This window comes from Pinus tabuliformis, chromosome 9, assembly GCF_031772625.1.
Source record: "Pinus tabuliformis cultivar Carrire ecotype Pingquan chromosome 9, CPIR1, whole genome shotgun sequence".
Lineage (NCBI taxonomy): Eukaryota > Viridiplantae > Streptophyta > Pinopsida > Pinales > Pinaceae > Pinus > Pinus tabuliformis.
Window position 1 is genome coordinate 1591556145 of NC_142307.1, and position 72089 is coordinate 1591628233.

A 72089-nucleotide genomic window follows, 5' to 3' on the forward strand; every position below is an offset into this window, starting at 1 on the left:
GCTAGCTTCTCCTTGGCCTCATTCAATTCTGTCATTTGTGCTTCCAAGGCCTGGATCTCATTCCTCAGCTTTTGCATGTCCAGGCTTGGGGCCTGCTCTGTTGTTAGTGGTGCTGCTGAGGTGGATGTTGCTGCTTGTTCTGTCTGTTGAGGAGGAGGAACAGTAGGTGGAGCAGTTTCCTCAAGATTTATCACTTCAGGAGGAGGCTGGGAGGTCTGACCTTCTTCTCTTTGTTTCAAAGCTGCCTATAATGCTGCCTGTGCAGCCTCTGATTCTCCCAGCTTTTCTTGTGCCTGGATTAGCTGTTTATAGAGAGACACCAGCAAAGTTGTAGCATCTTTATCATGCCTTTGTTGAGCCACTTCATCTGTTTGAGGGTGAATTGTGGCTGGGAGTTTGATCTTTCTCCTCAAAGCTGCCATATCTGCATCCCTCAACTTTAATATCTCTTGTATGCCCTTGATATCTTTGGGATCATGCCCAATCTCAATTATTATGTCTTCTAAGGACCTTATTCTGTTGTCCTTTGCTTGAGATGATGCCCTTTACAACTCAAGTTGGGCAGCTGTATTATTAAGGCTATTTTCTAGCCTGTAGTTATCTAATGTTTTGTCGGCCAAGGAAGCATAGACCATCTCACCTGTTTGTTTATGCAATTCAATTTTATCCATTGGGTGGATGTCCTTGGCCAGGACCTCAAGATTGGTCCTTAGGTAATCTGAAGGGGACTTTGGCTGCAAAGTAGTTGGCATGAAGTGACTCATGATCATCTTGCCCTCCTGGACATCATATGCAGACATTAGACGTTGCTGGTTGGTGGGAGCCATATTTAACAGATGGTTATACAGCTGTATTTTTATGGGTTCATTCCTTTTCTTGATTTCAATGAACTGCTGCTTAATGCTTAGTTCACCCCCTCTCTGCTGGCTTGAGGAGCTGACTTCTCCTCCCACAGTTCTGTTCTGTTCCTCTTGGAAAGAACTTGCAGATGCTTCCCTGCTAGGTGGGTCCATGCCCAGAGATTGCCCTGTTGGCATTTCCTCTTCAGAAAAAGGGTTCAATCTCTGTCTTTTCTCACCATGACTTTCTGATGTGGTCAAGGGAGTCTCTCTGTCCCTTTTTCTGCTAGTATCCTCCTTTTGTGGAGTTTGGAGGACTGATGCATCAACTGATGTTTCTTGCCTAGGAGGCACCGTATTTTGTGCCTGCTGTTCTGTGAAACTTGGGGCCTCAACTGCCCCTTCTTGATGTGTGGGCTGCTCTATGTCATGCTGCCCTTCTTTTTGCTGTGATCCCTGTTGTTGCTGTTGCTCTTCCTGCTGCTGCACTGTTCCTTGCTGCTCCATCTCTTTATCTGTTTGGTCTTGAGTCATGTGAGGTGGTTGCTCTTGTTCCACCTGCTTTCCTTTGCCTTTGCTGCCTGTCTGTTGGGTGTCCATGGCAGCTTGCTGCTGTGTTGTTGAAGAAGAGGCAGCTGCTCCAAGTTGCCTTTGATATGATAGGGAAACCTGTCCACAAGTTTCCAAGTCAGTCTCTTTTTGCAAATTCCTAGCCTCTCTCTCTAGCATCTGCTCTCTAGAGATTGGCTCTTCTAGAGTGCCCTCTTTCCAGCCTAAAGAATTTGCATACTTTTCAATATGAGGCAGCCTAACATGTGCATAGTTACCCAATTTGTGTTTTATCCTCCTGAGGGAAATAAAGTGATTACGGTCATAGGGTGACCATTTGAAACTGGTTTGCAATTTGAAACCCTCTAAGATCATATCTGCCTCCTTCCATCCCTCCTCTCTTTTGTTGTACAAAAAAGGGCCTAGCTGGCTCCTTACCTTCAGTTGTACCTTCTTGTTTTTGCTTTGGAAATGTAAGAAGTCAGTATATCCAAACTGCCTGAAGTATTCTAGGGCAAATAGTCTCATTGGGACATATCTTGGCAGCCTGTAAGGGTCCAATTCACAGCCATATACTCTGATCACTGTGTGGTGTTGGTAAAAGTACCAATCACCAATGTTGTAGGATTTGGAGAGATGGAGAATTCTCTGCATTTCATCGGTTAACCTTGGAGGAGGAACACCATACAGCAATGTCATAGCTGGGTGAATGAACAGGTCTATAAATTCACAGTATGTGTATGGTGATTGAGAAACATCATGGAAAACTGAAGTCCAAAACACAACTGATCTTGGATTTCCCTGGGCATTAAGTTTCTTGAGAGAAATGGAGAAACTGTCTGGCTGATAAAACAAGAACAGGTGGTAGATGTATGAGGTGTATCTGAACACCCTTTCCCTTGGTAGATTCATCAACTGTTCATGGATCGTTTCTGCAATATAGGTGGCATAGTCATAGTGCACAGCTGGAGGCTTTCCAGGAGAAAACATGGACAGCATTGCCATTATGGTGCCATCCACATCCTCAATTCCCTTGTATCCCAGGACATAGCTGATCAAATCTACTAGCATTTTGCCCAGGTCATTTAGGTAGTGATATCCAATAGGAGGAGTCCTTATAGTTTCAGAGATTGGCTGCACAAATAACTGGTTAATTTTGGTAATCTGGGCACTTGAAAGATTATTTCCCTTCTTTATTAAATCCAACATGGAAAGAGGGGTTAATGGCCTTGCAGTATGGAAATGCAGCATCTCATTTATGGTTTCTGGGGTGATAAAGAACAAAACAGAGCCTGTAGGACTGAGAACAGCTCTCTGGCAAGGATCATAGCATTCCTGGCATTTGTGGATCAACTCTGGGAGGGCATTGACTTGAGGGAGGTTGTAAATGGGCAAATTTGAGTCCCAAATCCCCAAAATATCAGCTCCATTAAGGTATTGAGCTTTCAATTCATTTAGCATATGGATATTGAACTTAGAACCCATGGGAAACCAATCTAACATCTGATAGTCTACATCTCCCAGGGCTTTCCATGTTATCTCCCTTTGAGGGGCATTAAGAGGCTGGATATTCAAGGCTATTGGTGTCTCCATGGCTACTGAAGCTTTTGAACTGTAGGTGAACCGGTTTCAATCAAGCAGAACAACAGAGAGGAATGTTTTCTTGCAATGGAAGTGAATTGTAAGAAACAGAAGGTAAATTGAATAAACAGCAGTTGAAATACTGTCTAAAGGATTGATAAAACAGTAGCAGGACTGACCAGGAGTATTTTCTGTGGTGAATCTGGTCAATTGAAGTCTCTAGTTCACGACTGCGCGAACTAGCTGTGAATTCAGCTTAATTTTGTCAAATGAGGCTCTGCCGGAGGTTTATGACTTCACTGGTTAAAAATGGGTGCAAGTCACTGTGTATTTAATGGTGAAAACAGTGTTTTACAGTCTTTTAACAGCTTGCTTGAGGAAATACGGATAAAACCGGGCTCATGGAATGATTTTGAGGAATACCTGGTAATTTCGCCGGTAAGAGTTGCAAATGCAGGTGCAATGGAGGCGCCGGCGGTCTCGGAATTAGCTTTAGCAGGTTGGCGCTGGTTTGAACGTGAGCAGCATGCAGAAATAGCTAAAGTTTCTTTTGCCAAAAGTGGAAAAAACATGACATTTTGGCCTAAATAAGGAATTTTGGCAATATTGGCGCGTTTTTGGGATGACGTCAGCATGACGTCATTGGGTGGGGTCGGAGTCGGATGACGTCAGCATGACGTCACCGGGTGATGTGGCAGGCTGCGGTTGGTCCACGGGGATAGTGAGGTGGCGGCCATATCAGCGCGGAGGTGGACGGAGGAGTTGATGCGACGGCGAGGTGGTAGTGACGTGGTTCTGACGTGGGGGTGACGCAAGCCCGACAAAACAAGTGGTAAGCGGAGCGGCGGTAATGGTTTTCTCGGACCGCTTACAATATGGAGACGGTTTTGTCAGAGGCCGACCCGAGAAGCTGTGAGGGCGACGCGTGGCAGAGGCCTGACGTCACCCTCTGACAGTTTCTCGGGTGCTAAACGTCGGACCTCGGGCCCAACCCGATATTCATAATAGCCGTCCGATCAAAAGCGCCCGATCGGACGGTCGACGGGTTGATGACTTGATCGGATGATACGGACGGGGATGAAGATTAAAATAATATATATTTTTGGGGCGCGCGCTCAGCGGAAACCTTCGGAATATAGTGTTTGTAATGTTTTCCAACGAAAAATAATGCGGCCCCGACACTTTGGTTAATTGGCAAAAGTGGGTTTTTGATATAATTTTGCAATTTAGAGCGGGTATGGGTAAAATGGGTCTTTTTATAAGGTTTTCTTGGTAAATGAAGGTTTTAAAGGGCAAAATGAATTCAGAAGAGGGGGGGGGTTAGGCTTAGGTTTATCAAAGTGACCAGATGTCATTTTGATCCCTGACAGAAGGCATATGGCTATAATGCCAAGGGGAGGGATATTTATACAATGTTTTGGGTTTATACACCATGGTTTTATCATACTAGGGAAAGGGTAACATATGGGAGTTATATAATAGAGTTAGGGTTAATATGGATGAAAGGAGTGGATGAGGGGAGATAACACTAAGCCTTTTTGAAAATAACTTAGCTTAAGGAGTAGATCAAAATGAAAAGAGTTTTAGACAAGAAATGTGGCTTCTAATAGGACTAAGAACCACCATAGAACCATGAATTGTTTCATGAATCACAACTGATGAGGGGATATTAGTAATGAATGGGAAAGGGAATAAGTGGGAAGTTAGACATGCTTCTTTGCTTGCTGCAACCTGATAGAGAAGAAGACTTCTCCATCCATTGACTTTGCTTTATGAACAAGGCTACCACACATGCAATTTTGTAAGAAATGATATTTCTGCAACCCCAACTGCCTACCCATCTATTTGTCTAGCATTTTTTGTTTCTTCTTGGAGGGTGCACTTAGGCTTGCAGACCCTTATTTGCCTTTTCTTTTCTTTGGCTTTTTCTTTTGTTTTCCTATCTACTTCTACCCTTATTTCTTCCAAGGTCCCAGATTAAGCAGTTGGGAGCCTTTCTTCTCTACCTAGACTACTTGTCTGCCAAGATTAAACAGTTTGGACAGACTTCTTTCTCTATTCTACAACTGAAAATTTAAAACATGGCATGATCCAGATTAGGCTGTTGGACCATCCATCAAAAATTGAGTCTACATCAAGCAATAAGCACAGATTGTATTCTCTTGGAAATATGTGATCTTTGCATCATCAAAGCAGAGCATATTTGGACCTTTTCATTGCCAATCATGAAATATGAAACCTATTGGTATAGGTAGCTAACAGTGGCTCCACATGGGGATGGTTTTTCTTTTGAAAGACCAAGAACAGCAGGTCAGATTGCCTTGGCCCTTGACTGCTTTTGTCAAAATTTTGAAGTTTGCTGCTTTGAAATGCCAAAATTGTGTGCTTCTCTTCTTGGTAGACCTCTGATTCTATTTACCTTTTGCTGGCAGTTTAAGAAAACTTTGAGAAATTGCATTTTTTACATGTTGACCGAAAATAATATATACATCTGGATATGTACAAGGGAAAACTCAGGCTGCACTTATGGGTGATATTCAAAATAGTGCTTCAGCATCCTGCCATTCACAGGGCCTTCATCCAAATCAGTTTCATTGAGACTTTTAAGGAAATAAGTGTTGTTTCCTTGGACTACTTGGACAGCAAATGGTCCTCTCCAAAGGGAATCAAATTTTCCATGTTTTCCCTTATCTTCTCTTCTTGAATCCCACTTGAGGACTTTGTCACCAATGTTGAAATCTTCTGCCTTAGTTCTCCTATCAAAGGCCTTCTTTAATTTTTCTTGTAGAACTTGAACTCTGCTGAAAACTTGGTCTCTAGTCTGCTGTAAACATATGATTTGATTGATTCTTCTTTGCATATCATTTGGTTCAGCTTGGCTTTCTTGAAGAAGTTTCATAACAGGTACCCCTAGTGATGAAGGAAACTTGGCTTCTAATCCATAAACCAACTCATATGGGCTGGTCCCAATTGATCTCTTGGTTGTTAGTCTATCTGCCCATAGAGCATTCACAAGCTTCTTATGCCAATTCTTTTTGTTCTCTTCTAACACTTTCTTTATGATGTTTACCAGACTTTTATTTGATGACTCAGCAAGGCCATTTCCTTGGGGATAGTATGCAGTAGAATGGCCCAAGGTGATGTGAAATTTATGGCAGAAATTCACCATTTTCTTGGATCTGAAAGCAACAGCATTGTCTGTTATTATTTTATCAGGACAGCCAAATCTAGCCAATATGTTGTTCTCCAAGAACTGAATGATAGTGGAATCATTTGCTTGTCTGCATGGAACAGCTTCAATCCACTTGGTGAAGTAGTCTGTGGCTGTTAAGATCCATCTATGTTGGCCTGAAGATGAGGGATGAATTTCCCCAATGAAGTCCAAGCCCCATTGTTGAAAAGGTCTCTCTGTTACAATAGGTCTTAAGGGAAGTGGCAGCAACTGTCTCTTTCCCTCAAATACTTGACATTTATGACATGAGGTTGTGAATTTCTTGACATCAGAGAACATGGTGGGCCAGTAGTAACCAGCCCTTAGTATTTTATCCACAGTGGACTTCCAGTACAAGTGTCCACCACAGTCACCTGCATGAAATTCCTTTATGATATTGTTAGTTTCATTCTCAATTAGGCAGTTTAGCAATATTCCTTCATGGTTTTTCCACAATAAATTTCCATCCATAACACAGAATTTAGAAGCTTTCATTTTTAAGAACCTACATTTAGTTCTGGACAATCCTGGGGGAGCACACAGGCTTTGCAATACATAACATATATCAGAGTACCAAGGGGATTGTTCAAAGGCTACATTGATCTTTGGAGTCGCCAGCTCCGGTTCACTGTCCAGCTGATTGATGTCTAAGGCTTGGAAATTTGCTTCAGTCATTAGTTTGGCCAAACCTTGCCCTTTTATTAGTTTTGTAGGTTTTATCTCAATATCAAATTCCAAAATGTTGGCAATCCACTTTCCTCTTCTGCCCTCTAAATTTTCTTGGGTGAGAATGTCTTTGACAATAGGACTTGGTACATAAGCTATAACATGTGAATAAAGGATGTAAATCCTAAAGTCCTTAATGGCCTTAACCAAAGCATAAGCTTGCTTTTCCATGATTTGATATTTTAAAGGTGCATCTCTAAGAGCTCTGCTAAAGAAAGCAATTGGCTTCTCATTTCCTTGGTCATCTTTTTGTAACAAAACAGCAGCAATAGTATGCTGGGAGGCAAAAGAGAAAATGATAAATTCTCTGTCAAATTGAGGATTGGTCAAGACTGGGGTTTGGGTAAGAGCCAGCTTTATACCTTCAAAGGCTTGATTGGCTTCAACAGTCCATTTGACTTTTGAATCTTTCTTTAGCATGTTATTTAATAATCTGATTAGTTCTGCTAAGTTTGGGATAAACCTTCTCAAGAAATTGATTTTTCCCAAGAATCCTTGCAACTCTTTGATATTTCTTGGGTGGGGCATTTGTAAGATAGCCTGTATCCTATCTGGGTCAATTCTAATGCCATCTTTAGAAATGATGTGGCCCAATAGCTTACCTTCCTCTAAACCAAACAGGGATTTCTTGGGATTCAAGGAAATTCCATATTTTCTGCATTTTAGGAAGATCTGTCTCAAATGTTTTATATGTTCTTGGTCTGATTTTGAGAAAGGTGTAAGGTCATCTAAGTAAATGACTAAAAAGTCATGAATCTCCTTGGCAAAAGCAATATCCATTGCTCTTTGAAATGTTGCCCCTGCATTTTTCAATCCAAAAGGCATTTTCACATATTTGAAGGTTCCCCATGGGGTTGTAAATGCAGTTTTGTCTTGATCATCAGGGTGTACTAAGATTTGATTGAAACCCGAGAATCCATCAAGTAATGAGATCCTTGAGGCCCCTACCACTCTTTGGAGAATGTGATCCATCTTGGGTAAGGGATAATTGTCTTTGAGGGATACTTGATTCAAGTTCCTAAGATCCACACACAGCCTTATTTCACCAGTTTTCTTTCTTGTAGGGACCAAGTTTGAAATCCACTCAGAGAATCTGATTGGCGCTATGATGCCTGCCTTGAACATTTTCTGTACCTCTTGTTCCATTGCTGGGAGAAGCATAGGATTGATTCTCCTCAATTTTTGTTTAAAGGGCTTTTGATCAGGCTTGAGAGGGATAGTATGCTGGATAACAGAGGTATCGTAGGACTTTAGATCCTCATAACTCCATGCAAAGACATCCTGGAACTCTTTAAAGAGGTCAATGTATTTAGGCCTTTGATCAGGAGGTAAAGATGCAGACAATTTTATTATTTTGGGTTTGTCAATGGTACCAATGTTGCATTCTTTGATGGCTGCATTTAAGGGCTGCATTTTTGGTTTTCTGGGAATATCATTTGAATCAAAGATGTCCTCTAGTGGAGTTAGGCCTGTTGGTATAAAATTGTCTTTCAGCTCTATGATGTCAGTTTCAGCATTGGCCACTTCTTCACAACTGATTGGTTGAATTTTCTGAATGTTTTCCTTGTTGAAAATAGTTGGATTTAGCATTTGTTTTGCTGTTCTAGGTGATATTGGGTGAGTAATCTTTTGAAACTGTATTTGTGATGGACTTTCTCCTTCAAGTTTTTGTGATTGACTTGTTGTATCAAGTATTTGTGATTGACTTGCTGTATCAATGTCAATATTTAATCCTGCAAACTCTTGTTGCAGCGTTAAAAAATTGTTTATTTGCACATCATCCTCAAATACTTGCCAGTCTTTAACATTATTTGGAATGGAGGGTCTGTGTTTTATCTCAGTTGTGAAGCAATTGTTAGGTTCTAATGGTAATTTGCAAGTACTAGCAAATGTGGCCAAACTATGAGCATGCAGATTGTGGGTTCTAGGAATTTTAGTGATTTGGAATTCAGAGAAAAAGTTTAGTACTTCAGCCACAACAGACCTATAAGACCTTAGTCTTTTGTCATTGGTGACAAAATTTCCCTTCACTTGTTGGATAACTAAATCTGAATCACCCATGATTGAGACCCTGGCCACTTGTAAGAACTTTACTAACTTGAGGCCTAGCAAAAGAGCTTCATATTCTGCCATGTTATTAGTACATCTGAAGTTTAATCTATAGGCTCTGCCTTCTGCATGAGTGTTTTCTTTATTGTGTACCCAAACTCCAGCTCCTGCCCCTAATTTGTTGACTGAGCCATCAAATTCAAGGAACCATAGAATATGTTGTTGTGAAGGAGATTTAATGATCTGTTCATGGGCTGGGAATGTAAGTTGAAGTTGTGGTTTTTCATCTGGCTTGTCTTCTGGGACAGTCTCACCATTTGATTGGATATGCTTGACAACTAGGGCAGCAGCAGTGTCCAGTGTTTGATTGACTGTTGTTTCATGGGTGGCAATTCTTTCATTAGAGTCTTCCTCCTGTATGAGTATTTTGGCTTCAACCTCATCTTTTGAGGGAGTTGTGCTGTCATTGAAGAGAATGTATGAGTCTATGTCTGAATGGACAGCATATATGGGAAAGTTTTGAGGCTTTTCTTCACTGCTGACCATGTATTTCATGAGTGTTTCTCTGTATAGTCTTTTTGGTTGCCCAAAAACAGAGATGGTGGCATATGACATGTCTAATTGTAGGGAACCTTGGAGTTTAGCTCCCCATGATCTTGATAACAGCATCCCATACTTAGGTGGGATATCAGCAACTACAACATCCATTAGAATGGTTTTGTTTGGGTATTGAACCAGAGACACACATAAATCTTTTATGAGGCCTAAACACTTGACTTGACTGGAGTCAAAGGAAAACAGGTCCTTGTATGGTCTTGTTATATCTAGATTCAATCTCTCCATGACTGCCTTCGGCATGAGATTGTGAGAGGCACCTGAGTCGAACATTGCATTATGTAATATTTTATCATGAATATGCAAGCTGACATAAAAAGGTAATACCCCTGTGACTACTGTTTTTCCATCCACTTCTGGGCCAAACAGTAATTCTGGGGTGTCATCCAACACATTGACATCATCCTTGTTGCTAGTGAGTTGAAGGGACTTCTTGATCTGTAGTTTATAGGTGTCATGCTTGGCTAGTTCTGAGAGAGGAATTGCTATCTTTAGTTTGCCAATTTCAGTTTCTAGGTCAAAGGGTTTTTCCGATTGGGTCTTAGGGTTGTGGATAACAGTCCTTTCCTTGTTTACTAGATCTTCTTCTTGATTTTTATCTTGATATTGGGACTTATCCTTTTTACTCATCTCTTGAGGAGTAATATTTAAATTAGGGTGAGAGGATGAAGTAGCCATAGGCTGCTGTTTTAAAGACAGTGGTTCAGTGATCTCTTCAATAATTACTTCTTCTGCAGGTGAATTTGTTTTGTCATTAGGCTGTTGATTATCCTTTATCTTTTCGGGCTGATTTACATTCACAGTTCTGCTCCTTAGCTTGTATTGTTTATGGACTTCATACACAGCAGTGTCATAGCCTTGTTTAAAGTCAAAGGATTCACCTGATTTAGTTTGGAATAGTTTGATTTCCTCATCCTCATGATCTTCTTGTGTTAAGAAAACTTGACTTTCACCATCTAGACCCATTAAATTAATCTCAGGATCTTCATTGGGCTCAGTTGATGTGGAAGTTTCTGCATAATTTTCTTGGAAAGGGGGTCTTATGTCTTGATCAGCACTGGCCTTGCCAATGCCTGGGTTTTGAGTTCTCCTAAAATTTGGATTCCTAGGAGGGTTGTTTTGTGGTGCTTCCCATGATGATTTTCTCTCAACCGATTCCACCCTATCACCCAATCTTTTCATTCCAGTGAGTATTGCATCTAGCTTTTGATCAAAAGCAGAGGGTTCTTCTTTGAAGGTTGTTCTCTTTTCCAACCTTGCTCTATTTCTTTTGGCAATTAGGTTAGCTTCCACTGTGACAGCAACCCTTTCGGCCTCTGCAAGGGATTGAGGATCTCTTTCTTTTAACTGATAGGCCATGTCAGGGTCAAAACCATCAGGGAATTTGTACAAAGCTAAATCAGGAGGGGGTCTTAAATTTTGTGGGATTGCGTTATATACATTGTTGAATCTTGCACAATACTCCAAAACAGTCTCTTGGGGACCTCTTTTGATAGTGTCATATTCCCCAAGTATGTGCAGAGGATCCTTTTTCTTCTCCCATCTGCTAGTAAAGGCTTGATAAAGCTCATCAGGAGTTGTGATGGAATTTGCATTCAGGGATCTAAACCAAGTTCTTACATCCCTAGTTAGGCTTTGCACAAACATCCTCATTCTCACACTATCATCGTCTATTTCATAGGTCTCAAAATGGTCTTGCATCCTTTTGGCATGCTGGACAGCTGTCAGAGGGCCATTGGAGTCAAAATATGAGATTTTGGTTTGGTAATCTTGGGGTAGAGCTGCAGCATTAGCTGGTATCTGCAAGGGTGCATATCTGTTAGCCATATTTGCAAGGTTTAGAGGATTAACAGGGGCAGCTGGGATAATAGGAACAGTGGGTACCACAGGGGTAATAGGTAAGGGTGAACCTAGAGTGTTGGCCAAGCGGATATGTGCAGTGGATGAAGACGTGAGAGGAGGACTTTGAGAGGTGGAGGGTGAACTAGGGGAACTAGGGGTAGACCGGAAAAGGACCTTGCATGGAGTAGAGATAAGGCTGGGATGATCCGAATCTGAGGTTAAATCAGCAGGCTGCTCCTGCCTTTGCTGCCTCCTGATGTTTCTAGGGATGGTATTTGGATTGTCAACAATGATGGGTGGATTAGGGTCAGGATTAGCCCTAGTATGCCGTGGATTTTTCTTGGGAGCCAGCTTCTAACTGTTTTTTAGGATTTTATAGGAAGTTTTTATATCTGCAAGGACTGGATAAAGATTTTGGAATGGCTATATATATTCCAAAGCTGAGATGAAGACTCACTGAAAAAGCTCTTCCCTAAAGTTGTCCATGTGATACAGGAACAGTTTTGAAGGCCTCCTGACTGATTTCAGGCTTGATTTGCAGCTTTGAGAGATGTATAGAAATAGGAAAATCCTAAGAACTCCCCAATGGAGTCGCCAATTATGTTAACACCCAGGTTGTTCCCTATGACTCCCAAGGGAATACGGCCGGGGTAACCACTAACCAATCTTTGGATCACAGTTCCTAGCCAAACTGTAATCAGAGAGGGCTCTCTCTTTATGATTTGTCTCTGTTTTGATGGTGTTTTAGGCTAGCTATTATGCTCAGGTTTTGGTTTATGTTTTGGTTGAAGGAATTCTTTCAGGGCTTAAGATGTAGTGCTCAAAGAGTAGTATAACATTGGGCAATGGAGTCTAGAGCTGTGAATTGCTTTAAAATGCTGGAGTGATGATGTTCAGACTGCAGGGCCTATTGTGTATTTCAAACAAACAAATTTAAACTTAAGTGGTGAGGCATGGTCAGCCAACAGAAAGCAATTAAGAATTCTCTACTAAGCTGGTGATGTGAAAGTGAAACATGTTGCACAGGAGCAAACTTGAATTCCTGAAACAAAGATCACTGTGAAAGATATATTCTGAAAGTGCAGCAATTAAGAATTACACTTATCAAGATTATAACTGAAGAAAACATTCATTAACAACACGGATTGAACTCAGGGTATTGCATGAATAAGTCCTTATGGTTATTCTTTTTCTTTGTTGCTAAAACACTTAGAAATTAGAAACATATATGGATTGTAAAAGATTAAAGCACATAACAAAGAGAGTTACAGAAACTTATTGTATTGTGAAGTACACAGGAATCCTGCAGTTTTCAACAGACACCAAAACGCATTCAACACTTCAGAACTTTGAGAAATTCCATCACTTTCTTTATTAAACTCTGAAAGGATTACAACATAAGAATTTCTTCAAGAGAGATCAACAACAACCCCTGCAAGCTTGTGCGAGGGGCAAATATATACAAACAGTATTACAAAATATCTCAGGCGTTGAGTCATCTGAGAAATGAAATATCTTCACCAACTTTTCAAGATATTTAGATAAGAAAGTTATTACATCATTGAATACAAAGTAAATGCATATTTATGCTTGTCAGAAGATATTTTGGCCTTTGGAGGCCACTGAGTTGGTCGGAGTGATCTGCATTAATGCTGAGAAATGCGTTTTGGAACTGTCCTGCTGTAGCTTTTTGGCTTGGACACCTGTAGCTTCCTATCTTGCTTTGTTGGCCGAAATTTCTGCTGAGTTGGCTCAGCCTTTATCTTTAATGTATGCTGATTCTTTTTAAACTGTCCTGTGTATGACAATTTGCACTTTCTATGAACAAAATTTGTTGAATGGCATCCTGTTTATAAAATCGTCTGTATGGCCTTGGTCCACCATTCAAGTGTAGGTATTTGATGCCTGAGAATTGCATCCATGGTCTCCTCTGCCTCTGTATATTTGTAAAAATTGGGAGGCACCTCAAACAGGTGTTTGATTTCATTCATTATAAAAAATAAACTTTCTACTCTATTGTAGAGAGTCTGTCCTGTGGCTGGCCCTGTTTCCTCTGAGGTGCTGGGCTTCTCATTGATCTGACTAGTGGCAAATGTATTAACCCTTTTGGCATACTGGTCATGTGTAAACAGTCTCCCTGCATTGTTCAGTAAGCTAGGGAGCCCTCTGTTTTCTAACACCTGAAATTTCTCCATAAACCTGTTTACCTCAGTTTGCATGTCCTGGGTTCTTCTCTCCAATGTCTGCACTAAGTTTCTCAGTGTGAGAACCCTCTTGATTAACTGAATGTGCTCAGTTCTGTTTGAAATTCCCATGGCAGCCAACTGAGTACTTTTTCTATTGTTGAGCACATTAATCATCCTGGTGGCAATTTCAGGCATATTACTTAGAGCAGCTCTTGATCTCTGAATTTCAGTCTGTGCTTTTGGAATGAGGTCCAACTACTCATGGATTGTTTCAATATATTTCCATTGCTCATTAATAGATTGGCCAATGTTAGCCCACAGCACTATTTTAAGCTCAGCCACAACCTTATCTAATTTGAGCTCATTTTCTAGCTCTTTGATCCTGTCTTTAAGGGCTTTTATCTCCCTGCCCTTTTCTGCCACAGATTGCTTGGATTTATCATATCTTTCATTGACCTTGGCTAGCTTCTCCTTGGCCTCATTCAATTCTGTCATTTGTGCTTCCAAGGCCTGGATCTCATTCCTCAGCTTTTGCATGTCCAGGCTTGGGGCCTGCTCTGTTGTTAGTGGTGCTGTTGAGGTGAATGTTGCTGCTTGTTCTGTCTGTTGAGGAGGAGGAACAGTAGGTGGAGCATTTTCCTCAAGATTTATCACTTTAGGAGGAGGCTGGGAGGTCTGACCTTCTTCTCTTTGTTTCAAAGCTATCTGTAATGCTGCCTGTGCAGCCTCTGATTCTCCCAGCTTTTCTTGTGCCTGGATTAGCTATTTATAGAGAGACACCAGCAAAGCTGTAGCATCTTTATCATGCCTTTGTTGAGCCACTTCATCTGTTTGAGGGTGAATTGTGGCTGGGAGTTTGATCTTTCTCCTCAAAGCTGCCATATCTGCATCCCTCAACTTTAATATCTCTTGTATGCCCTTGATATCTTTGGGATCATGCCCAATCTCAATTATTATGTCTTCTAAGGACCTTATTCTGTTGTCCTTTGCTTGAGATGATGCCCTTTCCAACTCAAGTTGGGCAGCTGTATTATTAAGGCTATTTTCTAGCCTGTAGTTATCTAATGTTTTGTCGGCCAAGGAGGCATAGACCATCTCACCTGTTTGTTTATGCAATTCAATTTTATCCATTGGGTGGATGTCCTTGGCCAGGACCTCAAGATTGGTCCTTAGGTAATCTGAAGGGGACTTTGGCTGCAAAGTAGTTGGCATGAAGTGACTCATGATCATCTTGCCCTCCTGGACATCATATGCAGACATTAGACGTTGCTGGTTGGTGGGAGCCATATTTAACAGATGGTTATACAGCTGTATTTTTATGGGTTCATTCCTTTTCTTGATTTCAATGAACTGCTGCTTAATGCTTAATTCACCCCCTCTCTGCTGGCTTGAGGAGCTGACTTCTCCTCCCACAGTTCTGTTCTGTTCCTCTTGGAAAGAACTTGCAGATGCTTCCCTGCTAGGTGGGTCCATGCCCAGAGATTTCCCTGTTGGCATTTCCTCTTCAGAAAAAGGGTTCAATCTCTGTCTTTTCTCACCATGACTTTCTGATGTGGTCAAGGGAGTCTCTCTGTCCCTTTTTCTGCTAGTATCCTCCTTTTGTGGAGTTTGGAGGACTGATGCATCAACTGATGTTTCTTGCCTAGGAGGCACCGTATTTTGTGCCTGTTGTTCTGTGAAACTTGGGGCCTCAACTGCCCCTTCTTGATGTGTGGGCTGCTCTATGTCATGCTGCCCTTCTTTTTGCTGTGATCCCTATTGTTGGTGTTGCTCTTCCTGCTGCTGCACTGTTCCTTGCTGCTCCATCTCTTTATCTGTTTGGTCTTGAGTCATGTGAGGTGGTTGCTCTTGTTCCACCTGCTTTCCTTTGCCTTTGCTGCCTGTCTGTTGGGTGTCCATGGCAGCTTGCTGCTGTGTTGTTGAAGAAGAGGCAACTGCTCCAAGTTGCCTTTGATATGATAGGGAAACCTGTCCACAAGTTTCCAAGTCAGCCTCTTTTTGCAAATTCCTAGCCTCTCTCTCTAGCATCTGCTCTCTAGAGATTGGCTCTTCTAGAGTGCCCTCTTTCCAGCCTAAAGAATTTGCATACTTTTCAATATGAGGCAGCCTAACATGTGCATAGTTACCCAATTTGTGTTTTATCCTCCTGAGGGAAATAAAGTGATTACGGTCATAGGGTGACCATTTGAAACTGGTTTGCAATATGAAACCCTCTAAGATCATATCTGCCTCCTTCCGTCCCTCCTCTCTTTTGTTGTACAAAAAAGGGCCTAGCTGGCTCCTTACCTTCAGTTGTACCTTCTTGTTTTTGCTTTGGAAATGTAAGAAGTCAGTATATCCAAACTGCCTGAAGTATTCTAGGGCAAATAGTCTCATTGGGACATATCTTGGCAGCCTGTAAGGGTCCAATTCACAGCCATATACTCTGATCACTGTGTGGTGTTGGTAAAAGTACCAATCACCAATGTTGTAGGATTTGGAGAGATGGAGAATTCTCTGCATTTCATCGGTTAACCTTGGAGGAGGAACACCATACAGCAATGTCATAGCTAGGTGAATGAACAGGTCTATAAATTCACAGTATGTGTATGGTGATTGAGAAACATCATGGAAAACTGAAGTCCAAAACACAACTGATCTTGGATTTCCCTGGGCATTAAGTTTCTTGAGAGAAATGGAGAAACTGTCTGGCTGATAAAACAAGAACAGGTGGTAGATGTATGAGGTGTATCTGAACACCCTTTCCCTTGGTAGATTCATCAGCTGTTCATGGATCTTTTCTGCAATATAGGTGGCATAGTCATAGTGCACAGCTGGAGGCTTTCCAGGAGAAAACATGGACAGCATTGCCATTATGGTGCCATCCACATCCTCAATTCCCTTGTATCCCAGGACATAGCTGATCAAATCTACTAGCATTCTGCCCAGGTCATTTAGGTAGTGATATCCAATAGGAGGAGTCCTTATAGTTTCAGAGCTTGGCTGCACAAATAACTGGTTAATTTTGGTAATCTGGGCACTTGAAAGATTATTTCCCTTCTTTATTAAATCCGACATGGAAAGAGGGGTTAATGGCCTTGCAGTATGGAAATGCAGCATCTCATTTATGGTTTCTGGGGTGATAAAGAACAAAACAGAGCCTGTAGGACTGAGAACAGCTCTCTGGCAAGGATCATAGCACTCCTGGCATTTGTGGATCAACTCTGCGAGGGCATTGACTTGAGGGAGGTTGTAAATGGGCAAATTTGAGTCCCAAATCCCCAAAATATCAGCTCCATTAAGGTATTGAGCTTTCAATTCATTTAGCATATGGATATTGAACTTAGAACCCATGGGAAACCAATCTAACATCTGATAGTCTACATCTCCCAGGGCTTTCCATGTTATCTCCCTTTGAGGGGCATTAAGAGGCTGGATATTCAAGGCTATTGGTGTCTCCATGGCTACTGAAGCTTTTGAACTGTAGGTGAACCGGTTTCAATCAAGCAGAACAACAGAGAGGAATGTTTTCTTGCAATGGAAGTGAATTGTAAGAAACAGAAGGTAAATTGAATAAACAGCAGTTGAAATATTGTCTAAAGGATTGATAGAACAGTAGCAGGACTGACCAGGAGTATTTTCTGTTGTGAATCTAGTCAATTGAAGTCTCTAGTTCACGACTGTGTGAACTAGCTGTGAATTCAGCTTAATTTTGTCAAATGAGGCTCTGCCGGAGGTTTATGACTTTACTGGTTAAAAATGGGTGCAAGTCACTGTGTATTTAATGGTGAAAACAGTGTTTTACAGTCTTTTAACAGCTTGATTGAGGAAATACGGATAGAACCAGGCTCATGGAATGATTTTGAGGAATACCTGGTAATTTCGCAGGTAAGAGTTGCAAATGCAGGTGCAATGGAGGCGTTGGCGGTCTCGGAATTAGCTTTAGCAGGTTGGCTCTGGTTTGAATGTGAGCAGCATGCAGGAATAGCTGAAGTTTCTTTTTCCAAAAGTGGAAAAAACATGACATTTTGGCCTAAATAAGGAATTTTGGCAATATTGGCGCGTTTTTGGGATGACGTCAGCATGACGTCATCGGGTGGGGTCGGAGTCGGATGACGTCAGCATGACGTCACCGGGTGATGTGGCAGGCTGCGGTTGGTCCACGGGGATAGTGAGGTGGCGGCCATATCAGTGCGGAGGTGGACGGAGGAGTTGATGCGACGGCGAGGTGGTAGTGACGTGGTTCTGACGTGGGGCTGACGCAAGCCCGATAAAACAAGTGGTAAGAGGAGCGGCGGTAATGGTTTTCTCGGACCGCTTACAATATGGCGACGGTTTTGTCAGAGGCCGACCCGAGAAGCTGTGAGGGCGACGCGTGGCAGAGGCCTGACGTCACCCTCTGACAGTTTCTCGGGTGCTAAACGTCGGACCTCGGGCCCAACCCGATATTCATAATAGCCGTCCGATCAAAAGCGCCCGATCGGACGGTCGATGGGTTGATGACTTGATCGGATGATACGGACGGGGATGAAGATTAAAATAATATATATTTTTGGGGCGCGTGCTCATCGGAAACCTTCGGAATATAGTGTTTGTAATGTTTTCCAACGAAAAATAATGCGGCCCCGACACTTTGGTTAATTGGCAAAAGTGGGTTTTTGATATAATTTTGCAATTTAGAGCGGGTATGGGTAAAATGGGTCTTTTTATAAGGTTTTCTTAATAAATGAAGGTTTTAAAGGGAAAAATGAATTCAGAAGAGGGGGTGGGTTAGGCTTAGGTTTATCAAAGTGACCAGATGTCATTTTGATCCCTGACAAAAGGCATATGGCTATAATGCCAAGGGGAGGGATATTTATACAATGTTTGGGGTTTATACACCATGGTGTTATCATACTAGGGAAAGGGTAACATAGGGGAGTTATATAATAGAGTTAGGGTTAATATGGATGAAAGGAGTGGATGAGGGGAGATAACACTAAGCCTTTTTGAAAATAACTTAGCTTAAGGAGTAGATCAAAATGAAAAGAGTTTTAGACAAGAAATGTGGCTTCTAATAGGACTAAGAACCACCATAGAACCATGAATTGTTTCATGAATCACAACTGATGAGGGGATATTAGTAATGAATGGGAAATGGAATAAGTGGGAAGTTAGACATGCTTCTTTGCTTGCTGCAACCTGATAGAGAAGAAGACTTCTCCATCCATTGACTTTGCTTTATGAACAAGGCTACCACACATGCAATTTTGTAAGAAATGATATTTCTGCAACCCCAACTGCCTACCCATCTATTTGTCTAGCATTTTTTGTTTCTTCTTGGAGGGTGCACTTAGGCTTGCAGACCCTTATTTGCCTTTTCTTTTCTTTGGCTTTTTCTTTTGTTTTCCTATCTACTTCTACCCTTATTTCTTCCAAGGTCCCAGATTAAGCAGTTGGGAGCCTTTCTTCTCTACCTAGACTACTTGTCTGCCAAGATTAAACAGTTTGGGCAGACTTCTTTCTCTATTCTACAACTGAAAATTTAAAACATGGCATGATCCAGATTAGGCTGTTGGACCATCCATCAAAAATTGAGTCTACATCAAGCAATAAGCACAGATTGTATTCTCTTGGAAATATGTGATCTTTGCATCATCAAAGCAGAGCATATTTGGACCTTTTCATTGCCAATCATGAAATATGAAACCTATTGGTATAGGTATCTAACACATTGCGACGTTGATACCATTTCGCCCATTGCCATCGTTCATTGTCCAAGTACATGGTCCCCACCATAAGCTTAGTCCAATCATCTTGGAGACGAATCAATTTGAAATACTGGTCCATTTGTGCTAGCCATGCGGACGTGTGAGAACCGTCAAATTTCTGCATATCCAACTTGGGAGGTCGCTGACTGGGTGGTGAATGGGTGTGCCAGACGTGAGGAGAGTGGCTAGACTCACCCTCATGGTGTTCATGGCCATTATACGGTTCCTCGAGAGCTGGCTCCTTGCCCTTATCGAGTGCTTGCCGTACCTAGCTAGTTAGTCCGTTAATCATATTTTTGAGCTCGTTCATATCTGTTTCAAGTTTGTCTAGCCTTTCATTGGCCATTGCTTGAGCTCTAGTTTCTACCATACACCAACTTGATGAAAAATTGGGACCGCCAAAATTTTTTTTGTAATAAATTGAATGGTACCACCATGCTCAGCTCGTCGTCCTGATGCTGATGTGCTAGATCACAAATAAGCGCTTCGGAAGATCTCAGACTTTTTTTTTTTTTTTTGGAAAACTCCTAACGGAGTTTTACTCCTTCTTGATCAATACTGTAGTTGCCAAATCCTCAAAATGTCAATGTCGCCAAAAGTCCTGCAAAAAGTATATCCAGGTACAGGAACCCTTCACAACTACTCCGATCTGGTGGATCTGAGAGATCTGAATGGTGGAACAACTGCTGCTGCGGAGCTGCGGGCCTGATGTCTGCTGCTACTGCACTTGCTGATCTGGAATAGATGATGTGTGATCCCCCGATAGAAAGGGAACTATGGTCTTGAGGAGTGTCAGGTGCTACAGATCGCAATATACATAATGGTCTGACAGTAGTACTCGGCCTAATGTTTCAGGGCTCTAACTAAGGAGGATCGACCGTACCCTTAGCCGTACAACCCGACTACCCTATCGTATGGGCGAGTAATCTCTCTGAGTGTTGTTCTCGGTGTACTGTGGCCACAAGACGGCCGAAGGTTTATCTATGGCGAGGTTTCAAGGGAGCTAGGGGGCTTCCTATATACCTAGAGGGTACGTGGAAGACAGTCTGTGCGCGGTTCTGTCTAATGCGCTACTACTCGAACGGGTACCCACATGGGTTACAAGGGAGTCCAACAGACGTGATCACCTCTTGTATTTCTTGCATGCATGCCTCCCCAAATCCGCAGGTTTATGCGCTTAACGACAGATCCCGTGGTTTAAAGACGTCGGAACACGTCTCTAGCCAAAAAAAAAAAATTCGCTAAAAATTGGAGATCCCACCGAGCCCTGGAAAGTGCTCTGATACCACTTGTTATGCTCTTAACCTGCAAAGTAATACCCAAACACAGAATATGCGAAGAAAAGATACCCAGAACACAGAATATGCGAAGAAAATATACCCAAAACACAGAATAGCAATGATTTTATTATTCAGAGAGAAATGTTCACAGGCCTCTTCGAGGGGGCAACCTCCAATAGAGCAGAGCTCGATTACAAAACAAGACACGATACTCCTCGCAGGGAGTCTCTATCCTTTATATATGACTCATACATGCAATACCACGGGCCAATACCATGGGTTTTTTTAATACCATCTATCTAATACTACCGCCCATTTGCAACTAACTGTCGTCCCATCATTAATTGCGGGTTAACCACTTACAAATATTAATACGGGCTTTATTGACTCTTGACTATGACGTGATCCCATGACATAAATAAGGGGGTTAGGGTGGGACCCTAACATATACCTTCACTATGCTACCATTCAGTTGTTCTAGAATTAGCTGACTGTTTAACTTCACGAGTAGAACTGTGTCACCATCAGAGACATTTTTGATGATATACGGTCCTAACCAATGTGTCTTAGTTTTTCTTGGGAATTTCGTGATTTTTCTATCATATAAGAGTAAAATATCTCCTTCTTGGAATGTCTTTTGCTTGATATTCTTGTCATGCTAGGCTTTGTCCCTTTCTTTTTATACTTGTTGATGAAAACCTATTATAAACATTTCCTCTTCCAAAGCAAGAAATTGCGCCATCCTCTCCTCCATTATATCGGAATCTGCCATGTTTTTGAAGAGTGCAATTATTAAACTAGGAAAAATTTACTCCATATGCATGACTTCTTCTTGTCCATATACCAACCTAAAAAGTGTCTAGCCTATCAATTTCTTGCATGTTGTCTTATATGCCCACACACCACTCAAATCCTTAGTTCCCAATCATTTTTGTTCACATTGCACACTTTTTTGAGTGCATTCTCTATAACTTTATTGAAAGATTTGACTGTCCCATTCACTTGAGAGTGATATGTGGTACATTTCTGATGGTTTACATGAAACTCTTCAATTAGTGCCTCAATAGTCTGATTCAAGAAATGTGAGCCTTGGCCACTCATTAATACTGTCAGACACCCAAATCTGGATAGAATGTATTCAAAAATGAACTTCACGATGGTATCTATGCTGCAATCCTTCATTAGCTTGACTACAACCTCAAAATCATACTCCTTGAATGACAACAACCATCGACATAGTTTTCCTCCTAAAATAGGGTTATTCACCAAATATTTCAGCGTGGAGTGGTAAGTGAACATATTGAAATGTGCTCCCAACAAGTAGTGCCTAGACTTCTATAACACATAAACCATAGATAACCCTTCTCTTTATTTTGTAGTATATTTATTTTCTGCCTTAGACAATTTTATGGTTGCAAAAGCTATGGGGTGATCAACTTCGCCTATTTTTGGTTGTGCCAACACTATACCTAGTGTTATGTAAGATGAATCAACATGTACATGAAATTCCTTATTCCAAACTAGAAAAAATAAGATCGACACAGTTACCATCTTTTCCTTCAGTATATCCAAACTCTTCTGACATTCTTCGTCCCATTTAAATGTGACATCTTTCTTCAATAACTTCTCCATTGGTACAATTATAAACTTTCTATGATATCGAGTGTGTCCAAGTGTCATAAACATTTGTCTCGCTATTTTCGGTGATGGTAAGTTCACAATGACTGCTATCTTCACGGGATCCACTAGCAAACCTTTTTTTCACACAATATACCCTAATAGTATGCCAGGAGGCACACAAAATATACACTTCTTCAAGTTTAGTGAAATATGATGTTGCCTAGATGTATCCAGCATAAGCCTTAATCTCGCAATATGCTTCTTTAATATCACAAAGATTGTCCAATCATCAAGGTAAAATTCCAAGAATTTGTGTATATACTCCTTAAATGTTGCGACTAAAACTCTAGAAAATAAGGGAGACACATTCTTCAAGCCAACAAGTATCACTATGTATTGAAATGAGACCCACTCTATTGAAAAGGTTGTCTTAAGTCTATCTTCTGGTGCAATTATGATCTAATGGTAAACTGAAAATCCATCTGTGAAAGAATAGGCCTTATGACCGCCTACATTGTCCAATACTTCATCTATAAATGGTGTAGGGAAGGGGTCATGCACAAATTCATCATTTATATTCCTCAATTCAACAAAAATTCTAATCTCTCCCTTAGTCTTCTTTTCCTGAAGTATCATGGGACTGACCCATTCTGACTCTTCAACATGCTTAATGATCCCCGCTACTAGAATTTTATCTAATTCTTCCTTCACCATTTCCTTGTATTTTAGATTCTAGCTATAGGGTATTTGCTTCATAGGTTTTGTGTCAGGTTTTAGAGGAATACTCATAACTTCTAGGTCCGCTAATATGCCTTTCATTTCTAAAAATTCATAGGGAATAGCTCCTGGTATTCATGTAGAAACTCTATGATTTTACTAACTATATCTGCGTCCCAATATTCTCCAATCGTCATGAACTTCAGGTCTTCCTCTTTCCCAATATTTACTTTCTGTGTTTTTACTGGCTACATCATATTCAGTATTTCTAGTTCTTGTCCAACAACTTCGCGATGTTATTCCAATTTTAGTATATCAATTTTGCATCAATATTCATCTTCTTTGGCAATGATATTACAACATTCTAATGCATTTTGTAAATGTGCAGCCCAATCATGCTGCCAAGTTAATGGAGCTTAATTCTCAAAAATATTTTCTCTAATTTCCTAAAGAGCTAAGTCTATACATGGGGAATCATCATCAAAAATGAATGTTAATATGAACCCTTCAATTAAATATGTCTATCTCATAGTTCCATGTTGCAGTTTTGTTTCAAGATACCAATTCATAGGAATCATTTCTAGTGTGTGGATAAACCCATGTACCCACTCTTGTTCTGGAATTTATTTCCAAACCGAAGTGCAACGATGAATATGTTACCAGAGATCAACCTTACCATCATACTTTACTTCTATTTATGTGTCAATTGAGCCAAACTTAATCCACATTAATATTTGACACTACTTCCAATTTGCTATATTTCATTTATGAGTACCACACCATCTAGCATGTGTAGCCCTCGGGGCTACATCCAAATCTTACAACCTATGTTGTTTTGGTATTTCTCTTTCATATTCATTAACAAATAGGCTTACATCTCCGAGCCCATCATAATAAGGTAGATCACATACCTCATAAGTTATGAAACAATGTGATTTGGTGGTAGAGACTTCATATAACTTGTTCTGCCAATTTTCTAGTTCTTCCTCGAAATATAAAGTATAAGAAATGTCTTGTTCCGAGCCCAATTTTCAATCTGTATTGGGATTAATCTAATATTCCTCCTTATTTTTTATCTAATCAATGTTTTCGACATCAGTGTCACAATGCTCATCTTGGATAGCCTCTGGATATCTCACTCCTTCTAAGGGGCCTAGAGGGAAAATGATCCTCATATCATCCTTTTCAAACACCATTTGTCTCTTCTTCAAATTCATTATCGCCAAATTATCAAAATCAAAATCCAATCCAAGCAACGTCGGATAGGGGTTGCTATCATCTGCGATTTCAATCACTTTGAAGTCTGCAATGGTTCAGATTCCTTTGATTTCTACTATGATGCTAGGTAACCTTCCCATAGGGATGATATTCTGTTGTTTGGCCATTCTCAATTTTATCAGTGACCATTGCAACTTTGGTCTTCCCAATAACTCCCAAGTTCCCTTAGGTAATAAATTGGCATCAAATTCTAAATCCAAGATTACCTGATCCATATCATATTCCCTGATCTGCACAATAAATCTCATTTCCTTCACTGCTCTCTTGTTGTGTTGATGTTAATTTCTCACTGCACATAGATCGCTTTGTGGTACCTCTTTATCAGTGCAAGAGTCTATCAACTCCTACAGTCCTTCGACAACCCTATGATTCCTCAACAACTTCATGCAAGTCTATAAAAACAACTTCAAAATACTTGGGTCTAATTCTTGCATCAGAGTAGACACTTCATCGTATTCCTTCTTTGGAATTAACTTCGGTTGCCCACTAGATATTGAAGTCCCAACATCCATGAAGCTTCGCTTCGCTCCCATGAATGTTTCTTTTTGCTTTTGGATATTGAACCTAGGGGCCTTTCTGTGGTCTTTGTTATCCATGTCTCTTCTACTTTCTTCTTACCTTTATCATCTCCCGTCACAAATCCACTCCTTGTTACAATGTTGACGTGTGGTTCTTCCTCCATTCGCTCAGTGGTCATAATTTGAATATTTTTTGCAGGCTACTTGTTATCACCAAAAACATGATCATCTAGCCTAATTTACTAGATGGATCGAAGTACACCGTGTAAAGCCAATTTTACCACAGCAAAATTGCTTTCACTATGATAAATTACTTAGTAAACCACCTTTGTTAAATAATTTATAGTTAAAACCATGAAGAATAATTAAATAAATCACTATTTATTTGATTTTATTCTATGAATAATTAATTAAACCATCGTTCAATTATTATTCCTTGTCATATTTGACCCAATCATGAAAATTAAACAGATAAATATTTAATTATCTTATTTTTCTCTAAGAATAATTAACTAATCAATAATTAATTAGTATTCTTTGTCAAATTTGATTAAATCCCTTAGGAACAATTAAATAAATCATTATTTGCTATTATTACTTAACCAATTCCTTGACATGATAAATAAATCATTTATTTATTTATTATTTCTAAATAAAAGTTTAAATACTTGTTCCCTCCTAACCAAATATAATAAAATATTCCAAGTGGTTATTCCAAGAATGGGGTTAGTAATATTTTATTAGTTCTCATTATTCGAGGATAACTCGATATTTTGTTATAAATGTATGAATTTACAGAGTAAGTTCCTCAGATAGAACACCAAAGGATGCAGCTCATAAATAGATCATAGATCAATACAGCAGTATTCTTGACGTAGTTAAAACCCTCAAAGATGGAAACAATCCATGGCCTGAGCCAACACGACCACTTCACAAAATTTATTAATAAAAGAAAGAAAATTTACATAAACTTCTCTCATGAACGATCACCCTACAAATGACCCTCCATTCTCTTTAAATAGAGATCATGGACCAATCAAGTGTTAAGCCACGGATCAAGTGTTAGTAATACCAAGGAGAGAATGAACCATCAGATCACTTCATGGCTATAACATATCATGACCGTCAGATTGCAAGTTACAAATATACATAGTAAAGAAACACACTTTACCTAACTCTACACTAGACCAAGTTATACCTAACTATTTCCTATGTGTTGGAATATCCTAACATCCCCCCTTAAGAACAACTTGGGATAGGATTGAAGGATGTACAAATATGAAACAATAGGAGAAGTAAGGAGGCATTAGATCCTATCCCCCCTTAGTGACAACTTCCTGAACTCCAACCATAAATTGAAGTTTAGTAAACTTCGCCTCTGTGAGATCCTTTGTAAAGATGTTTGCAACTTGATCATAAGTTGAACAATATTGCACTTAAAGAACATGGTCATGAATGAGATTTTTGATGAAGTGCATGTGTAGTTCAATGTGTTTGCTACATTGATGTTGGGCTAGATATTTGCATAGATGAATGAAACTTTGATTATCACACCAAAGTGTAGCCGGATGTTGCTGCTGAAAACCAAACTCTGACCGGATCTAACAAAGCCATATGGCTTCCTTACTATCTTCTATGGTGCCACGATACTTTGATTCTACTAAAGAAATAGAAGTGACACTTTGTTTCTTGCAAGCCCATGTAAAAGGTCTAGAAAAAAGAGTGAAGACATAACCTGCAGTAGACTTCCAATCATCAGGGTCACCAGCCCAATCAGAATCAATGAAACCAACCAATAGAGGATATTCTTCTGTAATGCAATGAATCCAAAAACAAATTGTACCTCAAACATAATGAAGTATTCTTTTAGCTATCTTCAAATGACTTTCATGTGGGTTTTTCATAAACTGATCAATAAGGCCAACAAAAATGGAAAGGTTATGACAGGTATGGGTCAGATACAAAAATTTTCCTACTAGTTGACGGTATAAGATAGCATCAACTTCAGGGGAAGTACAAGTGATTGAAAGTTTGGCTCCAAACTAAAAGGGGGAAGGGTCTTGTTTACAGTCTTCCATGTGAAAGTGGCATAGAAGATCACATGCATACTCAGACTAGGAAAGGGAAATACCTTCCTTGGATTGCAAGACTTGAAGACCAAGAAAATAATGCAAGTGTCCTAAGTATGTCATTTCAAACGTATTTTTAAGGTTGGAATTCACATGGTTTATAACACTGGGATCACTACTAGTAAGGATAAGATCATCAACATAAAGAAAAATAATGATAAGAGACTTACCCACTTTTTGGTGTAGACAGTATTGTCAGAATGAAACCTAGAAAAGCCGGTATCTAAAAGAAAGTTATCCATTTTGGCATATAAAGCTTGAGGGGCTTGCTTGAGACCATAAAGGGATTTCCTAATGCGACATAGAAGGTTAGAGCCTATTTTTATAAAGCTAGTAGGTTGTTCCATATATATTTCTTCATGCAAGTATCCATGCAAGAAGGGAGATTTAACATCCATCTGATGTAATTCCCATTTGAAAGAGGTAGCAAGGGAAAGAACAAGGTAGATAGAGTTCATTTGGCAACAAGGGAGAAGGTTTCAGTAGAGTCAATGCCTTCAACTTGTGAAAAACCCTTAGCAACAAGATGAGCTTTATGTTTATCAACTTTCCCATCTGGTCCAAACTTGGTTCTGTAAACCCATTTGCATATAATAATTTTTCATCCCTTTGGAAGAGGAACAATATCCCATGTATCATTTTCCAATAATGAATGATATTCTTCATTCGTAGTTGCATCCCAATCTAGATGGCCTGAAGCTTCTGCAAAGGTGTCAGGATCATAATTCACTAAGGCTTGAGCCAATAAAGAAGAGGCTCTATCAAACTGAGAACGTGTACATCGCTCATCTGTATAATCACTTGCAAGAGCACTTGCTGCATTTCAAGTAGCACGAAACCATTTTGGAAGTTGAGAAGCTGAAGGAGGATCTTGAGAAGGTGGGGGAGGATTGTCATGCTCGCTATCATCATTTGAAGAAGAAATAGTTTCAGAAGTAAAAGGGATAGAGAGAGGTGGCACATCTAAGGAACTAGGCTCGTAGCCCAATATATGTTAGCATATTTTACATCTCTTCTAACGATAAAATTTTTGGACTTAAGTGGAATAAGTCTATATCCTTTGACATCTTCAGAATATCCAAAAAAATACATTTTTCACTCTTAGGTTCTAAAGCTTTATGTCTCTCATTTGGAATATGGGCCCATGCTTCACTTCCAAAAGTGCGAAAGTGACTTACAACTCGTTTAATTGAGCTCCATGCTTCTTCTAGAGTGATATTATTTAAAACCTTAGTAGGAGTGCAATTTACTATGTAATTTGCACAATTAATTGCTTTTGCCCAAAAATTAAGACTAAGTCCTTTAGATTGAAGCATACAATTATCCATTTCCTTTAAGGTGTGATTTGTCCTTTCAGCTACACCATTTTGTTGTGGATTATATGGAATAGTATGTTGCATTTGAATTCCATGCTCAGTGCAAAAGTTGATGAATTTGTTGTTAACATATTCTCCACCATTATTTGATCTTAGATTTAGAATTTGATTTCCAGATTGTTTCTCAACAAAGCCCATAAAGGCCAAGAACATGTTAAAGACTTCACTCTTGAGTTTTAAGAAGTATACCTAAGTGCGTCTAGAGAAATCATCAATGAAAGTTAATAAATACTTGTATCCAGAGAATGAAACAACTAGAAGTGGACCACATAAATTAATATGCACAAGCTGTAAAGGGGATGAGGTGTGCCAAGGGGCACGTTTTTTAAAACTATCCCGATGATGTTTTCCGAGTACACATCCAGAACAAACACCATCTCCGCAAGGTACCATAGGAAGACCTGTCACCACATTTTATTTACATATATTTTTAAGGGAGAAATAGATTAAGTGACCAAATCGCTCATGCCAAAGTTTGCTCACTTCATCATTATGAGCAACAAATACTGAGGGAAGTGTTGCTGACCCAAATTTTTAAACTTATACAACCTTGCAGAATCATCAACAATGCTAGTAGCTATAATATGCCTAGGATCTCTTAGGTCCTTAATTACAACATCGTGAGGTGAAAATTCAACGATTTTACCTTCACCTGAATGAGTTATCTGATATAAAAATAGAAGGTTGCAACATAACGTTGGAACACATAATACATCATTAAATTGACCATTATCTAGATGAATAGTTCCAGTCCCTACAACACTAAGAGATCTATCATCACCAACATATATATTTTTGGTGTTAAAATCATTTACAGAAGAAAACATGGCTTTGTTTTTGGCCATGTGATAAGAAGCTCTAGAATCAATGAGCCACTCATGAGAATGAGAAGAAGAAGATACATTAAGTGCATAACCAGACTGATATGCTTAAAAACCACATGAAGAAATTTCTATTCTTGAAGATGAAGTTGAAGTTGAAGAATGATCCAAAAGGATGTTATGCTTCTTCATTGTTACTTCCAAGGCTTCCATCTTCTTAAAGCATTTAGATTCTAAGTGGCCATCTTGATTACAAAAGTTGCAATGTCTATCAGTCCTCTTCGCTTTGTTTTTATCTGCCTTATCATTTTGTTGACATGATTTTTCATTTTGAGATTGAAATTGCTTAGGACCCTTATTTGGTTTAGGACCATTATTTTTAGGATACTGCTTCTTAGGATTCTTTGAATTTGGTTGGTGTTGGGCAGCTAATGCTTTCTTAGAAGAGTTTCCAAGATTAAGAAGACCAATATGTAAGAGCTTTTCTTGTTCTCTTATTAAAGAATCACAAAAGACCTCAAAAGAGGGGGACTTGTAGTCTTGTCCTTGAGAAATGAAGGCTTCTCTAGTAGAATGGAAGGCGGAAACAAACAAAGAGTAGGCTGGTCCCAACTTAGTAAGAATGGAATAGATAAGGCTACCATCTTCTTTCTTAAACTTAACGCCTTCCAAGAGAAGTCTAAGGGTCTTTAACTTGTACAAAAAGTATTCAATGGAAGAAAAATTATTTGGGTCCAATGTAAGCAACTCATTTTCGAGTTGATGGGCTATAATTTCATTTTTAATTCCAAAAACTTTAGTGAGTTGGTTCATTGCTTCATTAGGGGTATCAAGTTATGCGATATGGAATCTAAGGTCAGGAGAAATAGACATCCTTATCAACCCATGTGCTTGATCTTGCCTATTTTCCAATTTGGCTACCTTATCTTCATATTTAGGTTTAGTTTCTTGGCTTGAGGCTATTCTATAAAGACCTTTACTTCTAAGTAAATCCATAATGTAGGACCACCATTGGAAGTACTTGGTGGTGTCAAGAATAACTTGGCATTGGATTTCCATTTTAATAGAAAATGAGGCTGTAGATGATGAAACTAAGTGTTACAATGGAAATATCTCAGAAAATTAGGCTGATTAAAAAAAATGGCTCAGAAAACAGCTTCTGGATGAAGAAATTTTGGCTTTTTGAAGAAAAGTTGTTGACAATGTCGGCGAAGTGCATGAATGTGTGGAAGTGAATGATAATGTTATATTTAAACCCCCCTGCTCCCCACCCTTCCAAACCTAATATAATTAGCTCACTTTAAAAAAATATTTAATGTGACTCACTTTTATAAATAAGTGAAAGTCACTTTTACAATGGCACTTTATGAGCTACCCACTAAATTGTAACTTTAATAAAAAATACAGAGACTTTAGAATTATAAGTGACTCACTTTTTATAATGGGTGAGAACACTTTTACATAAAGTAACTTTAAAACAAAAGTTACATGTATTTTTGAAAAAGTAACTCAACAAAAAGAAAGACTTGAACCCAAGACCTATATTCTCATAATGTAACTTTGGACCAAGCCAGCTAGTTTAAAAGCTTAGTAATTTTTGGAAAAGAGGAAGGAATTTTTTTTTTTTAGTCATTGAAGCTTTAGGGTGTGTGCTTACTCGAAAAAACTCTTTTTTTCCTACAAAACAAAAACCACAAAGCCCAACACGGATGTATAAAAAAAACCTTATGGCTTGAAGTTAACTTTACCTAGAAACTAAATATTTTCCTCAATGTTTTTGATTTTATGAGATCACACTAAGGCGCTACGGAAAAGAGCATATGCATGAGAAAAATCCTTCCTTTGTGTTTTTTATTTTCCCAGATCGCATAGAGTTGCAGGTCAAAGATCATACACAGAAATGAAAGGTATAGATCTAGTAATAAAAAATAGAGAGATAAATAAACCAAAATAAACAGAGAGAAAATAACTATAAACTACAAATAAACACTATACACCTCCAACTCTTAAAAATGATGTAGCTAGGGCTACCAGAAACCTTTTCGCGTGAAACAAAAGGGGTTCCTCACTGGAACAGATGCTCCTAACACAATAGAGTAGTCCTCTCAGCCCAAAAGCAGTTAGAAACAGTAGATATAGGAAACGACAGTCGGATGCAGTTGTACCAGCTTCGGATTTGGATCACCAATGGATGTAGCCCTTAAATAGATTTGATACCATGTAGAAATTTATAGGTTAATTTCCTCATATAGAACACAAAGGACACCACTCACAAATAGATCATAGATCAATACACGAGTATTATTGACGTGGTTAAAACCCTCAAAGAGGGAAACAATCCACAGCCTGATCCAATGCGACCACTTTAGGCAATTTATTAATAAGAGAAAGAAAATTTACATAAGCTTCTCTCATGAATGGTCACCCTACAAATTTCCGTCCATGCTCTTTAAATAGAGATCATGTACCAATCGGGTGTTAAGCCACAGATCAAGTGTTGGTAATATCTAGGAGAGCGTTATCACCCTAAAATCTTTGTCTCTAAGCTTTGGAGAGTTTCCTTGTTTCTAGTCATAGTCTTATAAGTTTTGAGTCATCTCATCACAATTAGTGTCATTCTCATTTACAAACCCTTCTTCTAGTCATGGTGTTAAAGGGTCTCTAGGTCATTTCATGCTTTAAGGGTTAGGTCATAAGGTTAGAAGTCTTTCAAGGTCATATCTCTTTTCCAAATAAAGTTTGACAACCTCATTCCATGTCCTAGAAGCCCCACCATGAGTTTAGAAGTCATATCTCACATCATTTTGGAGAAATTTTCAAACTAGCTACAAATCCATGTTTTTGTAGCACAGACAGTGTAAAAATCCTATTTTACGCTACGAAATCAGTGTTTTTGTAGCGCGCTACGAAACCCCTGAAGCGACCTGTTTTAGCATAAAAATTGTTTTTACTAGTTAACTTCCAGAAGCTTTCTTGAGTAGATGAGAATTCAATTTTGCAAAATGAAAGAGGCATTTCTTTCTAACATGCTTGAATACAAAAACCTCTTTCAGTTTCTTCAAATCCATTCTGAGGTGGGAGGAATTTATGTTTAAACTTGCACTATGAAACTGCTGAAAGTCAAGCTTGGTCTTCTAGTTTTAGCAGTCTTTTTCAAGATCAGTTTTTGGTCACATGCAAAGGTATTTTGGAATTTGGAAAGAGGTTTATCTTCATCAACTCTCCAGATACAATAAAATATATCACTTTCTTCATAACTTTTTTCAGTTGGAAGATAATAAGCTTTAATTGAGACCCTAATTTCAGAAAATGGATTTTTCCTGTTTGACACGTGTTTTTCAAGGACATATTTTGGACAGATGGAGGAATGTTTTAAAAAACCAGGAGAGTTTTTGTTCTAGAAAACATGGGATACAAAAAACGCCTTCAGTTTCATAAAATGTGTCATGGGTGAGGAGATAAAGGATATGTCCCACGTGCCAATTTTCAAGGATCTAAACCTAAAAACAGGGAAACATGTTCCCTAATTTCTAGGGTTTGTCATCAACAGTTCGGTGACCATGTGGGAGGCTTCATCAAATTCGACTTCATGAGGTTGTAGCTATCAAATAATGCATTTAAATGTTTAGATATGGTTGTTGTAATCATAATAAGGAGTTACACTCCTAGTTGTATTAGGTCTCTAGGACTCCTAGTTAGCTGTCAAATGCATTTAAAGGTTTGTTTTATGGTTAGAATAGGTGTCACTGATGGAAAATTCGAATTTTATTGAAGAGGGATGATGGAATCCTAATTTTAAATGCCATATAGAGCAAGAGGTCGAATTAGCAAGGGGTTGGATATTTTTTGGCTCAACTGCTGCTCTATGTGCAAACTGTGTATACTTTTAACCTAATGCAGATTTCTACTTATACAACTCAAGATTCATGAAGAGTTCTTGTATGTTCTTGTTTTGATGGCATCTTCCAATACTTATATTGTAGTGGTGTTTACTTATGATACTCAGAACTCATCAATGATGCTCTGACTTCCTTCATAGATAAACTAACTATGTTTCACTCTTTTATATTTTCATTTCTGCACTTGAACTCTCTATGCCCTGACTTCATGTTAAGTTGATCTTGCTGTGGTACTGAAACATACTTTGACTCTATAGCCCAATGGTAGCCAACCTTCATCTTTCAACCTATAAACATATACAATCACAAACCATAGAGTTAGCCATCTATCCATATCTTTAATCACAATCATTAACCCTTTGAGAGAGCCCTCTCAGGCTGAGGAGGCTAAGCCTTAGCTAAAAGATTGGTTTGAAATAGTTACACTGAGATAGTCTGATCAGCAGCCTATTAGGGTTCTATTTTGGTGATAACAGAGAGAATGAACCATCAGATCACTTCATGTCTAGAATATATCGTGACCATCAGATTGTAAGTTACAAATGTACGTAGTAAAGAAACACACTTTACCTAACCCTACACTAGACTAAGTTATACTTAACTATTTCCTATGTGTCGGAATATCATAACAATAAATAGGAGGGTTTTCCATTTATTATTCACTTTTGAAAATAATCAGAGTTCAACAGTGAGTGGAACAATGAAAGTGGTTTATTAAGTAATTTCTCACGGTGAAAGAAATTTTACTATGGTAAAATTGGCTTTACATGGTGTACTTCGATCCATATAGTAAATTAGGCTAGATGATCAATTTTTTGGTGATAACAATATTGTTTCCTTTTCTCATGCATATTTGTGATAAGGGGGGGACATTCTTCTGTCACGTGATCAAAATATTTGTAGTAGCTGCAAGTTGTAGTAGGGTTTTGAAAGTCTCTTGTGAAGTGTCCTACCTGTCCATAGTTATAATAGATGATATGGCTATGTCCTCAACCAAATCCTCCTCCTTGTCCTCATCCTTGTCCTTGGAAGCCTCCTCAACTAGCATGATGGCCTAGCTCCTCACATTTATGTCCTTCAACTTGCATTCTATAAGCATCAGCAGTGCGCTCCAACATCAAGTCATAACTTCGACAGTTTCTCTCATCATGGCCTACTCATTTACAAAAGTTGTAAAACAACTACTTTGGGGACTGCATGTACTTCTGTAATAAACAGAAATATTCATAGTGATGTTAGCCTCTTGTTCTACAAATCTCACACCGCAAACTTGATCTTGGATTTACTGGATTAGGTGCTCCACTTACCAAGTAATCTCTGAACATTGGGCATTGATTCTTATAGTGGCCCTCTATTTTTCATTTTGTACACCAAACTTCTAATCTAGTTTCTTTATTTTTCTTGAGATCTTGCAATTCCAAGGTAAAATTTTCTAGATGACATTGAATTTTTTGTACTCCTACATGAGTATCTCTAATCAGTGAGGCTTTCGGCTTCATTTCCATCTCCAATGCTTTGGCTTGAGTCACTATCTTCTGTTGTGTTAAGGGTAACTTGATATGTGGCAGCAACACAACTATAAACAATTATTTATTTTGTTCTGGGGTATGTTAAAGCTTACTTGACCCATTAACACCTTGAATCGTTGATCCAACTCCCACACAGAATCAGTAGCTGTCTATTTGATTTCCTTCAAGTTTGTAATGCACTCTGATTATGATTTCTACTTTGTGAATTTTGATACCAACGCATTCTTAATATCATCCTGATTAGTCACGGAATGCTTCATGTACCATGTCAGTGCTCTTTCTCGCAGTTTCATGATGAGTTGTGCCTTCTTTAAATATTCGTCAGTGATATGTCTTGCTTTCCATACTGCATTAGCTATAAACCATAACTATTTAGGATCCTTTGATCCAAGTCCTCTAAAGATAGGCAGTTTAATGTCATCGACCATTTCTCTTCATGGGGGGTTAGGTGGATGGGGAGGGTGGTGATTAAGGATATGGGGAGGGGGATGGGGGTAAGGGGAATAGATGGAATGGGAATCCCAAAGATTTCCTGATTTTTCTCAACTCCTAAATTTGAAACAGATTTAGGATGGGAGGGGGAATACCGCGAGTTTGTGGGGTTACTTCATCCTTATTCACTCTCAGACCCTCCTAACAAGGGAATATAGTCACTCTCAATAAACTTCTTTGGTTCACATTCTATTCTATATTTATTTCCACTTTGTGTAGACCTGGTCCTGGTTCAAACTTATTCCCTTTTCGTTCAAACATTATTTCAACTACATTCACGGTATGCCCTTTTCACATAAAATAATTTTAATTCACAACTTCAAATCATTTAGGTACTTACCTCACGGACCCTTGAAAAATATTCGCTCAACTTCATTGTAAGATACAGTTGTGTCTATTGTGAACTTGATAATAAATCCTCCTGGGATATTGTGAATCCCAAAATTATCCACTCTTGAGATACTTTTGTTAGTATTCTTGAGTCGTTGTATCAATTCAGGGCTCCATGCGGTAGGCTCATCATTTTTGAAATAAGTCTTATGCTCAGTCAACTTTGATACCCATTCATATAGTTCATTAGCAAACGTTGCAAAGAGGATCTTGTGTTGTTGTGTAGAGAGATACTTCTGGAACTAGGATTCAGTTGACAACCGTGGGTTTATGTTTTCCTGAACTATGAATTCTCGTTCTTTCTGATCTACCCAATATTGTATTTCCTTATTTGATGGATGTGATATCCACATCCCTCAAACATATCCTGGTCCTAGCAACGGAACCATTTGTTGAGTTGGTTGGGCTTGACCCAGGTTCAGCTTATACTTCGCACCAACAAAACCCTCAGACACCGGCCCTTTCAGCAATGACCCACAAGCAGGTCAATGTCTCACCCAAGGTGGCTATGGATGATTGTGGAAAAAAGTTTATGCAACCTTAAGGGACCACACAGAGTGGCTCTTAACTTTGATTTTCTATACTTTAATTATCCTTCTAACATTCATAACATTATTGTGCAGTATATTTTAACTACAAACTTTGTCACATTCCTTTTCATATAAGCACATTACAGGACAATAACAAATGTGCTAACATACCAATTACTTCGCATAAATAAATAGAACACAAATAATAGATACAGATACAAAAGACTTTGCCAAAACTTCTTCTTCTTTATTAAGATTGATCTTTTAGTACATACAACTTCTCGACCTATGCACCCAGCTACAGGTGCTTTGCACACTTAACTGCAAAATCTTCCAAGGCCTCTACACACTCAACTATGGAGCCTTTTCTTAATACCGAAAATGTATAACAAAAGACTCCATCACTTTTTTTCTCCCTATTTTATGATCTAATAATTGATTTTCGAAAAAGCATTACATGTCCTTAAATACATTAAATTGCTACAAAAACCATGGTCCACATACCATGGACTCAGCAAAATAATGAACTAAAACCTTGATACCCATTACAAAATTAGCGGTTTCACCCCACCCCAAAGTCCCTAGACATTGTGCGGTAAATAAAACTTCGTGGACTCTGTGCACTTTGTTCCTCAAAATGCAGATTGTTTGACCAAAAATGGACCAATTTTGGGCCATGGCCAACAATATTTCTAAAATTGGGAGAAAGGTTTAATCATATGGAGCCTACAATCCCTTCTAGTGTTTACTATATCTAATAGGAGGTTGATATTTTTAAAATATTCCATTAGATAGTGACTACTTCCATAAGTGGAGGGGATATAATGATGAGGTCGTTAAAGATTTTGTCATGACCATATAGATTGTGTCATTGTTGTCATAGATCTATACATATTTTTGAATGGAGAAATTATCATTAGAGTGTATAAAATCATAGTAGATATGAATTGGGAAAAGAGGAGAGGCAAGAGGCCTCTCTTTCCAGTAACAATTTCTTCATTGAACATGGGGACTACCTTGAAGATAATAATGGGGTAAAAATGGATAGCTTATCATCCCCCTTGAATGAAGTGGATTACCATATTATATAGTATATTTCATGTGAGGGTACATACAATGTGGTACATGTCCATCATTTTAGGCTTATAGAAAAGCTAAGGGACCAATCTCACCTAAATCTTGCAAAAACTCTCAGTGTAGCATGTAATCATTGAATTTTATGAATATAAGAATAAAGAGAAATTGAAGGCACAAAGTCATCATGGACTAATCTATCTCATAGTCTATCACACACTATACAATCTACAACATATATTCCCATGGATTGTTAGGGACATGGAAATAAGACCTTCCTAGGAAACCAAGAGGCTATGAGAGGACAAGATTTCATAGAAATACAAAGGGAAAAACTCAAAATCTTACAACCCTCTAAGTAAAATTAAAAAATAAAAAAGATGAATAGATCCTTTGAAAATTTATTTAGATACCACCTTGATCACGTTAAGTACATCTGTAAAGAAAACCAAAACTTATGATTGGGTCCCCAAATATACAAAATAAAGAGGACTAATTACCAAGGAACCTGCAAGAAATAGAGACACCCTCTAGGTACAAATTGAGGATTCATGCACACTATAGAAGAACCTACAACAAAGTAATAATTATCTTAGCCAAAACAAATCACTTAGATAGTTCAAGATCGCATGGTAACAACAAGTATTCCAAGCCCATGTAAAATTGATCTAGAATTTCTTCTACCCCACACCTTGTTGGAACTTAAAGAAATAATTGAAGAACATAAGTGGAGAATTTTAGCCTAGACCAAGGGATGGGCGATTGTATGAATCTATAGTAACAACTAAAACAATTAAGAGAATATATGATGGTTTTGACATTGGAAGAAGATGTAAGAAAACAACAACTCCTTAATGAAAATCAAGCACTTAGGGAGGAATTAAAGGAGGATAAAAGGGAAGTAGTTATTAAAGATAATAGAATTGGATCATTGGAAACATCCCAAGGGACAGTGGATCATATCTATGGAAATGATAGAATATAAGTAACCTACTAATACCTATTCCTTGTTCCTCAAAGAATAATGGTGCAAGAACCAAATTTCCATCCTGATATAATAGGGAAGACTTATTATTCAAATACCATAAGCATTAATATATACGTATCATGGTAGTAAAGTGGAGGAAAAATAAAGGTTATGTGAATTTTACCTTCACAAATTCATCCTTACTCATCCATACATGTATGGCATGAACCCTTACATGGAACATGTATAGTTGATAATCGTTCCCTCATGGCTATGATTTTTAATATAAAGGACCGAGGAAATGAAAAAATGTTGTCCCTAGCCACATAAATAATGCATGAAGAACTAAGGAATGTGTAAATAAATAAGTATAGGGAATAAGAAATATCTATCTCCATATGGGTAATATTTGACCCCACCCCCCCAAAAAAATAGAAACAATCTTTGAAACTCATGAGATTTGTTATTTTGATCAAGTAGTCACACCCATTTTCAGAAGAAAAATATGTTTTATACATATAGAGGATATAATTAGGATACTAAGGGATGAGGAAAACATATATTTTCAAAGAATATGGAAATATTTCACTTATAGCTTTCAAGTTCAAGAACCTTATTACCCCAGTAATCTACAAGCTATTATATCTAGGAAAATACTACATACAAAATTGGTACAAAATATGTGTACAATATGGGATGGAATAAAATTTGACCCACTGTTCTAGAAAAAATTAGACTTTAATAAATAAAAAGGAAACAATGGGAATGGAAAGGAATGGAAGAAGCAATATATTTCTACCATTATGTATACTTAATTTTATACATGGCTTGGAACATTATGAAATAATTCAAAGAGCATCATGATGAATAATAACAACAAAGGGAACAACAGGACTAGAGTGTAAAATTTCCCAAGCATGTGCAAAAATATAAGTGGAGGGGCATGATAGGCCATTACAAAGAGTACTTTAAGGGCCCATCTATAATGCCATTCCTAAATGATATATTTTTATCCTTTTTAGTGTGCATTTTTTATATTTTACATGACTAATTTTGAATTTAAGTAGGCCATTCAATTAGTATGGTCATGTTTATGATTTTGTTTTTTTGGTACAAATAGTGCAATAGATATGGAAATATATTATTCGGGATCTCTCCCCAAAAATCATGCAAGGAAATAGGGTTCCTACTCTTCAGATATCTAGCATATAAACTAAAGCTTCTCAAGTTTACCTAAGCACACACCTTTGCTTCAAAATTGAATCTTCAAGTGCAATTAAATCTAGAAGGCATACTCCAAGAAGATGATGCCCTATGAGCTAGGATTGATACAACTTTGTCGTGGATACAATAAGAGTGGTAACAACCCATGTAAATAAAAGGAACTTGCAACCAAGGTTCTTGTATCCCAAGGTACTTTGAGATGAATCAAGGATGTCTGATTTTGGTTTAGGTAGAGTTAAGGACAATGGAGGCACCATATGATCCCTAAACACTCCCCAACTTGCCTAAAGGATGGGGCATCTTAGGCTATCGATAGGAATTCATAATAACAAGATGTTACTCGACCTACTAGGCCCTAGAAAAAGTGCTAAAAGAGACCAAATTTAGGTTTTCAAAGATTATTTGTGCACACATCAAAGGATCCCTAGGTCCTTAGTATTCTCTAGGTATTTTGAATTTTATTTCATAATGATAAGTAAGGTTACTTATTTTTCTTCAACTATTTTTCTGTTGCAAAAAATTCCAAAACTCTCACCATGAGGGATAGAACCAAAAATTTTGGGAGTGACATGAAACCCCCAAAGCGTAAGGGAACCCAAAATTCATGGAACTTAAATCTAATTAAAAAAAATTGTGATAGTATATAAAAAAGAATCACCTAGACAATAAGAAAAAAAAAGTGTAGTTCTGAGGAATGGTAATTCTCTTTCTAGACATACTTTTAACTGAAGCTACACCAAGTTTCATCATCATATTTAGACTTTAGGACATCCCTCGCGATGGGCGAAGTTTAGCACATATTCACTTGAAAAAATGACAAAATTCACTAGCATTTGCATGGATTCCCCAAGCACAAATGTAGGAAAAAACTTGGATAGACCCATGGCTTTAATCAATCTAGAGTCTGAAAGACTCCAAAATGAATCACATACATATAAATGTCAATGACAATGTACCTTGTTTGTCTACTAAGGCACTAGAGTGTCTTCTACTTCAAAGAGGAAGTCCAAGGTAAATGAAACCTTTCTAGAAATGTATATTGTGAAATGCAAAGAGCATCTAGATGATGAAAATGCATAATTTTCATGGCCAATTGGATTGCATTATGTTATCCTTATTACAAATAAATGGGGAGGACATTAATTTCAGACCATGGGAAGCAAAACTTTTCACTCAAGAAAAAAAAACATAAACCTAGCTAGCTTAGGAATCAAAGCTTTCATTTACGTAGAAATATCTAAATGAATTTATCTACAAACATATACTATTAAAAATTATGAACAACTTATACATAGACCTAAACTCTCAATATCTCAACTTTATTCAAATAAATAGAACATATAACTACACAACAATATAGCAAAAATGGAATGAATTGTCTAATACCCTATCTCTACCTTTATATTTTATATATTAAGAACATGGACATGCTACAAACATAACAATAGGCTAGAAATATAACCCTACACTTAAAAATATAGAGAAAGGTAAGCCTCCCTACATGGGATACCTACCTAGAGAACTAGACCCACTAGGAGAAGTTTCTCATGCATGCAAGCATAAACCCAACCCAGTATAGTTCACCCTTATCTAAAAATTTGAAGTTATTAATGTTCATATGCTTTTGCTAAAAATATAATTATCACTAAAATAGCTCCAATATAATTCTATAAAAGGGAAATAAAAAATAGACAAGCACCTATTCTTAAAAATGAACAACAAAATTTGGAACATATAAGCCTCTATTCTAAAATTTGAATTACATAATTTGGAACAACATTACTAAAACTAGAAAAAAGTCAAGACAACACATGGATTCACCCACTAACTACTCCATATGTGCACCATCACCCTATAACCACTAATACACCTACACTATACTTTACTTGGTCCACCATGAAGATCTGAAGACTATTGTAAAGGTCACAGAAGAGAGTGTTGGAACTCAACATTGCTACAAAATAAAATGTTGATGGAGAACATAGTGCAAGGGATAAATATTCTGGTAAATGAAAGAAAAAAATAGAGTATAGAAATCAAATAAAAGATGAAATATTGTCTCAGAAACAAGTTTGAAGTAGTTCTTGTAACCATTCATTAGAAAATATCGTTGTTCCATATGCTTAGAAATAATTAGTTTGATGATCAGATGTTGAGTGGATTCCTTTTATGTATAGATTCCTTATTCATCATGTTTGTATGCATTTGTATGTCCCTCAACTAAATGTTTATGTTGATACATATTCTTTAACATATTTCACTGCTCTAATTATATTACTATGTGGTTGGTTAATTGGACTTGAAAAGCACCTACACTATCAGAAGTAAACAAAATACAATTTTTCTTTACAGTTGATGTGAATTTTTTATTATTTGTTTATATAATTGAAATAATAAATTTTATTTTTTTGATATATTTATCTTGACCACCATGATGATGATCTTCTTAATGAGGAAGACTTGTCACCCCCAAACCTTGTGGTGACAATAAGAAAGTATGTGGCGAAAAGGAACATAGAGATTATGGAGTTGATTCACAATAAGGATGGAAATATTGAGATTGAAGCTAGGATCAATCAATTGAAAAAAAATATTTAGTCATAAAAGGTAATAAACATATTTTAAAGTGTTGGGGCCTTCGTTTTTGGAGGAATTAAGAAGTTTTGGAGAGAAGTCAAAAGCTAGCAACAAGTGGCCGAAATGATTGTTGGAGAGATATGTGAATAACAACCGGGAGAAAGGAAGGAACTCATGGAAGACTAGCAGTTGCAGAGGGACGAAGGGAAGGAGAAGATATAGGCAGGTGTGAAAAGATCAAGGAAAAGTGAGGAATGGAGATAGGTGAGCAAGGGAGAAGGCAGAAATCCTGAGAAGGAATTGACAATCTAGGTTGGCACGTAGAGAGAAGGAAGAACAAGTCAAAAGGCAGAAAGGAGGACCGTAAATGGTTGTTGTTGATGTTGTTACTATTGTTGTTGCATACTTATGAGAACTACTCTGTTCTATCATTCCATAATCTTTTTCATTGTTTTGTTATAGTCTTGTGTGTTTTGAAATAGGCCTTGTGCCTGATGTAATGTATTCATCACTCAAATTAATGATGAAGACTGCTATTGGGATCATCGTGTGTTAGTTGTGTGTTATTCTGGTTCTTTAATTTTTTTATTTTATCACATATTTAAGTAGTCTCTATGTTACATCATGTATGGTTTGTTGTGATCTGGCATCCTTATAGAATGGTTCAATTTTCTCTTCTCTTGATTCTATAATATGATTCTCCCTGATACTAGATTTCAACCCCCATCTAACTAAGGTCATGGCATACCTCAGGTGAGAGTCATTATGCATTTCGGGTAAGGTGAAAATGCCAACGTTGTACTAGACTACAATGGAACCTTGTTGGCCCCTACGCCTGAACCCATGGTCTTGACCCTGTTGCTATTTCTACACCAACAAATGGTTCCATTCCCAGGGCCTAAAATTTGACAAGGGGGTTTGGAATATGGTATTGAGGATCTTTAAGAAAGAACTGTAAAACTGGTGGGATGAGAAAGTAGAATAGTTTGCTTCTTAACAAGCTCAAATTTTCTGACGAACTATTGGGAAGATAAAGGAAGAGATCATGTATTCGAAGCCATCTATTGATCAGTATGAGATACTTTGGTGCAAGTTCCCAGAATAAATTTACAACTGGTTGCGGAGATTGTAGGTGAAAAGAAATTCTAATGGACAAAACCCATCTCGTCGCGCCTAGACTCAAGTCAACCTCACTGCACTACATCCCCTTGATACATATCTCGCAAGAGTGGTATATTTCTGGGTACAAACCATGTTGGAGGGGTATATTATTAAGTTTGAAACAAAAATCATTAGTCTTTTTCGAAGTTGAAGCCGTATTTCGATTAAGGGTTTAAGGGAAGCTACTGAAAGAGGTTACTTTGGGGATTAAGGTTTTAGTGGTGGAAGAGGGCTTGTTGGTGTTACAGAACCCAAGCATGGCACTGTAAAAACCTAGTATTGGGGAAGGACCTAAAGGGAAGGATGCTACCGAGTGGGGAAATATGAGAATCTCATGAGGATGGATGAAGATGACATCTGAAAGGCCAAGTGTTATGAACATAATTTATGTAAAAGTAATAAATATAGATAATAAATAACAATCAAAATAATTTGTAATTAAATAATAATTAGTTAACCAAAGAGGTATGTCTCTATAGAAATGACTCTTCATGAGAGGGTACTTCCTGGCTATATATATATATATATATATATATATATAGGGCCCTCAATCCCAATTGTGGCATCATTCTTATTCATACATTTAATATGTAATCTTGTATCTCAGTCGAGATTTACATATTCCAAGTATTATGGAGTATTTAACATGAAGCAATAACTTTGTTCGTTTCATTGGTATCGGAGCAGCTCAATCCTTTGGCCACTCCACGCTGCACAAAGCCACGCTCTTCGATCAAGGCCCTTAGCCATCAGTGTTTCATCAACATTGTTGTTGTCAAGATTTAAGTGTTTCTTTGCACTTTTGGAGTCTCTCCATTATTGAGTTCATCAGAGCCCTTTGGCCATTTTTGGAAGAAAAAATAAAGAGAGAGATATTTAAAAAAAAAATTAAAAAGAAAAGCATTTAAAAAAAATTGGATTCAAAAAGAAAATAAAAATTATTAAAAAAATCAAAATCAAAAATTTCTTAAAAAAAATCGAAATCAAAATGAAAATAAAATTAGACATCTACCATCCATAGTCGTTGTTTCCATAGAAGATGCCACACTTACCACAACCACAAATCCATAATATTGGATCTACAAACTTGGCATAAAGGAATAGTCATGATAAAGGGAAATCGTGAAGAAGAAAAAGAATCTATCATGAATTGGCAGTGGCCAGCAAACATTGTTGACTATTCCATTGAAATAACCCATTAAACTTCTCAACTAGATAGTGTGCATTACAAATTCATTGACTAGAGATATTGGTTCCTATTAGGCCACTACAGGCTATCAACCATTATAACGTTTAGAGGAATGTGACACACAAGTGGAAGATGGCCCTATTACCCACTACTTTCTGTCATGAATTAGAAGAGAAGGTTGTCTAATATGTGGTTTCCATAAACCCTTTATTAGAAGAAAAGATATATGAAAATCCCTTCATAAGATATAACTGATAATATGTTCATCTATTAATTTCTTTCCACTCCACCATGTCCAACAATCATCCATCGGTCGTTGACCATACATCCATAACTCGACTCTTTCACATGCCCACTGTTTGTTTCCCCTTGTGACTCGTGACGCAATACTAAATGACATGCCAAAGGACAAACCTATCACTATTGTATAGTTGACACCATTCCAAAACTGATTCCACCCAATCCTCGTTGTGTCCTTGTGGCTCCTGTCTTTCCCTTCAATAGTGACCAATGTTTGTCCTTCACTTTCCCTTGAGCTTTGTCCGTCATTATTCAACCTGCTCCATCATCAATCAACCTGTCATTCTCGTTTTTTCTAAGTTCACCTTTTGTCTTCTTTGTGTTGTAGAATCTAGGGCAATCAGAATTAAAGTGACTCTTCTTAGCATGATAACGATTTGTGAAATTCATTTGCAATTTTTCTTAGCTTGATCTTCTTCTTATTATTAGTGTGTGTGATTACTTCATCAAACTACTATCAAACAAAAGAGACAAGAACAGAAATCATTTGGCTTTCTGCCAAGTCCAAAACCTCTCCCTCTTGGAGAGGAAAACCCTCACCAAATTATTTTTATTGAAACTCCAATTGATGAATACCAAGACCATAACCCTTGACATATTCTTCCACTCCAATACCAAGCCATCAATCCTCTTCCTTGTCACTGCTTGAGATCATTATCTTCACTGCGCCACTAATAATCATTGTTGCACCATCCAGATCTTTATCATAGATGCAACACCACTATTGTACCTTCACCGAGATCTTCATCATGACAATGAGATATTTATATGCATGATTGGGAGTTGTACTTAGATCCACTGAAAAGCATGATTGTTTCTCTATAGATCCACTTCTTTGTAGTGAGATCATAGTTGCATCATCATTAAGATATTTATTAGGATCTTAACCTTACATCCTCATTATGTCTAGGTCAGGATTGTGTTTATCAGAAAAAGTGTAGACTAGTTTCCTTCTCATACTTGTATCGAGATCTTGGCTATATCTAGAATGCCAAGATTGTTTGCGTGACAATGGGATTCCTGACATACACATATACCAAGATTTCTAGGAGGCAAATATGAATACTGTGTTATCCACCAAGACTAAATATGTCGAGACTGTATGTCTCCATTCACAGGTACGTCGAGATTGTAATAGTCACTATCATCACCAAAATTATTTCCAACATGGCTATGTCGAGAATATATGTATGCCGAGATAAATTCTATTAATAATATGTTGTTGTAAAAGTACCAAGATACATATTTTTGACGGTGCTAGACCCACCAACATGTCAAGGGGATCTCGCCGGTAAGAAGTCCTAATTAGACCTTAGACTGTTTGGTGTAGGAGTCCTAGTAGTGGGTCGTAAGGTAATACCTTGACCACAATGTCATACAAAGGCAAGAAAGATAACTCTGTCAGTAGCAAGGGTGTGACTGATGCAGTGAGTCAAGGAAGGTGTATGAGAGGTTCCAACACCTCGAAAGGGGGAGGAGGTGAAGGTGAGTTCCAGTTGAAATGGATCAGTCCCAACTCGGCTAAGAACACACAATACAAAGGACATGCACAACTTCCAACGAAGTAGTCCACTCAGATGCAGCAATCACATCATACAAGGTAAGATAACACGTACAAAACTCACAGATCAGTCCAAGATGAGTGCAACAATTGTTATAGAAAAGTTCAAGTGAAAGGTATATTTGATGTCTAGCAGAGTAGTTGACACAGATGGTGACAACATTAGCAACATATGCAACACATTAAAAACAAGATTCATATAATTTCATGTGAATCAGTTCATTCACAAGTACGTAAGTTAAACAACATATATCATTAAATAAATTGGAGCAGTCCAACTGAAATAACAACATATGCATGAAAATGTGTTGCCTCTTATTATATAAAGAAGTGTAAGTCACAATTATACAATACATCCATTTAAACCTATAGCCCCAACAGTGGAACATTATAGGCACATTTGTCTACTCCTCCAAAGAGATGTACTAGCTCCGTGCAATGTAGAAGCCAAGGCGCATTACAATATTGTCCAAGCCTTCTTCAAGATAGCCTTAGTAGAAGCTTGGCTGACCAAAAAAACTATACAATGAGTTATGAGGGACTTTTTATAGCAAAGGGTGGGGTGACCCTTGGCATTCCCCTTTATGACCATTCAACTACCCTCGTGACTCTTCACCTACTCTATGACCATTACATCCACTCTTGACACTTGACTTACACTTGACATGACTCAACATTACAATGCACATGTATGCATGTGAACAATGGCATGGACAAGCCAAACTAGACATCATTCGAACTTAGACAACCATAGATGTCCAACTTCTCGGCATCCGCATGCTGATCAACAGTGACATATTGATGCCAAGATTTGTAGTCCTTGATAGTGTCTGTGTGTTCTGTTGTGACAACCATCTGAAACCTAAAGCTTACCTCCATAGCATCTAGATACACTGCCCGGGTGCCTTTGTCCAACTCATCTATGAGCATACGCATCATTGTCTTTAGTGTGGCTGGACTAGCAATGTACTTTCTCATGATGTCTACATTGATACGCAAGTCTGGGCTAATGGTGGTGCGTATCAACTCATCGAAGCACGAGTCAAGCTCCTGTTGGACCTACTTCTTTGTCTTCGCCTGGGTGAGAGTCCCAAGTGATAGGATCTCATGAGTGTGCACTATAACATCCATGATTTTGAATATTCATGCATGGGAAGCTTGTATTCTAGTGATGAGTTATAGTAGGTCTTCATAGTTCTAGATCTGACTCCAGATACGTGCTTGTAGCTCGACCGCTTTAGCCGTCATCATCTTTGGCATGTGAAGCAGGGTTCCCTTGTACTTCATTGTCCACGCTTGCATGTTATCAATACAAGTATGTATGTTCTTCAAGATTCGTTCTCTTCTTTCACATCGCTACTAGCATCCATGGAGATGAACAACTACTTGATGCATGGTACCAAACTTGGAGTACAATGCTCGCATAACTATGTCCAAGGACAATACTTCACTTAGTATTGCCTTCTTTAGTTCAGAAAGTCTCCTCCCTTCTTGGCCACTTGTAGTTCCTTCTCCATTCACTCATTCTCAGCTATGAGAAAATGGAAACTTGAGCTAGTGGCTTCGTCATACACTCTAGTTGCATCAAGCAAAGTAGGTGGATGCTTGTGCACATCACTCACAATCACTTGCTCTTTAAATTGCGCAGGGATGTTTGGTCCTCTAGTGTCAGTACTCTCTGAGACTGCACAACTCTATGATGAGATTCATCAAATGAAATGTTGTGCATCTCTGCTTCTAGTTGACCACAAAGGATCTAAGTGCCTCCTTGGTCATTCGAGAATTACTCATCATCAGGATGCAATGAAGCAGGTGAGTTGACCTCTTTATGGTGAGGCATGAGGTTGGTATGTTGTTCCAACTCCTAATTCTCCATGTCTGCATCCAACTCTTCAAACGCCTATTCTATCTCATGAGAAAAGTCTTTCCCTTGCGATGGTTCACCTTGTTCGCTCGATGCCAGTTGTTCATATGAATCCACTACATTTACGGGTGCTGCTTCATTTGTGTGCACATGATGCGCCCCCTATTGAATTTGCTATGGTTGCACTTCCTTCTCTTGTTGGCACAACTCTTGTTCTTTCCGAAGTTGCTCCCTCACCTCATACAACTCCTTCTTTGCTTCTTCCATTCTCTTTTGATCCCTCTGCCTTCGTGCGATTCGCTTGTCGCACTGCTTCCTCTTCACCTGAATAGAAATGGCTACTTGTTTTACAAGTGGATCTTCTTGAAACTTGTATCTCTTCTCCTCCTCCATGTGGCCAACAATCTTTCTCTTCCCTCTGTCGCACATAGTTATGCTTAGCTCTACTACCTCTATTACTACTGCTACTATTGGTGCTCTCCATGATGCTGCTTTATGCTTCTTACTCTACGAAAAAGGCAACCTATTCATTGGGTCTAGAGGAATTGTAGCAGTAACTCCATGAGTCCTTCTCAGCACAATGACATGCCCCATGGATCCATTTGAATTGAAATCTCACATAGTGATCCTTCACAATGTAATGTGGGTCATACAGGTTGAAGCTTCGGAGGTCGAAAGGATACTTCCTCATCTGTTCTGCTTTGACATCAGCTTGCTTGATACTCTAGATCTCATATAGCCCAATCTGCAATGGAAGAGAGGGCTAAGGAGCCTTCTTCTTCTGCTGCAGTCTAGTTTTCAATCCTTCTGAGATGTGGTATGCTACTTCCTACATAACAATAATGTCCAAGGTGAACTTTGGTAGAACATGTAGAGACTTCACTGTTCTGAACACTCGAATGAATGTGCTGGATGGTGAGGCATACCAATATGAAATTCCTAGCAATGACTCGTTGCTTCCTCTGACATGCAAGGTGGATCCTGTTTGAATATCAACCTGTACACTGGGGTGACAAAATTGTCAGAAAATCATATGATCAATCCTCTGAAGCTTCATTTGGACAAACACTTGAAATATGTGTTCACAACAGTCTCCGTTGGTGACCATGCCAAATCCAATCTCCAGAACTCATGTTGGTCATAGACTGCATCTACAATGTAAGGGGACGTATAAATATCTGCATGCACACCCTCAGGTGACTGTTGAGCCTTCATGACTTGTTCCTTCAGCTGGTGAGCTAGTATGTCAAACTAGTTGCATGGTCTTCCTTCTCTAGCCAATTGGTCCAATGAAATCACCCAAGTCTGAAGAAATGTTTTAATGCTTTCTTGGCCACTGAGTCAACATGCAAATATGACCAAGTATTGGTACGCCTTCCTCAAGATCTTTGTCTTGTAGATTTGGTTGGGTTTCATCTTGAAGCAAGTTGGATCCTTTACCTAATCCTTCAGAATGTCTCTAGAGTGAGCTCTGTTATTGGGCAAGTTGAATGGAGGGGTCATGGGCTCGGTCATCTGATACATCTCATCATAATATCATGCTAAGAAGGTTGCAATCTTCATCCCACTAACGCTACTCAAGGTCATCGTCTCGGGGTCAGTTTGAGAGATGATCCAGTGAATCATGTCTGCGCATGGGAATGCAGGGTATTTGCATGGAATCTAGTACAAGCTGGACTTGTGAATGTTCATGTACACCTGAAAGTCTTCGAAGTATTCCCCAAAAGTTCCTATGAATTCTTTGTTAACCTCTTGCCACTTCAATTTGATGTCCTTGTCTAGATATAGCTTCATATCTTCATAGATCGATAGGCTAGAGGGCACCTACTCAACTGCTCCTCTAGTTTCAATACCATCAGTGTCCTATGATCGTGTTCTCTTGGAAGCCATTAAGAAAGATGAACACCTGAAAGGTCTGGAAACAATAAGCATGCATGGCAAGAAATATGTCAATGAAAACAAACCAAATCTGGGGTAGGACACAACACATACCTGGGGAACTGATGAGAAAGATTGTGCAAATTTTATTGGGAGGCTACGTGACTGGCTACCAAAACTATGAAAAAGGTAGTCCGGGCTATCTGGGAGGCAGGACTAGCTGCTGGATCTATGAAATTCCAATCTAGTCAACCATCTGGATGCTGGGATTGCACAATGCACAATTCCAGTTGGGAAGGATTACTTGCCCAGGGATTGATTTGCATAATTTCTTGGGCCCACCAGCCACTGTCCTCCAGAAATGCGCAAAACAGTGCTGGAGGGAAGTTCTAGTCAAGAATGCACAAATCTGGAGAGGAAGGTGAGCCTTCCTTCCCTAGATTACGCAATGCAACCTTAGTCAAGGCAAAGCCCATGCCAAGGTTGGCCTGACTCACCGACGGGAAACTGAAAGCAGGTAAGATAATGAAATGCATGGAGACACTAAGTGATAGCATAAGTGATTAACAATGCATGCAAAACATGAATGAAATAATCAGCAAACAGATCAACATGCATGTGGGTGAGGTAGTTCACCGGTTGGGTGAACGTCTGTGCAAAACCATTTCACACATGTGACAACAGTGAGATAGCAACAAAAACTGAAATAGAGTGAGGAAAAGCTATAATATATGTAAATGATAGAAGGAATTCAAAGAAATCAAGAAAACAACACTCGCACAAGAGAATACACAAAAAGCAATAGAAATGTTGAAAAAGACAAGTTGAGGCCACTTACTCATGAATAGTTGAGCTAGATGTGTCGAAGAGTCCTGGATGTGTTGTAGGATATTAGAGCTCCAATATCAATGTGAATGAATGAGCTCTGATGCGTCGAATAAATAAGTTTGTTCTCATGATGCACATGCAACAAATCTAGGAAAAGGTGACACTTGGAGGGAAACTTCTAAAACAACTTTGCATGTAACCCCCAGCTGCTAAAAATAGCTGCCTAGATCATTGGATTCCTTTTGCATGTTGTCTCTTTATATTTTGGTAAGATCAAGTAATGCATGCATGCAAGTCAATTTTCCTCCGTCTCGGGTGGAACTGTTCAACTGCACTATCCATGCATGCAAGTGCTCAACTGCTTGGGAAAAATCCGCATTCCTAGTTGGGAGATAGCCTGACTACCTAGGAGGTTTGCACAATTTCTGGGAAGAGCAACTGGCTGCTACCCATATTTGCACAAATCCTGGGATGAACAGCCTATTGCTGCAAAAATTTGCACAAATCCTGCTAGGAGGGTTCAGTGGAAGGATTGCGCAATCCTGGAGCCTAGCAGGCTATTAGAGAGGATTGCACAATTTATAGAGGGAAGGCTGGTTGCCCTCCAGAAATGTGAAATTTTCAAGGGGAAGCTGCTCAACCTATAGTTGGACCAAGTCAGGCTAAGCAGCCTGTGAGGGGAATGTATCGACTGTGATCGACAAGATACCTTTGTGTGAGGAAAACACTTGAAGATTGAGTACCTGACAAAGAAAGAAATTTTTTTATGTAAAGTTGGTAGGAAGGCTCCAAAATAGGCTAAGGAAAAATTTTGGAGGTTGGTTGTAGCTGTTACAACACTTGGAAACACATTGGTATGACTCCACCTCTCTCCATAGACCTTGCTCATGAAAAGAAAGTCTAACACCTCTGGAAGTATTGTTCAGTTCTTAGCTCATCTTGGTTTGACACTAACTTGATTGTAAGATGTAGCATCTACAAAGCCCTTGGTTGATTGAAACACATTCCAAGCCAAGGCAACACAATTATTTCGATTGGGGTTGAGGGGTATATTGGTGCACAAGAGGTATAGTCATGAGGGTCTTAGTTCCATCTCTAGTGTTTCTCCACTACCAGCAGGCCTGGTTAGTACCCCGGAAGAGTTACTTGCATCACCTCCTTGTGTAGGAAGCCTTTCTCTTCTTTCACCTTATTCATTTTCATTTTGATTTTTTTGACTTTTCATTTTTCGTTTTCATTTTCACTGTGCATAACACTTATTCATTGCAGAGGTAGAAGAGGGATCTTGACTTATTAAGAGCAGAGGAGGTTGTTCCAGCAAAGAAGTAGTTTATTATATATCTAATGTGTATATTAAGGTTTTCCCCCTCACCTTACTTTGCTTGACTGAGCTAACAAGGGTTAACCCAAAAATAATCGACTAGAGAGGGTGACACTAGTTAATGCGCAAGTGTTTTCTTTACACCAAGGTTCACTTCGAACATTACGTATTTTTCTTTGACATATCATGGACTAATAGTAACAAGCTCATCATATAGAGGCAAGATGACAGATAACCAAGTAGTGAAAGTTGTATAATTCCTCTTGTACTTTACCAAGCTCGCTTCAAGAGTCATACATGGTTTCATGCAAGACTAACCTACAAACAAAACAAACGAACCAACAAACATCAAAGAAAATCAAAAGAAAAAGTGAAAGTGAAAGCAAAGCAAGTAAGTAAACAAGCAACCAAACAAAAAAGCAAACAAATCATATAAGAAAACAAGCATGCAAGCAAAAAACTGAAAGTAAACACTACTCCTACTCCTACACCAACAGTACATGGGCCTGATCACCTAAAGTGGTACTTCAAATGTAGCCACCGGAGCATTAGTAGACCCATGTTGGTGAAGGCTTGGTCCATGAGAAACCCAGTGGTGCGAACTGGCAAGCAAGAAAGATATAACAATGAAGACAACCACAGTTTGTGTTTCAAAGTGCCCATGGGGCATGAGTGAGTGCATGTGCATAATGGATAGTCCATGGACTTATCATGATGTTGTGTGACACTACATGCAACTTTGAAGCATAATCACACTATTGACCGTGACATGCAAGCAAATGAAAGAAACAAATATAAATTGTGTCACGAACGAGGGCTGCAATATAAGACTCCTCCAATGCATGAGCAATGGGATCGTGTAGTTCGAGTGGAGGAAGTGTGATCTATGAGTGATATGGACATTCAATGCATATAGATGAGTGATGAGGAGCCTTGGGTGATTGAACAGTTTCATGATCAGAAGTGAGACTAACCCCAAGAGAGCGAGGGCTTGACATAACCATCAGCTCAGGCTAAAGTGCCTCAATAGTATTGGATGTCTCAACTTCATCATCAGGTAGATCATCATAAACCAGTGGCTTTGAAAGATCAACTGTGATAGATTCATGATCGTGATAAAAAATGGAAGCAAATGGATCATGATCGCCATGATAAAAAAAATCAATGAATTCTTCAGCATCCTCATGAGCAAATGAATCAGACAGAGGGGTAGATGAAAAGTGAACAAACTCATCCTTTGTGTTTTCAGAAAATAAAGATGATGGATCAAGTGGATTTTCAATGAGTAACTTATCCTCTCCATTATTGAATAATGGAATAACATCTGGTGAGTCCTACGAGTGATTGACAATGGGTGCATCCATGGATGAATACACACAGGGAGAATCATGGATGGTAGGTTCATAAAAGAGGTTAGGAAAGAATGGAGGGGGCTTGAATGAATGGGAGTCATCCTTCACCGAATGATGATGTTCAAGCTCCCACTCAAACTCTTCATGAATAACAACACATGTTGGTTGTGAAACACCAACTATGTCAGTGGGTTATTCCTTGTTCACAACAAGTTAATAGTCTGGGATGGATGAACACAAGACAACATCATTTGGAGAACACTTGAGTGCGAAGATGGAGGTCGAAGAAAATAATGCATATGATAAATCGAAGGACTTGCAACCAAATCGGCATGAAAATTGAGTGGAGTGATGATGGGAGAGTGTGAAGGATGAACCGGTGTGTGAGCATGATCCTCAACATCACTGGGTAGTGGTGGAGCTATTGAATGAGAGGGAGGTAGATAGTCGGTTGAGACAATGCTCTCTCCCACATGAGATTGCGCAGTTCCATCAATGAAGAATGTTGAGCAAGGCTTGATACCAAGCTTTCTCTTGGGATGAGAAGATTTCTAAAGGAAATACTCAAACCGGTCCCAAAGATAAGAAAACTTCATCTGTCTCTTCGAGGCTTGAAATTGCGACTCACGGAAGCATTGCCAAAAATCAATAACAGATTCATGTTGAGCCCTCCATTGCTGTAACAGTTTCTGGTCAAGATGGTCTAAATTAAAATGATAAAACATGTCTTCAATAATACCACATAAGTGCTCAAATGAGTGCACGGTGTGAGCTGGTAAGCTAAGCACCCAACGAAATGGAGATTCACGAAGTGTGTATGCAAGAATAAAACTTGCCTATTCATAAGAAAACTCATCTTCTTCATGAATCATGGAAAGAAATTTACGTAAGTTCTCAATCCAGGCCACTTCGCCTTCACCATCATATGTGCGTGTGGACAAGAGATCTAATAGCTCCCCTGAGATGGAGACATCTTCACAATTTGAAAAACACCTTGGGGAAAAAGAGTGCAAGAATCCATGAAAGATATGTAAAGGTTGAAAATTGGATGAGAGGACACTTCTTGTCATCAGGCCCTCCTTCTAGTGCCAAAAATGTTGATGGTGTTGGACCCACCAACATGTCAAGGGGATCTCCCCGGTAAGAAGTCCCAATTAGACCTCAAACCATTTTATGTAGGAGTCCAAGCAATGGGTCATAAGGTAATGCCTTTAGCATGATGTCGCACAGAGGCAAGTAAGATAACTTTGTCAGTAGCAAAGGTGTGACTAATGTAGTGAGTCAAGGAAAGTGTATGAGAGGTTCCAAAACCTCGAAAGGGGGAGGAGGTGAAGGTGAGTTCCAAGTTGAAAGGGATCAGTCCCAACTTGACTAGGAACACACAACACAAAGGACATGCAAAAATTCAGGTAGAGAAGTCCACTCAAATGCGGTAGTCACATCATACAAGGTAAGATGACATATACAACACTCTTGGATCAATCCAAGATGAGTGTGACAGTTGTTATAGCAAGGTTTGAGTGAAAGGTCTATTTGATGTCCGACAGGGCAGTCGACATGGACAATGATAGCATTAACAACATATGCAACACATTAACAACAATATTCATATAATTTCATGTGAATAAATTCATACACAAGTATGTAGATTAGAAAACATATATCATTAAAGCAACAGGATCAATCCAACTACAATAGCAACATATGCATGAAAATGTGTCGGATCTTATTATATAAAGAAGTGTAAGTCACAATACAATACATCCATGTAAACCTTCTAGCCCCAAAAGTGCAACATTACAACCACATTTGACTGCTCTTGCAAAGATATGTACTACCTCCGTGTAGTGGAGAAGCCAAGGCGCGTTACAATACTATCCAAGCCTTCTTTAATATAGCCTTAGTAGAAGCTTGGCTGACCAAAAAAGTTATATAATGAGTTATGAGGGACTATTTATAGCAAAGGGTGGGGTGACCCTTGACATTCCCCTTTGTGACCATTCAACTACCCTCATGACTCTTCACCTACTCTATGATTGTTAAATCCACTCTTGACACTTGACATGACTGAACATTACAATGCACATGTACCCATGTGAACAATGGCTTGGACAATCCAAACTAGACATCATTGAACTTAGAAAACCATAGAAGTCCAACTGCTCGACATCCTCATGCTGATCAACAGTCACATATTGATGCCAATATTGGTAGTCCTTGATAGTGTATGTATGTTCTACTATGACATCCATATGAAACCTAACCTTGCCTCCATAACATCTGGGTACACTGCTTGGGCTCCTCTATCCAACTTGTCTGTGAGCATGTGCATCATTTTCTTTAGTGTGGACGGACTAGAAATGTATTTGCACATGATGTCTCCATTGATATGTAAGTCTGAGCTGGTGGTGGTGTGCATCAACTTGTTGAAGTATGGGTCAAGCTCCTATCGAACCTACTTCTTTGTCTTCACCTGAGTGAGAGTACCAAGTGATGGGATTGCATGACATTTCGCTATAACATCCATGATTTTGAATATTCATGTATGAGAATCCTGCATTCTAGTGATGAGTTGCATCGGGTCATCATAGTTTTGGATCTGACTCAGAATACGTGTTTGCATCACGACCGCATTGGCCTTCATCATCTTTGGCAAGTGAAGCAGGGCTCACTTGTACTTCATTATCCATGCTTGTATATTATCAACACTAGTCTGTATGTTCTTCAAGATGCGTGCTCTTCTCACACATAATTGCTGCCATCTGTGGAGATGAATGAATGCTTAATGCACGGTACCAAACATGGAGTACATTGCTCGCATAACTATGTCTAAGGACAATACTTCATCTAGTATTGCCTTCTTCAGTTTAGCTCATGTAGACATTGTCACCAAGTCTCCTCCCTACTTGGCCACTTGTAGTTCCTTTGTCATTCGCTCATTCTGAGCTATGGGAAAATGAACACTTGAGACAATGGCTTCGGAATACACTCTAGTTGCATCAAATAAAGTAGCTGGATTCTTGTGCACATTAGTCATGATCACTTGCTCTTCAAATTGTGCAGGGGATGTTTGGTCCTCTAGATTCGGTACTCTTTGAGATTGCACAAATTTGTGATGAGATTCGCCAAAGGAGATGTTGTGCATATCTACTTCCGGCTGACCACCAAGGATATTAGTGCCTCCTTGGTCATTCGAGACTTGCTCATCATCAGGATGCAATGAAGTGGGTGAGTTGACCTCTTTGTGGTGAGGCATGAGGTCAATATCTTGTTCCAACCCCTATTGCTCCATGTCTACATCCAACTGTTCAAGTGCCTATTCTATCTCATGAGAAAATTCTTGCCCCTGCGATGGTTCACCCTGTTCACCTGATGCTAGTTGTTTAGATGAATCAAATATCTGTATGGATGCTACTTTGTCTATCTGCACGTGATGCGCCCCCAGTTGAATTTGTTGTTGTTGCACTTCCTTATCTTGTTGGAGCAACTCTTGTTCTTTCAGGAGTTACTCCCTCAGCTCATGCAACTCCTTCTCTGATACTTCCATTCTCTTCTTATCCCTTTGCCTTTGTGCAATTTGCTTGTCACATTGTTTCCATCTTTGCCTGAATAGCCATAGCTTCTTGTTCTACAAGTGGATCTGCTCGAAACTTGTATCTTTTCTCCTCCTCCATGCGGTCGAAAATATTCCTCTTCATTTATCACACACAGGTATGTTTGGCTATATTGCCTCTTCTGCTGCTACTACTCTTGGTGCTCTCCATGATACTACTTCATGCTGCTTTGCTAACCACTCTACAATGAAATCGACCTGTTCATTGGGTCTGGAGGAATTCTAGTAGTTCCTCCATGAGTCCTCCTTGGCCCAATGACATGCCCCATGGATCCAGTTGAACTAAGCTCTCACACAGTGATCCTTCACAATGCAATGTGGGTCATACGGGTTGAAGCTTCGAAGGTCGAAAGTATACTTCCTCATCTATTCTAATTCGACATCTACTTTCTTGATAATCTGGATGTCATATAACCCAATCCGCAATAGAAGAGTGGGCCAAGGCACCTTCTTCTTCCGCTGGAGTCTAGCTGTCAATCCTGCCGAGATGTGGTATGCTACTTCTTGCATGAAAAGCACATCCAAAGAGAACTTTGGCAGAACATGTGGAGGCTTCTCCGCACTGAACACTCAGATGAATGTGCCAGATGATGAGGCATACCAATCTACAATTCCTAACATGCCTTCATCACTTCCTCCGACATGCAGGGTGGATCCTGTTCGAATATCAACCTATACACTGGGGTGACAAAATGGTCGAACAACCATATGACTACTCCTCTCAAGATTCATTTGGAGAACATCTTGAAACACATGTTCATGATAGTCTTCATCAGTGACCATGCCCACTCTAAGCTCGGGAACTCATGTTGGGTAGAGACTGCATCTAGAATGTAAGTGGACATATAAATCTTTGCATGCATACCCTCACGTGATTGTCGAACCTTCATGACTTGTTCCTTTAGCTAGTGAGCCAGTATGCCAAACCAGTTGCATTGTCTTCCTTCTCTAGTTAGTTTTTATAATGCAATCACCAAACCCTGAGGAAAAGTTTCAGTGCTTGCTTGGTTACTCAGTCGACATGTGAATATGAAAAAGTATTGGTATGCCTTCCTCAATATCATTATCTTGTAGATCTGGTTGGGTGTCATCCTGAAGTGAGCTAGCTCCTTTACCCAATCCTTCATAATGTCTCTGGAGAGCTTTGTTGTTGGGAAAGCTAAATGGAGGGGTCCTGACAGTTATGGTCTCAGTCATATGATACATCTCATTGTAATCTCGTGCCCAAAAGGTTGCAATATTTGTCCCACTGACACGTCTCAAGGTCATCGTCTTGGGGTCAGTGTGAGAGATGATCCAATGAATCATGTCAATGCATTGGAATGTGTGGTATCTTCATGCAATCCAACACAAGCCGGTCTTATGAAGGTTCACGTACACCTGACGATCTTCGAGGTCTTCCCCAAAATTGCCTGCAAATACTTCATTAACCTCTCACCACTTCAGTTTGATGTCCTTCTCTAGATACAACTTTGTATCTTCATAGATCGACATACTAGAGGACACCTTCTCAACTGCGTGAGTTCCGTGTATTTACTTTTGTACATTATTGTGTGAATTCATTAATGTGAATTTTGATTTTTTGGTGTGATTTTTTGCTTTGAAGACATGTTTCCTCTTCTTACCTTGTGTTCCACTCGGTTTGTAGATGTCATTGAACCATTATGTTGGTTTTGCTAATGGTGCTTGTCGTAGCACACAGTACTTATCTTCTGCAACTTGGGCACTCTTCGCTCTTGGTGGCGAGTTGATTAATTTACAAGGTATTTTTCTCGGATGAACAACTAATAATATTTTCAAGTACATTGTAGTTATTGAACTGTTATCAGAAGTAGTTTCTCTTGGAATAAAAATTTGATTGTTAAGTTAGATTCACAACTCATTGTGATACAATTAAATGGTCATTATTTAGTAAGAAATCCACCAATTTTATGCATGTATTTACATGTTTGATTACTGGAAAGAAATTTTTATTATATTACATATTAACACATTTCATGAAATTTAAATACATTAACAAATGCATTAGCAAATTATGTTTTAGATAGGCACTTGCATCACGTGTAAGAACCAAACACATCATCATGATATATGGACAGATAAGTAGACAATAGAAATATGCATACACACACACACACACACACACACACACACATATATATATATATATATATATATATATATATATATATATCAAGTATGTCAGAGTTTTTTACATCAAAATCTCAAAAAATAGCATTCTAAGACACATGGATTCAAAAACCTAAAACATTGCAGATAAATGTGACTAGGAATAGGCTATTCACCCACATGATGCTCATGATAGCATGGGACCACCCTGATCACTCGGCCTAACAACCAAAATAGTCTCGTGGATACACCAACTCTATGCCTTAGGTACCGCAGCAGCACGTCATATATAGTGGCATAATCATGAATCCCTCAAGTATTCAATTCCATATTTCACTCCATCTCTACTATAAGATCTGCTCCTTCCTCATACGGAGCATCCTCCTCTATCTGGTGTGCTACTAGTTGTACTATTGGGAACATTCCAAGAGGTCTTTCTGGTCCCACATCTGCAAAATTATCATAAGTAAACTCTCAGAGAGACTTCAAAAAAATTCATAAAACTTGGAAAATTCCAAAAAAAATTTACCTACATCAATCCACTGTGCACCTAGTGGTATAGGGAGAAATGGGTCTCCTTTGATGTTTGTGCCCGTGTACTCATAGTCATCCACTATGATCAGTTGTTGCCATAGCCAACCAAATAACAGATGAGGGAAATGCATCCATTCACCTCCTCCCCCTCGAGGCATGATCTCACTCCATCTGAGCAACCTCGAATCTCATGGAGCTAGATCATCTGCCTCTACCCACTAGTATCAAAATAGGGGCACATGTTCCAAAACTAATGTGACCAGAATATATCCAAACCCAAACTGCTTCAAGCATCCTAATTTACCCTTAGTAATTTTCTTTTTCATGTCAACTAGCAGTCCTTCTCACCAGTTAAATATCGTTGCCTCATGAAATGCTTGCACTCTAGCTATATGGGCCATGGTATGTAGAATTGTACTCAAGGGAAGATTTTCTATGGTTTCTATCTTCACTTTCCCACTCATGGTTGTTTCTACACCTAGGCAATGCCTTCTGATCAAGTTATCGGTGCCCTCTCCTCCAGTGCAAGCTCCAAAGAGTTGAACCCTCTCCCCTCTTATAGACAAACATGTGATGAGGTAGATGTCAACTACTTCTAGTGCTAGTTATTAATCTCTAATGATGAAGATCTCGCGATCAACATTCCATAATCTAATGATATATTCTAGTAGCTCATTTTGAGCTCTGAATCCTAGGGTTCAGATGAACTCCAGTAATCCACAATCCCTCAAAGCATTGACACATTCATCGCTTTGGGTAGATTGGTTGTCTTCTACCTCATGTCCTCTTTCTTTCCATTCAATGGTCATACCTACCAAAATATCCTACAAATAAAACATAAACCAACTTTAGATGCCTTTCCACAGATCCAAATTTTGAAAGAAAACGATTAAGGGAGAGGGGTTTTAATTTTATTTTTCTCTTTGAACCTAACGCAACTGTTAGAATTTTTTTCACACTGACAACACGAGGGTCTTTTGGACTAGTCGTGATCAGTGTTGATCCAATGATCAAACTTGCATTGATCTCCCACGATTATAAAAATTAAAATCCTCCTCTTCAGCAGCTAAAAATCCTATGAAATGGCATGAAAATGAAATTAAAAGGAAGAGAAAGGAAAGAACTCTTACCTGCAGCTTACATTTTTTGAAATGATGCCCCAGATCTCCCACATCGCTTACTTAAAGAATCAAGGAAAATAGGGTAAAGTGCACTCTCCAAATTGCTCATAGTGAAGTGGTAAAATGTTTTTTACTTTTTGTCTATTTATAAGTTTTAAACACTTTTTTACCAACATTTTGTTGCTTTTTGTGATATTGGTGATGTGTGTTTGTCTTTGTGCAGTTACAGGATATTTTGGTGGTAACGGTGATCATTTTTTACCAATTCAATGAGTTTTTGTTTTATCTCTTTTTCAGACTCGTTAAAAATAAACAAAAAAGGAAACCCCCGGAGTCATCTTTAAGCTATTTTCTGACTCTCAAAAGATCAAAACATCATTGAGTACTTGTATTTTCAAAATCATTAAATTAAATGAATTGATGTCGTCTCAGTATATGCTTACCCTTTTTCTAGTTGGGATTGACTATTTACGAAGAAGGAACACCTTGGTAGACATGTTCAAGAGGTTCTCCCAAATATTTTTTTTCTACCTTTTCGAGTTTGAGAGACAAATTATGAAAAGGAACCTCATGGATTTTTCTTTTTTGTCTCTTTTTCAAACTCTCTAAATATGAAAAAGACACCTAGTTACTCTTCCATTGAACTTGTAAAACATTAAATGACGAAAGACTTGTCACCATGATGAGACTGAGTTTCTCCTTCCCAGGACTCATAGAAGTTACTAGGATGGATTCATTCGAAGAATGAACTTATACGAAAATAATATGATATCACCTTCAAGCTTGTGATTAAAAATAATTGGGTTACTCTCTAGAAATAGTGGAGAAAAATGAAAGTGAAACATCTCTTGTATAGGAAGCATGTCGCTCCTGAACATGACACTTATCTGTTTCTTGTGTTGGATTTGTGATATCCTCACTCAATCACTTGTCCTTCCGGGTATGGGTGATCCATTTTTCCTATCATCTTACTATTCCACTTCATCATCATGACGCTTGATCCTATGTTGAGTCAAATGTTTCTGCACTCCAGATTCGTGCCGCTGATATGTTCAAGAGAAGTCCTATCTGCAGTTTACTATCTATACATAGTCTAACCTTTTCCACAGTCCTGGATCATACTCATGTATTCCAATTTATTCCTTGCTTCATGTTGTTGATGAGGGAATCATTATGTCCCTCCTTCTATGAGTCAGTTCTAGTTGACTTTAGCTCATTATCCAGGAAGATGACTTAGGAACTCCTTTTCAGTACCTTAGAGCTTGCATGCCTTAATGGTAGGTTCTTTGCATTCGATGATAGGTTTTCATCATTAGCCTTCGATCGAATGATTCCACGAGTGTTCGACTTCATCTTTAGCCTATATATTCATCCTTTTCCATTCCCAAATGGTTGGTCTCTGATTATTTCCACCCTTATGCTGATATAGTGCCTACATGCTATTCACTTTGTCTTGGAGAAGGAGTGCTTGGAGAGCTTGAGCTTGGACTTGGACATTCACTCAAGGAGGGCTTACTAACATCAATGCCTAGGTTATATGCTTCCTCTTTTATTCATTATTATATACAACTATTGGCTCACTTTCCTTAAATTCTTGTGTCAATGCTTCAATTATCTTAATGCTCCATGATTTGTTAAGTGGATTACATTCAATTATGCTTGTTGAACTTGTATGCTTTGTTGTGTCTTTGGCCACTTGTGTAGGTATTCAAATGATGTGAGCAGTAAGGACTGAGCCTCAAGAGCAGGCAATCAAGATCTTCAACAAAGGAGTGTATTATAGCATCAAAACAACGTAGGTTTCCTTCCTCTTCTCTCTTTTCGATTGTAATTTAAGAGAGTGTCTTGTAGATTGTCTCCTTTTTTGCTAGACCCACTCATTAGGCTAGAGGGATCATCTCTATCTGCAGAGAGGATTTACCTCGAAAAAAGCATGTTCCAAAAGATATCATATGCATAGGATCTTTATAAGAGGAGGAAGAAATTGTGGGTGGTGGTAATTGCGGAAATACCCCAATAAGAGATTAGCTTTTAAACAAGCCCTCACCAACACTCTGAAATTGACCAGGGTTATCTCCTAGAAGTGGGACTGAGGTCCTTGTGGTGGAAATTTAGGAAAATGGCATGGAGTAGGCTAGTTGGCCAATGGTAACAATATTTCCTTTATGAGGAAAGAAAATTACCCAAAACAAATATGAGACAGTTGTGGTTATGGCATAAAACTAGTTATGGCCAATGAGGAATCTATAATTCAAAGGAGTGTCAATGACTTCAACATTAACATGGAAAATTTTCCCTCCTAACTCATTGGAAAATTTTGGAAGAGTGCCCCTGAGTACAAGTTATTTCCTTCAAAATCTTGGAGAGTCGTGTTGGACGTGGTGAGCATCAGAGAGCCAAGAGCCTTCTAGCAAGATACAAACATAACACATGTAGAAGAGCCCTCATCCACGAATGTGTGATGACTATTTCGATGGAAAATACACACAATGATCTAGAAATAAATCTTATGGGAAAGGCGAGGAGTGAATTTATCTGCATTAAAATAGATGAGATTAGAGTCATACAGGTTAACTCCACTAATGACAGACAACAAGGCTTTGCACTGTTGGGGACAAATTTGCAAGACCTCCAATGAATACATGGCATAAGGAGCCTAGGTGATATCTTTAATAATACTTTAATGTTGAGCGGCCTTGGTAGAAGGGTTGTGTATCATCTTTTAGAGAACACTCTTGGGAGGGCGATAAGTAGGTTCCATAGGCTTATCGAAAGTGAGAGGGCCAGTGGAAGGTAGTGAAGATCATGATTCCATGGAGGTAGAACTTGACTTAGGAACATCATAAGATTTTTCTCACGTAATCACATGGATATCTTCCATGCACATGAGCACGGATGAAAAATGAGAAGGATAGGAAGATGACCCCTCATTTCCCCCTTATGTAGGTCGAAGAGATTGAGAAATCATCTGTTTCTGGGGTTATTTAGGGTATGGATGAGTCAAAATGACGGGTTTTTGAGTAGAAAATGGTGAAATAATCCTATTTACTTCATTGATTTGAGGGCATTCGTGAGTAAGGTGGTCACCTTGACAAACTTTACAGGGGAGCCTAAATTTACGATGACGTTCACTAGTGCCCCCTCTCTAACTTAGAGGTTTGGGTTGGGACTCCTAAGAATTTTGATATTTTGATTTATTTCTCTTATTATTCCTTTTACCACTGTATTTTTTGTTGTTCTTCAATTGAGTGGACTTCACCGTGAGAACATCAGTTGAATTCTCAGGAGAGGGTGCTTAGTAGAGCCAAATGCACTTGTTGTGGCTTGAGATGTAACAATCAATTGCTTAAGTTTGGTAGAAAGTTGGCTCATAGAATCAGAAATAGACCCGATCATGCCATCAGCATGTGGGCTAGGGATAGGTTTTGGAGGGTCAATGGAAGGCCTAGGGGTGTTAGGCAATACTTCGTAAGTTTTACCTGACTATGAATAAATGAGTTCTAGTTGTTTGGAAACTAAAATTGATTGTTCCTCAGTAACAAATCAAAACATAGACACATCCTTCGAAATCTTAGATTGGAGAGATCGAATGAACCATTTACGTAATATCTCATCAGGTAACTTGGTTCTTACTAACTGCTTGCGATGATGCCACACATGAATATGATCAGAGATTAACGTGGCATCATCTTTATTGAAATTAGACAAGATGTTAGAGTAGATACCATATCAAGTGGGAAACTAGAAGTGTTTCAAGAATGTTTGAGCAAGGGAGGCAAATTCATCATAGGATGCAATATCTAACTCAATGTACCACTTTGCATCATCCCCAATCAACGTATGTTGAAATAAGTGAAGCTTAACAGAATCATCCACCAAATAATTGGATGAACACCACAAATGGTAAGTGGTAATATGCATGGATGGATTCTCCCTAAGCTTTCCTTCAAACTTAGGAATATTAGATGGTAATTTTTTGGGCATGGATAGCCACTAGGGATCATGACAGATGGGGTCATTAGTTAGTTTCGTGAAATTTGGTAAATCGAGAGAAGATAAAAAAGAATTTTGAAGCTGACTAAATGGGTCATAGGCAGGAGAATCCCCTAACCAAGCAAGTGGTCCCCCCATATAAGGAGTGGAATGATGCACATGTTGGTGAAGAAAAGGGTTCGCCTGAGCATAGGATTGTTGCAAGCCAGCATGACTAGTAAATGGATGTTGACCCCCAGGGTAAGTACCTCCAGAGAGAAAAGGACCCGAAAAGCATTGCTTTTTATGGGGTTGTACCCAAGGATAGAAGAAGGACCAATCTACGTAGTAATACCAACATAATGGGGATAACAAGTGTGAGAAACGATACTAGTAGCAGGGTTTCCCCCAGGTAAACTAACCCCCCAAGTAAAAGTACTAGTAGGTGGTGCCCCTCCAAAAAGAGAAATGTACAAGGTTTGTGACATACTAGAAGCAGTGTTGCCCCCAGGCCGACCAAGGACAATTGGTGACCCCTACCACATATTACTAGAAGTAACCATTCCTAACTGAGGGATAGGAATAGTTGGTTGGGGAAAATGTGGTGTAAATATTCCTAAATCTACCAACTGACTAGGTTGAGGTTCCATGGTCGGCATAGGAGATGATGTGGGCATGGAAACATTTAAGAAGTTTGTAGGAGTCATAGAATAAACGGGTGGAATGCCCCAAGAAGAAGTGAGAGGTGTGTATGGAGGAGTAGGTATAGCCATGCTAAGAGGTGGTAATGATGGCATGGTAGTTGATACTACTAATGTAGAAGGTAAGGAAATCATAGACTCCACCATAGGGTAAAGTACAGACAAAGGCACGTAAGTATAGGCTGGTATGGAACCATCAAAGTTTAACCTCAATAACTCAAGTCCCAATTGATCAGTCGAAGGTGGGTTGGTAGGAGTAGTAGAATCGTCTACCAAAGTCTCGATAGAAACTAAATCAATAGCAGAAGGACGAAGTATAGATTCCATGACTATATGGTTGTCTAAGCCTTGATCACTGACAGGCACTCTTCATGAAGGAGTATCAATTCCACCTCGTTCATGTGGTAAACCATGAATATGATGTGACCATCAATGAACAAATTCAGACAGGGTGATAACTTATAATTTAAATACAATTATGTTAGTGAAAATACCCTATGGCCAAAACTACTGACACAGACCAAACAACATGCACTAGAAACGTCCTAAAAGATAGCACATGTAAACCAAATAAAAATAATTTGTCAGTGGAATATTTATACTAGCAACCTTCTTCCTAGCCCTTTTATCTGTGAACTCGGTGTTTGTGCCCTTATTAGCCTTGGGGCACCCTCCGAGAGGACTGTGAGAGTATGACTAATATTTTTCCCAGGTACAGAGAAGATGACCCCCGCCCTCCACCTATGTATGAGCCCTAACAAGATAGGCCACTATGGTCACCAAGTATAATAACACATCCTGGGGGGGAGTCTTAGGAAAAATCCACACGCAAGGGAAGGAAACTTAACCCCAAAAAAGGAGCTAAGACTGAAACCCCCTTGAGAGTTTCCTTCCAAGTGGTCCCCAAGTGACAATCACACCATTTTTATGTATGGAGATTCCTCTATATCGCACCACCTAAAACTAAGAGAAATGGGTCATGTCACGCCACCTAGCCCAAGTGTGACCTCATGCTTAATCATCTTGTGAGGAGGGCTTCCTAGACCACACTACTACAAATGTATTTAACTCCCTACCGTAAGCTACTAAGTTGATTTTTTGTTCCTCGAGTAGTTAACTCACACTCTTATATCCAAGACCCTAGCCTAAGGTAGTTTTGGTGTACTACCTATTGGCTAATGGGGCTTAGACCCATGTTCAAAGTGTACTCCACACCAACAAAACCCTTAACCACTGGCCCATTCAGCAATGACCTATAAGAAGATCACAGTCTCACCTGAAGCATTCATGTGAGGTTGCAAAACTAGGTTTCTGCAGCCAGAGCGGTATTTTTGCTATGGCATCATTGTGCTTTCTTATATTTTATGTTGATCTATAAATTCACATACATAAAAGACTTCATTCTTATGATTTACTTCACAGATTTTTTCTTATTACATAAACATATCAGAGAAGAATATAAAATGTATTATTTTGTATAAATAAGTGAAAAGCATGCATATCAGTACATATGAACAAAGATTGAGAATATAAATACACAAGACTTCGCCAAAACTTCTTCTTCTTTATTAAGATAAAATTTCAGTACATATAATTTCTTCGACTTGTGCACCCATTTGCAAAATCTTCCAAGGCCTTCGAACACTTAGCCACAGATCCTTTCCTAAAAGCCCAAAACACAGACTAATGAGAGAAATTATGATCAATATGTCTATGTGTCATATATTATGACAAATAATTAAATCTCCATATATATGTTTCATTACTATAAATCCATGGTCCACATACTATGGATTTGACAAAACAATGAGCTAAAACCTTGATACCCATTACAAAATGAGGGGTTTTGACCCACCCCAAAGCCCTTAGATATCTCATGGTGAAAATAACTTCACGGAATCCACATGCTCCACTCCTCAAAATGTAGAGTCTTTGACGAAAACTGGCCCAAGTTTGGTTGCGCGCAATAGGCCCCCCACACTCACATGTGACTTGTCCCAAGTCACTCAGCTACTGTGCCCCGAATTTGTTCTGTGATGCTCAGGTAGGCGGCATTATATTGTTGAAGTATTTCCACTACCTTCTTCTCCTCTTGGTGCACTTCTTCTAGCAATGCCTTTGTGGTTGGTCTGATAGCCTTCTGCAACACTTCTTTCTCCCTCCTTTGTAGCTCTGTGAGCTTATTGTCTACTACTTGTGATAGTTGGAAGGCCTCAGCCTGCCACGGTTGAGTCCTTTCTATCCAAATATGCTCCTTTTGCCCAAGGTCTTCAATCTACTTTTGAAGAGTCTTTACTTCCATGATCCTTCCGAGCCTATGCAAGAATTGTAAGGTCTTCGTAGTTGCCCAGATTTTGTCCAACTAATTTTTATTCGTCGGGAGCTTCTTGTTAATCCTATGAATGTTTGGATCCTCCTGAAGTGTGGTCAAAATATTCATGGTCTCATCTAGTAGTTTGGAATAGTCTACCACTGTGTCAACGATGACTTCCAATACTAATTTCAAATCCTTTTCCCTCTGCTCACATAATTTTAGTGGTGTGACTGGCTGTAACCTCATTTGCAGCTCAGTAATCTTGAATTCACACTCAAACTTCATCTCTGTGAGCTTATTCTTTAAGTCTCTTATCACGAGGGCACGCTTCACGACCTTCTCTACTGGTGAATCCTCTTTTCATACCTTCATGTCTAGAACTATGCTACAAGTATCTACAATGACTTTTTCCAACTACTATTATTGCTAGCATCCTCCATCCCTTTCCTTGATCAATTAATTGAGATCCTTCTTCAGCTCAACTCTGTCCCTTTCCACCTGAATTCTTAATAGTGAAGTGTGATTTTCTCACTCCTTTAGATCATTTGCAATACTTTGATGGAACTCATGTATTACTTGAATAGACGATGTGGCCATGTTCATGTTGACATTGTCCTAGGATTTTTCTCACTCTCTATCATTTGGTGATTTGAACTGCAATTCTGCAGCTAGTACCTGCAAAATTCTTACTCTCAACATTGTTTCAATTCATTGTTCTAGTTGCGGTAGCTGACCTATCTATGCTGGTTGTCTATCTATCTATTCTAGTACCTTTAACTCCATGATGCCTTATTGTACCTTTGTAAATACTATTTTGTAGTGATCATCAACCTTTTCCCAGGTCTCAGCCACTACTTCCTAGTCCTTCTCACCAATCTCATTGATGTCCCCATTAGTGAGGACAAGCAATATCATGCCCTTAGATTTACTCACCTTCTGTTCCTTCCTTGGGCCCAATGTAGTTACTGTAGGTACCCTATTTTTAATGATGAATGGTGATTCTTATGTTGGATCTACGTCGCTAAGAGGGTCCTGGATATCTTGTTCTATTTATGGCTCTATCTCTGGCTAAGTCTCTGACTCTGGTTTCTCTGCTTCTTTTCCTTTGTCTATCCCACTTGGACCCACTTGCTGCATAGTGCCCCCTACCATTTCAATGTCATCTATGGTTGGGGTCATCCATTCGGCTGATCAATAATGTATTACTATGAGCAGGTCATCTTCATTGACCAAGCATGGTAGAGGGTGCCATATCTTCATTGGATCCTTTCGTACCTTGATTTAGACTCCGTGGAAATCAACCTTGAATGATGTGATGTTGCAAGACTGCTCATACAAACTAGGTGATAACCTAATATACTGGTTCACCACCATGTGAAAAATCATGCTTAATGTTGAGCAGTAAAAAGGGTCCTTTTCACCTCTAATTACCCTACATTAATTATCAATCTAGGTACAATTTGTTATCTCAAAGAGTGTACTCAGTCTGAGGTGGTCACTTTTCAAGAGTAATGCTAGTAGTATAGTGCTTTTACAAGAGAAAATAAATGCTGGAAACAAACTCTAATTATAATGGAAAGAAATGGAAATGTTTTGTAACTAAATCATTCATTTAAGAAACTGCAACACTTCATCATTCAAGGGTGCAATAATGATAACTCTTCCCTTTGTAAACTGATGCAAATGAAAAGCAATCAAAGATAAGATCTCCAATCTGGGAACTAGACAGCAATAGTCAATATTCACTACAGTTGCAGACCGTTCTGTTCACATGAAAGCAATTACTTGAAATGATAATTCAATTAACAGAAAAGGGAACAACAACTAATTTGTTTGAAAAGGTTGAACAACAAGCTTTAACTTATAGAAATGAATGAAGCAGCAATCGTAATCTAAAGGAATTAAGTAGCAATCTTTAACTCAGAAATTAATTTAACAATAAACTAAGAATGGAATAGAAAACTAAAGTAAGTCTATGAAATTTTGAACAACAATTGAATCGAAAGTAAACGCACAGCGAAATAAATCAAATGTTAACACAAAGCAAAGTTATCATAATGGAATCAGTAATCTGAGTCTTTAGCATAATAAATATTAACCATGGTGATAAAGAAACTGTAATTGTAGTTACAATGGAATGGAAATCCTATCAAACAAAAATTACACTTAGAGGTAAACCATAGCTAAATAAACAATAATACCAATCTGTAAATGCATAGCACCATTACTCTATAAACAAACAGTAATGTTAATCTGTAAAGGAACAACAATGTTACACAATAATGCTAATCTGTAAGGGAACAACAATGCGATATGATTTCAGAGTGAACAACATAACATTTCAGTTGCAGAAGATAAACTTACTACTCAAATATGAATGAAATATGATAGAGCTAATACACGAAATGATAAGGAATAGAAGATTACTGAATGAAGCAAGTAAAATAAATCAAACCACACATGACTCAGAATTGGAAAATAATGGTACAAGAAGCAAGTGATCCACTAGGGTTGGGCCCTTAGCCTCCAGGGATGCACTGTTGCGGTTACTCCAGAATCAAAGATGGAACAACAACAAAGTTTATATATTAATCATGGAAATAGAGTTACAGTAATCACTCTTAAAGAGAGTCGATGATCAAAGTTGTTTCAAAACAATATATTCTATAAAACAACAATAGTCTGCCCCTTGGGCTAGCAACGTTGTCTCTTTTTATAGCAGCCAGATGGAAATATCAAAGATATAGATATTCTTAAGGTAGCGATCCCTCAGGATCAAAGGATGCGGAGGGATTCACCATATCATTATCCTTTAGTTATCTCTTCGTCCTCTTGCGCTGATTTGGTATTTCTTATTCCTTTTCCTAGCTTATGTGCTTTGATTTGGATTGTCTTGTCTGGATGTGGTTCCCTGTTAAAGGGACAGTAGTTGGTTTCGCTTTGTCATTTCCTTTGAAATGGTGATCTTCCATTTTCTTCATTTTCTGCATAGAGAAATGTAATAATTAGTTATTCCACGTTACTCACAAATCCCTTAAACTTTATCATAATCCTTCATCATATGCCTATTTCATAATGTAAAGAAGTTATGAATTAAAGGAAAAGATAATGAAATAAGTGGCAATCACATACCTTTTCTAATGCTCAATACACCCCACTACTTACCCTTTTTCATGCCCTCATGAAAACATTGTAATTGACATGCAAGGCAGTTAGGGAATAGGCTAGAGAAGGGTTCTCAGTTGGTGGTATACAACCATGATTCCTAGCTAAGAATTCAAAAATATGCCCTATCTAACCTTCAGGAAATTCATATAAGGCTCTATACCCTGGTGCAGGGTACCAAATGACTGGACTTTCGAACCTACAACCTAACCAAGACGGGCCTTCTCTCAAAACAAGCTCACCGTAGATACCCAAGCGGTCAGCAACTAGCTTACAATTCTCATAATTGAATGGTTCTCTATTTTGGATATTCCAATTAGAAGTCTAGTATTAGAATTTGGTTGCTGCTATGGCAAGGTCTTTGATGGTAAAGAAGTATTCTACCCCTTTTCGGGTGATTTCTGTGTGAATAGGTCCTAATGTCTGGATCACACCCTGAGTTCTCATTAGACTCCTATGTTTATTCCATAATTGAAATGGGTCTCTAGGTTCACCCCTCACCCATAGATCTAATCCATTCTCCTATATTTGAAATACATTGTAGGCTTTAAGCCACTTTATCTGATTAACACCAAAAGAAATATATTCTTGAAGTTGGACATCACCCACAAAAGGGTTAGGGTTCTGTTTTGTTTCTCCATCTAACACAAGATTGTGCAAATAAAATTCACATAACAATCGCTGAAATTTCACCCTGAATGCTTACAAAAGTTTATGAAGTCATCAATGGTTTTTATCTCTATATGCACTCCTGCCTTGACAGCTTTAATTTTCAATTGTAAATATCTTTCCATCAAAAACAAAGCATAGTTTCTGGTGGGTGCCATACAGGCTAGAACATCAGTATATAGAGAACATAAGGTATCCATTTGATTTATGACTATGTCTAGTCTATGGGTTACCTTTTTGACTCCTTCCTTTGCCTTTTTCCATCCTTCAAAGGCCTGGCTTTCCAATGCATTGATGTCCTTTAGCTGTTGTTGTAACTTCTGATATTTTTCTTAAGGAACAATTTCCTCTGTGAGTTTCTCTATTGTTTGTTGGGTGTGTGCCAAATCTTTTCGTAGAGTTTCTATGCTCGGGTCATTATCCATCATGATAATTTTGGGCTGGAGATCTACTTGGATCTCCTTGTTGCGACATCTAGTCTTTATGGTCTAAATTCCCTTCTCACTAGAGGATAGTGCCTCTGTCTGGATTTCCTTATCACAGGCCGATGCATTGTCTGTTTGTGCTTCTGCATTTGCAACAACCAAATGTTGTTCCTTTTGATTCTGAATAACAGGTTGGACTAGAGTCCTCTTCGTATTTTTCTTATGGGGCTTTGCCTGGGTGGT